Source organism: Polyodon spathula, chromosome 7 (assembly GCF_017654505.1).
Source record: "Polyodon spathula isolate WHYD16114869_AA chromosome 7, ASM1765450v1, whole genome shotgun sequence".
NCBI lineage: Eukaryota > Metazoa > Chordata > Actinopteri > Acipenseriformes > Polyodontidae > Polyodon > Polyodon spathula.
The window spans coordinates 49,357,142-49,429,230 of record NC_054540.1 but is presented as its reverse complement, the minus strand read 5'-3'; positions in this window follow the sequence as shown (position 1 = coordinate 49,429,230).

Genomic DNA, 72,089 nt, shown 5'->3' with positions numbered 1-72,089 from the left:
GGAATGTAGTTTTCTGAATTAAATGACTGGTTACAGTTTGTGCAGCAGTTGGCACTGTTTGGTGAGTAGGGGAGTTTGTTTCTGCTTTTTGTTTACAAGTTGACAACGATACTCCAGAGAGTATTTAACTCCAGGACTTCCTGTCTTTCTCAGCTGGTGCTCAATAGGTTCTTAAACTACTTTATAAAATGGACTGGGAGATATCTGCGTCGATGACTTAAGTTTGTTTGATATACAGCAGGGTGATGTGGTGACTTGTCTTTTTTTTGGTCGCGTGTAAGTTTTCAGGACAGAAATTAAGATGCTGTTTGCTATTCTGAAGTGGGTGTCTGAAATTAGGTTTATAGATTGTTCTACTGTGGGAGAATTAAAAAAAAAAAAAAAAACGATTCAGACTACCTCGCAAGCTTGTGTAGCTGGCAACTAAATACTGTGTGCCAGCTGATGTTATCACTTCAGCAAAGCAACTTCTTAAAACTGTGTTTACTTCAGTCTGTGCAGTTTTGCAGTCCATTTCATTTTTATGTTTGTCCTGACCAATCATTAAAAACTGACAGTCCAAGTATTCCACTCGTCTTTACTGGCATTAATTGTATTCATTTCAGCAGTACTGAGAGAGAAGTGTCTTGTAGTACTCGTTTTTTTTTTTTTTTTTTTTTTTTTTTTTTTTTTAGATTATTACTGTCGGTTCTGTTACTGAACCATTGCGGTCTAAATCTTCCAGGAATGTGTGGACTTTGTAGTCACCAAACAAGTTAAAATGTACATGGAGGAAGTCTGACATTGCATTTTTATTTTATTTTTATTGGGGAAAAAAATGCCAGCCAATTCAAAATTACTTTTTAAACGCTCGGCGCATAATATATGTAAAAAAAGTCATCGACTGCAATAATTCAATGGCTTGGAATGCCTATCAGCCAACTAGGACGCAGTTCCCTTTCAATTCGAAGATGGCCACCAACATCATTTATGGGATATGCGCCTGCCTATTGGTAGGTGTCACTGAGCTCTTACTATAAAAGCTTCCCTTGATGACCTCCCCGGTCCCGCCTACCGAGGGAATAAAACCGTCATGCAGGAAGGATCACCTCTTTTCGCTTCTCAAGTTGGTAAGGTAAGACCATCTGTGTTGCATTGAGCCCTTTTTAGTGCTTAAAAAGTGTTGCGTTGCACTTCGTGCTGAAAGCTGGCTTGCCACTTTCACGGAATCAGTAGCTGCTAAATCGTAGCCCTTTTTTTTCTCTTTCTAATACTGTACCTTCAGCACCTGCTTGCTTGTGTTGCAGGGTGCCTTATGTTTATTGTCTGTCATGTGTGGGTCGACTGCCTGTGCAATATTGATTTTAAAGGAGTGAATGTGTGTCTTTCACCCTTTTTTGCTTGGGACAGCGCTGTTACTCCACCGGGCTAGGCTTGCCTTGTCCCCGTTGTCGAGTTAGCCCACCAGCCGCTGGTCGGGGCCTGGGTGTTTTGATTGTGCTGTGCGTGCTCAGAGGACTAGCTGCAGCATGGCTGCTTACAGCCTGAACCAGCCATGTATTCCTCACCGGGGCGAGTCCCGTTGCTGAGTTGAGAATCTCTTGCAGGCTGTGTTGGCCCGCAGTGTGTGTGTTCAGCCCGTGCTACTTCGGTATCATGGTGCTCATTGACACATCGTACCCGACAGAGGCAGTGCGCTGATGCTGCGGTACTCAGCGCTGCACGGTACTCAGTGCACGTGGTGCGCATTGTACCCGGTGCTGCACGGTACGTACGGTGCTCTGTGCACATGGTGCGCACAGTATCCATTGCCACATGCTTATTGCGCTCCGTGCGCATGGTAATCAGTGCATGTGGTGCACATTGTACCTGATGCTGCACAGCACGCGGTGCACACGGTGCTCAGTTCAACACTAGTGTGGGAATGCTGTGCTGCATGGCCCGGTCGTGTGACTGCACAAGTCTAGGTTAGATACCCCTGTCCAGCTACTATGCTATGTTTACTCTTTTTCTGTGTAACAGCCGACATCGCTTTGCGATAGCAGTCTGCTTAAAACCTTACAGTGCTCTCTGTTTTGTGTTTTCCTCTGCTTTGGAGTTGACTCTGCTGGACTGCCTCAGCCCTCTCTCTCTGTGCACTCAAAAGATTTCAGTTCACTGGGCATTGCCATGGTGTCTGTTGTATTACCCTCACAGATTGCTGTTGTGTGTGTGTGGTTTTATTTCACTGCTTTGCAGTTTAGAAATAAAAATAATACAAGGTTGATTTTTCCACCGGGACCCAGCTCTGCTAGCTCCACTTTTGAGGCTTGTTTCGGACCGCCTACTCAGCGTGCTGTTTTTAAAACAAAACAGATTCAGTTACCCGCATTGCCGTGGTAACTCTTATTTTAACCCACACATCTTTCTGTGGAGTATGTATGTATTCACTTCTTTACTGCCTTGCAGTTTAGAAATAAAAATAATATAAGCGTGATTCTTCCAGCGGGACTCAACTCTGCTGGCCCCGCTGTTGATTGGCTTCCGCCTGCTTGTTTCAGCCAGCCTAATCGGCGCGCTGTTTACAAAAAAAAAAAAACAAAACAAAACAAAAAAAAAAAAAGCAGTTACACGCGCTGCCGTGGTGACTGCTATTTTGCCCTCACAACTTTGCTGTTGTGTGTGTGTGTGTGTGTGTGTGTGGGTATGTGTTTTTCTTTACTGCCTTGCATTGCCTGGGCGGGTAGCTACACATTCCACGAGAGGTGTGGCTCTCTTTACAGGTACCTCCATGGCTCAGATTTGTGATGCGGCTAGCTGGGCTGCGCTGCATACTTTTTCCAGGTTCTATCACCTTAATGTGATAGATCTCTTATTGCCTTCAATGGGCACAAGGGTCCTTGAGGTTGCACGCTCGCTCCGCTGACCTTTGGTCAGGCAGGGCTAAGGCGTCCCTCGTGTGTTGCCGTTCTTCCCTCCCTTGTGACGGTTCTGGTATTCATTTTCCCATAAATAATGTTCAGTGGCCATCTTCGAATTGAAAGGGAACGTTAGTTTACCTACCGTAAACCTGGTTCCCTGACAGAGAAGATGGCCACCAACCGTGAGGTTGTGTCGGTCGTAATCACAGTTTTGTCACAAAAAGAGGTCGATCCTTCCTTGCGTGACAGTTTTATTCCCTCGGTAGGTGGGACCGAGGGAGGTCAGGGAGGGGGGGGGGGGGGGGGGGGGAGGGGGGGGGTGGGGTCTATTGACAGCTTTGATAGTAAGTGCTCAATGACACCTACCAATAGGCAGGCATATATCCCATAAACAGTGTTTGGTGGCCATCTTCTCTTTCAGGGAACCAGGTTTACGGTAAGTAAACTAACGATATCTCCCAACCCATTTTATAAGTGCAGTGTATTTAGCGGTTGCAATCCCGGGAAACTCATATGGTAAATTCAGCTCCTTATATTAATGAAACTCTGATTCTGTTTTAACTGTTAATTTCCCCTTGTTTCATGATGTGTGAAGCTGCACTTAGTAACTAGGCAACCAACCCCTGCCACTAAAATTAAAACCACGAGATCTGAAATTCACTTTAATGGTAACACCCACTGTCTGCAGCTATTCGGCTCAACATGGTAGAGAGAAATGACAAAGGAGACACAGAGGAGATATTCAGTATATACCTTCAGTTTTACAATTCACTGGTTTGTTATTTGTTTTTATGAAAACTGCATAGAAGGAAGCATCATTATCAGTTGTTGTTTTTTGTTCATTTGCTTAAACGTCATAAAAAAATTCTCAAGTTTATCTGTTTTAACTCTGCCTACTTAATCCTCTTGCTGTGTGATGGTGACTATAATAGGTGTTAAAGTTTTACCAAATTGCATTAATTTAATGATTTGCAAAGCTTTCTAATTTTGTATGCTTAATGTGATACAGTAGGTTACATGCTATATATCATCATCAGTAGGTACTTATGTATTTTAATTTTATTCTATATATTATTAAAGGTATATTAATTGTTATTAATACCTGTTCGATTATGCAAACTAGTATCGGTCCCAATTAATTAGGATAATTGACTCTACTATACATCACATTTTAAACATCATTACAGAAACTATCTATAACTTTTAAATTTATTTACACATGGAAGAAGTGAATGTTTTAGAGGATAAGTTATTTATTCTTAGCTGAGTTCCTGATTAAAAATAATTCTTCATAGAGGGTGTCTTCCAAATTGGGGAGAAAACTGGGGTAAAAAAATAATATTATATATATATATATATAATGTAGTCGTTGCCAATGATTTTTACCCCAGTTTTCTCCCCAATTTGGAATTGCCTATTGTGTTATTATAAACCCCAGTTCACCCCCCCCCCCCCCCCCCCCCCCCAGTGACTCGGGAAATGGAAGTTGAAACACGCGTCCTTCGAAACGTGTTCCTGCCAAGCTGTCTTTTTTCTCACTGTGGATCCACAGCGAAGCCACCAGACCGATAGTCTCGGAGGACAACACAGATCTGAATGGCTCCACTGCAGACCTGCAGGCGCCCTATCAGCCACAGAGGTCGCTGGTGCGCGGTGAAGCATGGATTGCCCTGCTGACCTAAGCCCTCCCTACCTGGGCGGAACTCTGCAAATTGTGCAACGCCACCTGGAAACTGCAGATCATGGTCGGCAATGACATAGCCTGGATTCAAACCTGCGATCTCCAGGCTATAGGGCGCATCCTGCACTCCACGTACTGGCATAGAGGGTGTCTTTCATTTTAATATCTGGGATTTGAGTACATTTTACTGATGTTCATCTGTATATATGAGGGGTTTACAACACAGTTGCATATTTTGATTCATTTATAAGTAAACTTGTATGTAGATAAAGGCTTTGATTGACCTTTCCTCTGAATCAGCCCTACAATATCTTGAATTATCACTGCTTACTGAAAGGCCACACAAACAGTTCTGACCATCTAACAACTAGTGTTAGCTTTTGATGTCATTTCTTAGTCAGTCAGACTCACACACACAAGATACGCCTCATCTCAATTTTAAAGGTTGTAAAGGCTTTAGTCCCGTTTGCTCCTTCTGTCCTAGCTGAGAATAGAGGATTAAAGCACCTTAAGTAGAGCCTTCTACCAATACATCAATAACCAACAACCTTCCCTCAGCTTTACTCTAGTTTTGTATGGTTCACTACTAAAGCCTGTCACTGACAGCCAAGGGGGCACCTGCTCCTGTTTTGTTACAGGTCACTTATTAAAGCAGACATAAGGAAGGCAGAAAGTAAAATTGGTAAATCGGCACATTTTCAATAAAACTGTAATGCCTTCTAGACCCAGGGGAGGCCAAGTACTTACAATTTCACGTCTCATGTGGCAGGGCTGTTGTCAAGGAAAATGGCTAAACGGAGTTTTCAGTCTGTACAGCGGTAAATCCCACAGTATTAATCAGGATGCTTACCAGAAAAAAAAGGGACACTTTTTGATGGAATAAAGGAACTGGATGACATAGAGCTGGAACAGTGTTTTACAACCAAGTTCATATGTGTTGCTTGTAACTCTTACGGGTGAAGTGTTGATCTTAACAAAGGGGTTTAAATCAAACTTCTTGAACTTAGCCTCATTGTGAACATGACAGAAGGCTCTTCAATGGTTAATTATGCTGCCTTTTTACACAAGACAGGAAGGCTGTTCTAATCATTAAAAGGTGAAAAGTCTTTAATTTCCTATGGGTCCAGGACATGTGATTTGATTGCAGCCCAAGCTGAAGCAGTGTGCTAATTATGCAAGTCTGGCTTTATTGACACACATGTATTAATAATGAAGTACACTAATTCCCGCTCATGAGTTTCTGCAAACTTGTCTCTGAAGATGTTTTTTTTTTTTTTTTTGTCTTGCTCAATAAACAGTAGAAGATGACTACAAACAAGTTACTTATGAACAAAATTATTATTAAATAGTTGCTTAATTAGATAATGCTTGTTATTCTATAGTTAGCAATGTACAATAGTGGCATAATAAAATACTTTGATAACATCACATCCACACGCATAATATATTGATGACAAACTGTAGTTAAGTAAATCAAAAACTCTGTTTATTTAATGAGGATAAGGGCATATTTCTGGTTTTTAAAACATGTCTCAGCTCAAGTTGGCAGTAACTATTGTACCCAAGGGAGTTTGCTAAGTGTATCATCATTTCAATATAATCCATACCCTTTTACAAATTAAGAGCATTTCAGAGTTAAACAAGAACTGCAAGTTAATCAAAACATGCAAATCAAGACATATTTTAGATTCAAAATATTGCTGCACAAGGTCTACATCTTATGTTCAGTGTGTAGTCACTGTTTTGAGGCATTTCAAGTGATAGTGAAAGTGCGAGTCCATCTATGGTCAAATCAGACTAATTGTTGTGCAGAGAGCTGTCGGACACAATATGAATCAATAAATATGTATTGCTTGTCATGGTGTACATGCTTCAACATATGACATTAACAGAATAAGAGAAAAGCAATAGATAAGTGTATGTTAATAAACTAAAATAATAAAGTAACAGAAATAATAACACTAATAAACTAACTGCCAGACTAAATTAGCACAGCACCCCTACATACATTAACAAATACAGTAGCTCTAAATTAATTTTTAATACATTTACAGGAGCAATATTCAAGACATAAACACAATTATTTACATAATGTTGAAGCAATGCACAAGGTGGGAATCAACAAATTGCTCAGCAACTTGTGTCTGATTCAGCTTTTTTCAAGAGCTCAAACAATTTCCAACTTATTTTGGCAAGAGAAACAGCAGCGAGTTTTGCCATTTGTTTACATGCCATTTTGTAGCGCATACAGTCAGATTTGCAATTGCTGCCCCGCTGTTCTTTTCCTAGGTAAGGTCTCTGTCTCAGATTTAAAAAAAGATTTTGTCAGCATCAAGAGTTAGCAGCTAGAACAAAACAAAATAATGCAACTGCAAGCTGGAAGGGAAAAGTTAAATAGATTTTTCAGCCTATGGGTCTTCAGCACATACCTGTTGTGAATAAGTAGGATCAGCTCCTAGCAACTATTGTTTTTCCTTTTCTTCATCAAAGAGGTGGTTGGTGGCTCACTGAGACACCTCAGTGTAATGTGTGGTGCTGTTACTGGTGTCATTTTTTGATGAGAATCAAAATTGCAAGGGAAAGTGTAACAATCCTATAACAATGAATATATGCTGGAGGTATATTGACCTCTTTACCCAAATAAACCTTCTGAAAATACAGGTGTTGCATAAGAAACAGAAACACCTGCCATGTCCAGCCGATAGGGCCAATTGGGACTCCATGATTAAAATGTTGTCTAATAGTGATAAAAAATGTGTTGTTAAAATGCACACCAACAGTAAGCAGAGTAAATAAATAGTGCGCTTCTCAACTGATGTTTAATTGTGTGTGTGTGTGTGTGTGTGTATTCAACATACAGTAGTAAGTACATGTTCATCAGGAGGGGTGGGATTTTACAGACCCTCTGATAAAATGATCCCGATATTCAAACAGAAAATATTTTTGATAGTATTGAGACCACAGACATCAGAAGTGGTATCATGTTTGAGAAATTGAATTAGAATGTGACAGATTCTACTGTAGTTATTTATTCATTTTGTTTTTTGTTGAAGTGTAGTACATTTACATTTCAGTAACCTTCAGTACCTTATATTTTACATTTTTTCCTCCAATCTGCCCAAGAGTCTATGGACACATTTAATGCATCCATGTTAAAGTAAAAAAAAAAAAAAAGGTACTATTCCCATTTCTGCACGGAAAACAAGGATTTTGCAGCTGCAAACTAAAAGGGGCAGAAAAGCACCACCATCTCAGTTGCATTGAATTAATTATGCTTACGTATGCAAAGCAGCATGTTAAACAATAATGAGCTGCTGTCCATTCATGAGCTATTCAGGTAGGTCTGATGCAGACAAAAATGACCCAAAGATTCCGTTGACTGAATGCTACCATAAGTAGACTAAGATAAAAAGAAAATATGCTGAAATAATTTAGTTTCAATTTAAAATAATATTTTATTATCTACTCGTCCTACAACAATTCGAAGCCTACAACGCATCAGCATGGTTTGTTTTGTATTGTATTGTAATTGTATTGTAAAAAGCCTGCTAGGTATTCATTTTACTACTGTACTGTTTAAGCCTTTCGTACATATCTATATTTTTTACATAATGTAATGTGCACAGAGAACTCATATTTATTAGGCTAGTAATATTATTTTATTTACTAATCAAACATGAATCAATTGAAAACATACAAATACATATGCAGTACTTATATGCAGTGCCTTGCAAAAGTATTCAGACCCCTGACCAATTCTCTCATATTACTGAATTACAAATGGTACATTGAAATTTCGTTCTGTTCGATATTTTATTTTAAAACACTTAAACTCAAAATCAATTATTGTAAGATGACATTGGTTTTATGTTGGGAAATATTTTTAAGAAAAATAAAAAACTGAAATATCTTGCTTGCATAAGTATTCAACTCCCACACATTAATATTTGGTAGAGCCACCTTTCGCTGCAATAACAGCTTTAAGTTTTTTGGGTAAGTATGTACCAGCCTTGCACACAGTGTCGGAGTGATTTTGTCCCATTCTTGGCAGATTTGCTCCAGGTTGTTCAGGTTGGTTGGATGACGCTTGTAGACCACAATTTTAAAATAGTGCCACAGATTCTCAATGGGATTGGGATCAGGACTTTGACTGGGCCACTGTAGGACATTCACCTTTTTGTTCTTGAGCCACTCCAATGTTGCTTTGGCCTTGTGCTTGGGATCATTGTCCTGCTGAAAGGTAAATTTCCTCCCAAGCTTCAGTTTTTTAGTGGACTGAAGCAGATTCTCTTGCAGTATTTTCCTGTATTTTGCTCCATTCATTTTTCCTTCAGTTGTAACAAGATGCCCAGTCCCTGCTGATGAGAAGTATCCCCACAGTATGATGCTGCCACCACCATACTTCACTGTAGGGATGGTGTTTCTTGAGTCATGGGCAGTGTTAGGTTTGCTCCACACATAGCGCTTTGAGTTTTGGCCAAAAAGCTCTATCTTGGTCTCATCTGACCATAAAACCTTTTCCCACATTGCAGCTGGGTCACTCTCATGCTTTCTGGCAAACTCCAGACGTGCTTTCAGATGGTACTTTCTGAGTAACGGCTTCTTTCTTGCCACCCTCCCATACAGGCCAATGTTATGCAGAGCTCTTGATATGGTTGACTGGTGCACCATTACTCCACTCCCAGCCATTGAACTCTGTAGCTCCTTCAAAGTGATTGTTGGCCTCTCTGTGGCTTCTCTCACAAGTCTCCTTCTTGTTTGAGTGCTGTGTTTTGAGGGACGGCCTTTTCTTGGCAGTGCCTGGGTGGTGTGATGCAGCTTCCACTTCCTGATTATTGATCCAGCTGTGCTCACTGGGATATCCAAACACTTGGATATTATTTTGTACCCTTTCCCTAATCTATGCATTTGTATTACTTTATCTCTAACTTCTGTAGAATGCTCTTTGGTCTTCATTTTCCTTCAGATTCACAGCCTCACCAATGATCCTTCAACAGTGGGGCTTTTATCCAGAAAATGTGACAGCAACTTTAATGGTTCACAGGTGGAGGCCAATGATAAGATAATTGTGTCCTCGTTAGGGCAATTTCTTTCATTGGTGCAAACTGGGAGCTTCCACAGCACAGGAGTTGAATATTTATGCAAGCAAGATATTTCAGTTTTTTATTTTTCTTAAAAATATTTCCCAACATAAAACCAATGTCACCTTACAATAATTGATTCTGAGTTTCAGTGTTTAAAAATAAAATATCAAACAGAACGAAATTTCAATGTACCATTTGTAATTCAGTAATATGATATAATTGGTCAGGGGTCTGAATACTTGTGCAAGGCACTGTGTGTGTGTGTGTGTGTATATATATATATATACACACACACACACACACACACACACACACACACACACACACAGTGCCGTGAAAAAGTATTTGTCCACTGTCTGATTTTCTGCATTTTTCACATTCAGTTTGCTCAGATCTTTTTGTGGGTTGTAGTAGTATATAGAGGGACTCTGAGAGAAAAAAAAAATGACACCAAAGTTTGGTACTTATTTCATTTCTTTGGTGTGCAAGGTAATCAGACATACAATCTTCAGGTGTGAAAAAGTTATTGCCCCCCTGTGGCAAAGTGCCCGCTCCTGTGTGTATTTTGTGTTGTGTGTTAATGTTGGTGTATAGTCATTGGTACATGGGATATAAACGGGTCTGTGTAACACGAGTGTTTAAAATGTATATTTGTATTTAGGCATGAGGATTGCACAGCACTTCACGTGCAAGTAAAAAGTAATAATATGTGAGCACGGGGAATTGCACTTTATTAATTCACGTGCAGTTTTACTGCAACTCCAATTGAATGATTGATTAGCAATCGAGTCTCGGTACAGCTGCATAAAAGCAGCATGTTTTCACTCACTCGGGGTTGTGTGTTCGATGAATGGATAATGGGATTGGAGACGGAGGTAATAATAATAATTGTAATAAAAAATAATGTAAAGTAAAATATCTGCTCACCGTGTTTTGTTTAGTGTTAGTCTGTTTTGTTTGTCTGTTTGTTTTGGTGAAAGTGCTGTGTCCTGTGTTTTTGTTTGTTACAGCCTTTTTATTTACTGTTTTGTTCTTTCATTAAATGCTGAGCGCAAGCACATGCTCAGCTCCACCTCTTGTCGTTTATTTCCTGGTTCCTGTTTCTGGTTTGACGTCCCCCACTCCGGCCGTCTTTGTGACACCCTCTAGTTAACTAAACCCAACTAAAGGGATAACTAGGGTCAGCTGTTTGAATACTTTGATTAACAATCAGGCCTGATTTGCGCCAGCCCTGCCCAATATAAATCTCTCTAACTTTGGCCCTTACCTTCAGAGTGAAGTTGTCAGAACACAGATTCTAGAGGCATATCATGCCACGATCAAAAGAAATTCCTGAAGACCTTCGGAATAAAGTTGTTGATGCCTATCAGTCTGGAAAGGGTTACAAAGCCATTTCTAAGGCTCTGGGACTCCACCAAACCACAGTCAGAGCCATATTATCCAAATGGAGAAAGTTTGGACAGTAATCAATCTTCCCAGGAGTGGCCATCCTGCCAAAATCTCTCCAAGAGCAAGGCGTAAAATTGTCCAGTAAGTCACAAAAAACCCTAAAATAACATCCAGGGTTCTGCAGTCCTCTCTCGCCTCAGCTAAGGTCAGTGTTCATGACTCCACCATCAGAAAGACACTGGGCAAAAATGGGATTCATGGCAGAGTAGCAAGGTGGAAACCACTGCTCATTAAGAAGAACATGAATGATCTCTCAAGTTTGCCAAAAAGCACCTGGATGATTTTCAAGAGATCTGGAACAGTGTTCTATGGACAGATGAGTTAAAATTGGAACTTTTTGGCCAACATGGGCCCCCTTATGTCTGGTGAAAACCAAACTGTGCATTCCACAATAAAAACCTCATACGGTCAAGCATGGTGGTGATAATGTCATGATTTGGGGATGCTTTGCTGCATCAGGACCTGGATGACTTGTTGTCATTGAAGGAACCATAAATTCTGCTCTGTATCACAGAATTCTACAGGAGAATGTCAAGTCATCCATCCGTGAGCTGAAGCTGAAGTGCAGCTGGGTCATGCAGCAAGACAATGATCTGAAACACACAAGCAAGTCTACATCAGAATGGTTGAAGAACAAGAAATTTAAAGTTTTGGAATGGCCTAGTCAAAGTCCAGACCTAAACCCCGTTGAGATACTGTGGTAGGACCTGAAACGAGCAGTTTATGCTCGAAAATCCACAAATGTCACGGAGTTGAAGCAGTTCTGCATGAAGGAGTGGGCCAAAATTCCTCCACAGCGCTGTGATAGACTGATCAATAACTACAGGAAGCATTTGTTTGCAGTTTTTGCTGCTAAAGGTGGCGTAACCAGTTATTGAGTCTAAGGGGTGATTACTTTTTCACATGGGGGCATTGGGTGTTGCATAACTTTCTTTAATAAATAAATGAAATAAGTATCAACATTTTGTGTTATTTGTTCACTCGGTGCCTTTTATATAATATTACATTTTGGTAGAAGATCTGGTAACAGTGTCAAAAATATTAAAAAATGCATCACATCAGATGGGGCAAATACTTTTCATGGCACGAATATATATAGTTATATTATAAACTAATATATATATATATATATTATAATATATATAGATATATATATATATATATATATATATATTCTATATTCTTTGTATGAGGGTGTTTTTTTTTATATAAATACATAAACTTCCTAAGAGAAAGAAACACCTCCCCCAAACATGAAGAAAAAAAAAAGAAGTGGCGAAAAATGGAAATATATTCTTAACCTCTAACAAAAAAAAAAAAAAAAACATGTCTGACCTACTATTGAACTCAAAGCTGGAGTTGTAGTCCTGAGGGCTGCACATTGTACATGTACACAGTGTGAAGGGTCTGGCTCTGGCCTGTTGAACGAATGGTCCTGGGTTCAATATCAGGACACTGTTGCTGTAGCCTTGAGCAATGCATTGCTCCAGTAAAAACCCAGCTGTATAAACAAGTACCAGAATTTTGTATGAAAAATTACAAATTTAAAAAGCCTACCCAAATGACCTTTAAATACCTTTATTGATCAAACAGTGTTAGAAACACATTTCAACTAAATATAGTTACAGTGTACATTTTTTCTGTCGGTTCATTCTGGCTTTACAAAGTTGTGAGGTTTCATTGTAACAACGAATCTTGATGAATCTTGTAACATTGTGTGAATCAGTTGAATTGAGTTTAAATTCTGGTACCTATTTATACAGTTGGGTAAACATATTTGCCCCCTATATTCGGTATTGTGCTTTTAATTATCGTTGGACTTCAGTGCATTATTAAGTTCAACACTAAAGTTTTCATTTTTCAACCATTCATGCATATGACAATTGCAAAATTAAAAGTACTGTCTAATAGTCTCACACAGAGTAGTGACACAGAGTAGAATGAGTGTACAAATCCTGTAATGGCAGTATAAATACATATTTGCATTAATAAGGATACAGCCTGCTATATTGATTTTGATACAAGAACAATAACTCCTCCCATTTGAACGAGCGTGAACAACCATTCGACTTCAGCATAACTCCAAACCATGTGCAGTTTAGCTGTGCTCTGACAAAATGCACGGCTGTCTTTAATTCTTAGTCTAGAAGTCCTCATTGCACCCTCTGTTTTGTGTTATACATGTTCTGCTTTATTTTGCCACCTGGTGGCAGGACTAATGGTGCAGCTGATTCAATGGTGATCAGAAATAGCAGGATTGCAAAGCTGCAACATTTTTGCGTTATCGCACTGGGACAGTCTCACTGGTTTTAGCACTGCACATTGTACAATACTTTATCTTCATAGTTTAAGTATTTTTTCTCGCCTTGTAAAACACAGTACAGTATTAGTAGTTCCACAGGTTTACAGCCGAACATTAGGGAGAGTAGCTGGAACAAATACTTACTAGTTACAGGATCCAGCCTTTAATGTTTAGAAGTGTCAACATACTACTTGTACATTGTATGATATATTGTAGTATAATGCAATTTATAAAATAGATATTTTAGAAATGCTGTGTTTAGTTTCAGATAACTGTTTGAATACTGCAGACAGACAAGGAAAGATAACTAAAAAAAGAGTAGACAGCTATGCTGGTATAGAAGAATGAACTCAACTCTTAACAGACCAGTTATCTTATATAAAAATATGTGTCTCAGCATTTTTTTATTTCTTCATTGTTTTTCTATCCCTAAAACTATTAAATAGCTAGTTTTTTGAGAAACGTTGCTTCAGCAACTTATTAAATACTAAATTTGTCAATAGCTATTTTTCCACCTCAAATGCTATGCTCCATTTTCCAGAGAAGGTTGTAAAAACAAATTAGTTATATCCTACCTCAAAAGGATCCTTTTCACTGTCATGGAGAACAATACCCCCTGCAGTGGAGGCACAGGTGAAGTAAACAAGATCTGATGTGAGCCCACATACCTCAGATGCCTTGTTTTAATGAACTTTCATGACAAAATGACCTGTTCTGTCCCTCAACAACATTCACTATATTGGAACTTCCATATCATTTTGTAAAGGTGTGCTTGTCAGTAAACTGCATCAATCTGCAAGTCAATACTGTAGCTTTAAAATATTACACAATGTTTGTTGTGACATCTCATAATCTTCAATACACAGTTCACAGTGACTAATACTAGCCCAAAACCAACAGAGACATATATTATTTTGTGATAATAATATATTCTGACCCATATGTCATTGGTTGGTCCATGGCAACAAAGACTATAAATAAAAAATCTACAACATTTGTACGGTACTGTCTCCTACAGAACACACCCACACTTTCCAGCAGGACAGGTGACATTTTCTATGACTATTCAAAACAAACTCCTGACCAGAGATATCCCAAGAGGCATAATTGAGGACTGAATTCAATCAACAGGGACATTATCCCTATTGCTGTCAATTAATTTCTCACAATGTTTAACATATTTGCTTTTTTGACATCAACCAAACATTTGAAAATTAATCTCCATTGCATTACATGCTCAAACCACCCTTCAATGAGATGCTAATTTATTGTTTCAGAGCTGTTAGTTGTAAATGCAAATATATGAGTGAGCAGCTTTCCTAAGAAAGTGTAAATTCCTTTCCTAATAAATTATGTAAATAAAATAAATAAATAAATAAATAATAATAATAATAATAATAATAATAATAATATAATAATAATAATAATAATAATAATAATAAATGGTCCAGATAAGGTTTGGGGTCTGGTAACTTACAATCTAATAATAACACAGAGAGAGGAAAATGTATTTTCAGGGGGTAAAATGCAACATTACCTTGAAGTCATGAGTAATCTTGATAAATACTGTACAATCTTTAATGGTAATGGGGTAGGCATTAAAAAAGCCTTCCATTTTAACTGCTATATTACTTTGAACTACTCTATAACCACGCGTCTGTGCTACAAGGTTCTTTATCGGGTCAGTGCTTTTGTTTATTTTTTATTGAGGTATCACACTGATTGATAAATTAATTACGTTACTTGCCAGTCACAGAGCAAGCATATGGCAATTTGCATTGTCGTTGTGAAACTTAGCAAAGTGCACATTTTGTCATATGTACGAACAGAAAATATGTTAATGAAGAGTACTTTAGTACACCTACCCTTAAATTGTTAAACTCAGTGAACATGTTACAACTTCAGTATAAAGCCATAAAGATAAATAAAATATTTTAGGCACTTTTTTTAGCGATCACCTCTGACCAGTTGGATTTGTAGCTGGGCTGGAGTGTTCACGCTTCAACCTGTGCAGCTTCAGATTTTTCTTATTCTTACTGCATTTGGCTACAAAGATAACAGGGCTAGCCAGAGATTGAATAATGTTTGTTGGGTTGCTTTTTCTTATGTACAGTTTCCTAGTAACTGAAGACATTATATTTTCTGTGCAATTCACAGCATTAAGGCTAATGAGCACTTTGTCAATCGCTTGGTAAGAAACAGAGCCTGGCTGTCTCATTCTCATCAAGGGTATTTGGGGGTTGAATTTGGTCACTGAGGTGCGTGTGGCTCTGTATTCAAATATACATCCAAATATTTTAACAAAGGAATTGTTATAAATGATTATGTTCTTTAACATTTACTGAATTTAGATTTTAAAATACATGTTATTTTTAAGAAGAGAGACACATTTAAAACATGGGTGACTGAAGTCCTATACTTAAAGTTATGGTACAGAATATAATGATACATGCATGATGTGCAGGTGAATACAGGTTATTGTCATAACCATTTCCCTTGTTCGAATTCCAGTTTTCTTATGTTGCTGTCGAACTTTTCATTTTTAACATCACATAAAATAATGCACTTAATAATACATGTAGCTGAGGAGAAACAGTCTGCCAGAAAGTGGAAACATTGGATTGTATACTTTGGTGAAGGAGCAAGACACTTTGTACAAACTGTAAAGGCAACAGCACATCATCATAAAACAGTGCATTATGGATGTGAAAATGCATTCTGTTTGAACTCATGGTTATAGGAATATTTTAAACATGTCTTGTGTTTTTGGCATCCATGGCAGGCCATGACACCTATCCTCGGTTGTTGGGTTATCTGTTTTATAAAACACTTCCTGTATAACACATCTGACATATAAACAAAAGGTCCAGTCTGTGAGACCCTTTTATGATTTCATCAATTCTCTTCTTAATATTCTAAGGTTTTCTAATAAATTGGAAACACCTGCACTAAATAGAACACAATGTTCTGCAGAGAGAGCATCCCAGGACTTGTTATGCATTTTGACTGACAGCTGGCGCTCAGTTGGTAGGTTCTCCTGGGTCCTCAATTTAATACCATGTTTTAAAATAAAAATAAACAAATATATATTACATTATGTACGTTATATATATATATAGATAATATATAAGATATAGATATCTTATATCTATATATATATATATCATATATATATATATATATAGGTTTGACGGGGGTAAATCCTGCCCATTTAGGACCTTTACGATATTGGAAATTCTCATTAGAGTAACAAAACAATCGATGTTAGGGAAAGTCCTTGTTCTCCGACATTATGATTAGTATTTCATTTGAAGGTGTTATATTAGTATCGCATAGCAATATATATATATATATATATATATATATATATATATATATATATATATATATATATATATATATATATATATAATTATAATAACAAAGTGACAGGACTCCTTTTGGTTGGTACTGTGGAAGGCTGTTTTAAGTTACAGATATATCCTCTTGCAAATATCCTCCTCTTCCTACCAGTGATCCAACCTGGGCCACCACATTGAGCATTTAATATTGTAGCAGGCTTCTTTCAATGCAGAACATTGCTGGCTGTGAAAAGCCTGACTTTTCTCGTTGGCTCAGGCATATGTTTTTTTTTTTTTTTATATATTGGAGGTTTTATGTAATTTCAGGGGTGAGGGTCATTAGCTAACCAAACTTCTACAGACCAAGCCTACCCATCTGATTTTTTATTATGCTATTTGCAATCATTCTGTGCAGTCTGTGATTCTGTCGCTTCTATATTGAGTTATTATTATGATTTCATTATATCTGGCTGTGAGCTTGCTGTAAGCCTGGAGAATTCTACCTAGCAGTGAACATATTGCCTCATTTCATCCATATTATGAGACCTTACAACTCTGCTGGCCTTGAATACAATTTCTATGTAGAGCAGCTGTGTCAGCAGAGGTAAACTGAAAAAAAAAAAAAAAATGTAAATGACATTTAAAAGTAACTTATTCTTCAGTCTTGGAATTTTTTACATAAATGTTTTTCAAAAAAAATTTTAAGGGACTTTCACTTTATATTCTAAGAAATCTACAGCATGTTGCTTCAGTGACATCAAACAATACGCATCATCGAGGAAATCATTTAACCCAGGGAATATAAACATCCTTGTGAATGTGTGATAACAGTTGAATCCCAGGACATCCCATATTACTTAGCTTTTCTTGGCAGTGAGTGCATTAGCCACTTAGAACTACCACCGTTCTATTTATTCCATAGAGACTTTAATTGGAAGAGGGATAACAGAATTAATCATGAGACTGAGTGAGTTATAAACAATGTGGCATTCATGAGGAAAGTCCTGTAACTCAAGGGAAGTTAAGGTTTCTTGACAAACAAACCTACTGCAGCTAATAGATGCAGTGTGACAGGAATGCTGTCTCTAAATTAGATAATAAACTAAAATACTTTTTATTCATGGTGATGCACTGCATGACCAAATACGAGAAAGGGAACTTGAGGGAACATTACAATATACTTACAGTAAATTAATACAGGTGACAGTTGAAGCTGCATTTTAACAAAAGAACTTCAGATAGCGACTTCATATTTTCAGTGTTATTGAAACCGAAATGGCTTTATACTCAGTACACACCTTTAACTTATGATCCTCTGGGTGATGTTCAATCATGGGTGTCGTACACAAAGAACTAACCTTTGCATGGCAGTAAGTGCACAGAGTTGACACAGTTTCTAAGCTTCAACGACAATTTGAGAAAGTTGCAGATTAAAATAAACCCTGCATGCTAATGTATTGGTGACCTAGTGAAATGGACCTCTGACCTAATATGGCTGCCCCACTTAATAGAACTAAGTTTGTGAATTATCATAATCCAGCCATTATGCTAGAATGCTAGAATTAGGGCTTCTGTTTTTCAGGTTTTATTAAATGTATTTTTTTCGGTGCTCATTTTAAGCTATTTTCAAGTTTTATGTAAATAGTTTTTTTCGAGGCTTTCGTTTTTGACATACTATATGAAATTAGTGTTTTTGGTTACTTTCCAAAATGCTTGAGCGTTTTTTCTGTCACAATGTGTATAGTAACTCGACAGTACTTGCATACTTAAGATGTACCTTATTGCCTTTACTGTCTTCCACAACAAAATCCCTATGGTCCTTTTAACAATAATCCCTATGGTACATTTAACTACAATTCTGTTTTAAATCCTCCATATCTTAACTGTAATACAGCTTTAAATCTCACTAACAAGCTTACATCCTGATTGTAATCTTGTTTTAAATCTCGCAAGCAGAGTCTCCAATAGAAATGTAGGAATGTGCTGTCACTCAGTATTCTGTGTGGGTTTAAAGTATTCAGAACTCAGGAAGGTGGGACGTTGCCCAGCAGCACTGGGAAATGTATTTATTATTATTTTTGTAGTAGGTTTTATTTTTTAAAGGAAAAGGGTAAAGTCAATGTGAATTGAATAACCATTTCCACAGTTTTTCTGGTGTTTTCCTGTGTTTATTGGCTATCCACCAATTTCATTTTTATTTATTTTTTTTGTTGGGGGTGTTTTATCAGGTTTTATTGAAGAATATTTACCATCAACATCAAGTAACAAGTATCCAGTGAAGAGGTCTGTGCACTGATCCATGCTTCAACGAGTATCATATGCTGAAGCATTAGACACTCCCACTCCCTTCGCCCTACCACCTGTTTATCCGTGTATGATTTATTCGTCTCTCTCTCTCTCTAGTTTTTTAGTCAAAACATTTTAGTCAAAACATTTCCCTATGACAACATTATATTTATTTGTTGTATTTATTTACGGTAAAAATTATTTGTCTGTTTTCATTACATACATACACAAATATAGCTTTCAGCTGATTTGTATGCTATACTCGTAATAATCAAGCGCATGCAGTAGACAGAAAAACAAAAAAACAAAAAACCTCACTCCCGTAAAACCGGAAGTGCATTTTAGAACTCACTACTCAAAGGGCTAATGATGTACAGTCTTACACGTACATTCTATGATAAGAAGCAATTTAGATCCAGTTCATGTTACCTGTAAGGTGAATGAGGTGGGAATGATCTGATTCAAAGTACAAAGTAAAGAACTTGTGGGAATGATAAGTCTTTTCTAAGCTTTGGTTATTACACTATTACACTTTTAAAAGACTCACAACATACTGTGCTACAGTACTTTTTTGCTGCATTGGATTGAAATAAATTATGTACAATTTCAATCAAATGCATACCCTGCCTGTTGGTCAGCAGGTAGCTTGTCAATTTGAAGATTTATTTTGGGAAATGCAACTCTTAGATAGTGTGAGATAATGAATCTTTTTTTTTCAACCCAAAACTTTAAATCACTGTTAAAAACCTGTCACCCCCTGGGCTTTCCTGCTTGATATATGAATACCCCATCTTGGGATTGTGTTGAGGGTTTTTTGTATCAGTTGCATTCTATCAGAGCTACCTGATCTGGGCAAGTAATATGTGCAAACAAATTGTAAAATGGTAGACTGACTTTTAAAAGCTACAACAAAAAGCAATGACAATGTCAAGGCCAGCATTCTAAAATCAAATTCTATAGCCATAGAGAGAGAGAATTGAAAGAACCAATGATGCATGTCTGGAAGCTCTGAAAGATTAAAAAGGTACTGTAATAGTAGTTCCACGTGCTGACTGCAGTGTTTTAGATTCATTCTGTTGTGTCCCATTTTATCCAGTATTATTACTTTTGTATCATATTCTCATTACAAATGATTAAACTGCTTTAGTGTTCAAAGGGGATATGCCAATACAGATCCAAAGTTAACTACATATTGCACTTTAAACACTTGTTCAGAGATGCCCTTGTAGACAGGCCTTCTGCATATTCCCCCATATGCTTGCTGTCCAGGTTGGTGGAATTATTTCTGTTTATCAGCATGTACTATTTAATTTTTTATTTACCTAGAAAAGCAATCAGACTATCACAGCTATCATTTTAAGAAGATGGAAACAGATGTGGTGGTTAAACATCTTGGACCTTATCCCCACTCGATAGAGAGCAGTCGACAGGTGGCGCTTATCAACACCTTCCATGAACATCTTGTTGAAGAGATTAATGGAAGGTACTTTAAGGTTTGTTTTGAAAGGCAATCCCACAGTCCCAGTTTACCTGCAGACTGAGCGGCTACAAAAGTCACTGCACACCGGTCTTGTACTGATTTGCATATCAACAACATCAACAAGCAATGAGTGCTCTTCATAGGAACCTCTCTATTTTATTTCAATTTTTATTTTATTTTATTTTATTTTATTTTTTACAAAAAAAAAAAAATCAGGGTGTCTTCCAACATTCCCAGCGCACTGGATACCCACATTTTCATGCTTCACTTTTTCCATGATTATAATAGTTCACTATGTTTTGCCATGATTTTGTAATATGCTATACCATATGGGTTTTAAATTGCTTACTTATGCTTTTCCAAGATTTCACAATGCTTTAATACATTTTGCTTTCATTTTATTATGGAAAACTTTTATAAGGGTGAACCAATAAATCTTGTAATTCTGCACAAAAGAATAAGTGTTGGATACTCTTAAGATATTATATTTCTGCTTGCACCAGTCTCACACTGGTAAAAATATCTGTCGTATTAAGGAGACGTTTCTTTATTCTGAATGTGGATAAACACTTTTAACCCATTTCTTGAGTAACGGGTATGTGTTGGTTGCAACAGTGGGGTCTTGGAATTGAACAAAATGTGTATCTGCACATAAGCACACACTTTATACTTCAAAAGTGTGCAAATATTTTTCATTTGCTTAGAAAGATCTTTTTCATCTTGATGAACACTAGTGAAAACCTGCATAGTAAATAAGGATACAAGTCATAAGACGACAAATGTAAACTTGTTGCCAGTTATTATGCGTGTGGGTAACAGCAAGACATTGTGACTTGCAAGTTCCTGAGGGGCTTGTTACAGCAAATAAATTAGTCATGTTTCATGAAACCAACACGAGGCAATATAAAAGTTTCAGAACGAAAAGCATCCTGTTACCAGAGGGCTGGAACAGAGCAGTGTGAGAAAAACCACAACAAAGAAGAGTACTTATGGGTTCCTAATAAAGAGAGACAGTATTATCTCTTGAACTGAACAGGAGCTCTCTGTATAACATGGTAACTGTGGCAATTCAGATTTTGTTTTGATAGATTGAAGAGTTTGGCTCTGGAGTACACCCTTATGTCTAGGGGCAGTCAGATGAGACTCAGATGAGGCCCAGCTGCTTAGATGAAGCACCACAGTGTGATCCAGTGACCAAAAAAACCCACTGGCTTTTAAACTGTATAAGGTTATGAATGTTACACAGCAAAGAAAAAAAGTAAAATCATGTCATAAATGTTCTCTCCATCAGCCAATGCTTTGTTTCAGACAACTAGTTTAAACTCAAAGCTCTCTAGCAAAATGTAAAGCTGTGATTTTATTTTGAAAGGAGTTCGGTTTCAGCATGAATGGACAATGACCATCTGGTTCCCTTCTGAGGTGTTCTGGAAGGTTCAGGACATTGGACAGCAGCCAGTGGAGATAGCTGTGTCCAGTGTGAACTCCCAGGGAAGCCCAATTGGCTGTTAACCCTTTGTAGTCCCATTTATTCGGAACCTGTCAGGCTTGTCAGGTTCGATTAATTTTGTGGAAAAAACAACATTTCAGACCATGTGCTGTTCAAATTGAATTAAAGGTACTTCATTTAAATAAAATGGGTTACAAATCACTATAAATCAAAAGAACAGCCTGTGCAAAGAAAATAATACAAAATGTAAACCAAAAAACTGTTTTTATCATTTCTTCTACCCTATTTATATTTCACAAAATTCACATAAATTCACAAAATTATTATTTATGTTGAATTAAATTGACTTTAGAGCACTCAATCAGGTACAGAACTATTTACATGCTATTTACAAAGCTTTTTTGACAGAAAATATTATCTTTCTGGTTCGTCATCACTTTCTTACCCTGCTGAATCGTCACTTAGTGATACATTTAGTTCCTTGTCACACAGTGATACATTTAGTTCCTCGTCACTGGATTCTTCAAAATGCTCTTTCAAACTGATTTTGTACTCACTTCTGCCTTCTTCAACATCTGCACAAGTTCTGCAGGCTTATGTGCCTTTGGCTTCTTTCTGCTGCCTGCCATTTTTTGGATATATTTGTATTCTGTTCATCTTGCCTCTGCTTATGAAATGGATTTTTGCAATGTCAGATCAGGTCCAACATAGGACCGCAAAGGGTTAAAGGAAGGGGCCTTTAATGTAGCGATTGATTTGTCTCGTTTTCTGGTGGCTGACGTAATTGGCACTCAAGTAGGCTCTTTTTTAAAAAGAAATGCCGTATTTTGCTGTTGAATAACTGCAACTGAACTCCATAGATTAATAAAAACGTTATTGTTTCAGCTGCTTACAGTACAGCACAAAACCACAGGTCACTACAGCTGAGAGAGACCCATGACTGAATGGCAGGCTGTGGTCAGGTCAATTGTTGTGCAAACCCTGCTATAAAATTGTTATAATATTATATAAAGTAATATTGTACTACTACAATGTACTATAGTATACTATAGTACTTTTTGTGTTTTTTTGGCAGGGAACCAGTGATTCTTTGGTGCCTGCTGGTATCATGGATGACTGTGGTCAGGCCAATGCCCTTTAACTTTCATTAACATTACATTCCTAAGTACTAGAATATAAAAAAAGTAATTTTAAATTCAATGAAGTTCTGTTAAACCAGTATCCAGTACATTCTCCCAACATATTATTATTACTTAAAAAAAATCCCTTGGGAAATATAAATAGAAAACGTTCCTCCCTATAAGTGGTCCAGCCACGATTTAGAATGACACCTTGTATCATCATGCCAAATTTCCACTTAATTAAACCTGATCTTGTTACCCACAGACCTATAAACCCTACAGCAGTGGTCAAGCTTTAAGCCATAACACAAGACTAAATATAAAGCCCAATGTTTTTTAACATAGGAGCAAGCCTAATTCAGACCCAATCAAAACCAAGCCTCCAGGAAAGCAACTAAGCCATTTATCATGTGAGTGACATCATTTGAAATGTCTGAAGATATCTATCAAGGAAACAGAGGTATTTGTTATGAAATGAGGCAAAGTGTAGTCTACATTTGAGACACAATTTGATAATATGCCTTTAAACGCTAACACAGAGAACACTGTTCTCTTACGAGGTATTGTGCCCCCCCCCAATATTTTGATTGTAAAGGGTGTTAGCTGTATCCATTCTATTTCTTTTTCAGTAGGAGATACTAAAACTATTTATTTAGTCATTGGTAGAATAGTACCTAGTGATAAAATGTTTTTTACCTTTTGAAATGTAATCACAATGGCAACCAACACACACTCCACTCCATTGCAGTTAGATTGTATCATTTCAGTGCAGATATTCCACCATATCAGCTCCGCTTGTTCATAATCCACTGTGCTGCAATTGACTGTAATGCTGTTGTGTACTTATGATTTTATTAGGGTAATAAATTTGTATTCTAAAAGTATCCAAATGGCTTTTTTTTTCCTATCTAGTAACTATGGTTAAAAGTTGTTTTGGTTAAAAGCGAAAGCACAATGTTTAATTGGTTTCTACAACATAATCTGATGTTAAGTTTATAAAAATGGCAACACGCATTTAGGAGGCGAATAAAAGGCAAATTCAAGGTTAATAAATATTGATTACTAAATTTGGAGCTTTAGATCGCATGCTCATGCTTCTATGTTGCATTCAGCTCCTTCCAAAGCTGTTTCTCAGGGTAAAACCTAATTGAAAAGCCCTTTTATTATTATAACCTTTTTTATTGCTTTATTTTGATAACCTGGAGGAATTATTTTGAAAATAACCAACAGTTGCTTGCCTGTCTAAAAAACGCTGACTTGACATTCAACTTTACAAACATGTCACTTGAACACATTTTGCACACAGTCTCAAAATATATTCCATTATGTAACCTTTACAGTGTTAATATTACAACATGCTTAGTTTAGGATGGATTTTTTTTTTTTTTTTTTAAGACAAGAGTTTAATTAGTCTTTTTGCCGCCTCAATAAAATAAATGCGTTCTTGACCTTTACATAAGGCATGCTTTTGTGAGCAGTTGTGAGCGTACAGTCCAATGTGGTAGAGGTTTTAAATAGTTTTTATACAGTGTTGAAAAGCACTTATTGTTATTTATTGTTGTTGTTACCTTGCTTACTGAATCAGTCGTATGACGAACAGTCATTTATAATTAGAGCTTCTGATTTTCACTTCTAACCGATAAAACCTGATAAAACTGAAAAATTAAATCAGTGGCTAGCCAATAAACTCATTCACATTCACATTGACTTTACCCTTTTACCATTAAAAAAATAAAACCTACTACAAAAGTAATAATACATACATTTCCCAGTGTTGCTGGGCAATGTCCCACCTTCCTGATTTGTATCTATCATTGATTTGTTCTAAATTATTTAAACCCGCCCCAACTATTGAGTGACAGCACATTCCTACATTTCTATTGGAGACTCCCCTTGTGAGATTTAAAACAAGATTTCAATCAGGAATGGAGGCTTGTTAGCGGGATTTAAAGCTGTATTACAGTTAAGATACAGAAGATTTAAAACAGAATTGTGGCGAAATGTACAAAAATGCCTACACACAAAATCCAGAAGAATGTACATGTGGTCATAAAGATTTAATTGTTACTACTATACATATTTTAACAGAAAAAAAAAAAAAAAACTCAAGCGTTTTGGGAAGTAAGGGGAAACAATAAACACTATCAAAAACGAAATCCCTGAAAAAAAAAATTAAAATTTACATAAAACTTAAAAACAGCTCAAAATAAGCATCAAAAAATACAATTATAAAAACCAAAAAATACAACTGTGTGCTGTATATTGCAGGAGTTTCCATTTTTTTGTCCAGCAATACCAGGCTATTTTGTTGAAACCTTGCATCCAACCAGCAGTGCTTAAGCAGACTTGAATGCAAACTTATAATACTACCTTGGCAATTGAACTTGAAAACCTTTTAATAGTGGGTCATTTCAATCCTCCCTTCCCATTTTCTCTATTTTTCACTAGGTACTCTGCTTTTACTTAAGCTTTTAACACACTGGAACAAGACACACACCCCCCCACCCCCTTGGGACTAGAGCCAAACGACTGCAAAGGTAACCAGGCTCCAGCAATAAGCTTCCTCTCATGTGCAATTATAAAAGAGGTTGGCTTCTGAGTGACTTGTTCTGCCAGCTATAATTTACTGCAGAGTGACTTATCAAGTGTCATTTTGTTGCTATAAAAATTCTCTTTAGGACGAGTACAAAAAACGTTCCCCTCATTATAAGGAAGCAAGCCAGAAGCTCCTGGTCGTAATGGCAGCATGTGAGTCAGTAATATAAAGCTAAATGTAGGACCTGTGAAAGGCAATTTTTCTCTGCCTTCAATTGATTTTTTTTTTCTTTTTCACTAATACTCACAAATATTTCTTTGACTATTTGCATTAGTAGTGCTTGCTTATTTAGGCCTTGCATACTTCATTTTTTCATGTGACTAACTGACAGGCCAGAGAGGGTTTGAAAAAAATTATATTAAAGTATTTAAAAAATATACACATTTTCATTCAAAAAATTTGTTCAACATTTTCATTCAAAAATATTTAACCAATTAGTAGTGCCAAAACTACTAATTGGTTAAATGTTTGACATTTTTTAAATGTTTTGCCTTATAATTATGTACTGTTGAACTCCAGAAATCTAGGCCTTATAAGCTGGGAACTTGAGGGTCAGCATTTACAGTTCTTTCATTCACCCACCCTACTTTTGCCATTCAAAAGTAGGTGTACAAATGGATATTCATAACAAGTATAGCCCTTTTTTTCTGAGTACAAGTAATACATAAGTAATTTTGCTATTACTTGGTATCTGGAGAGAAAAAAATACATTTAAAAAACACAATATCCGCTCCTGGCTCCAATAGGGCAGTGACAACTGTCAATCAAATCTTGAGACAACGAGCCAACTCAGAGGGAAAAGAGGACTCTCTAACACAGTGGAGCTAAGTGTCATTCTGTATGTCTTTCAAATATGTGAGTAGTGGGGTTTTCCTTACCTGAGTGCTGAGTGGTTCGTATTTAGGTCTGTGGGGTACGTGGTTTGGCTGGAGAGGCTGGGCTCTTTCCCCCAACGCAGTCATACTCTGGGGGTTGGGCCATGTCTCAGCTGTTCATTTTCCCTAACTTTCAATATTTTGGGGGGTAGTTGGCAGAGCACCACTGCAGGGTGTGCTAATTATTATTGTTTTTCCATCATGGTTTGGTGGCCTAATCTTTTGGGGGTAAGTGGCCCATAGCCATTTCCTATCTGCCCATCACAGTCATTGGGCCCTGAGAGCCCATCACAGTTCATTAAACCATCTGCAATTGCAATCAATAAATCATCAATTCAATCCGGGTTCTCCATGCTGAAACGTATATATCTGTAACGAATTATCAGTCGATCTGAGTAATCGGTACACCCCTAGCTAATACCATGTTAAATACACTGTATACATTATTAAAAAAAAGAGAAATCTATAAAATGGTTGTACATTTTACTGTTGCAAACTTTTATAAGAGTCATAACAGCTTCACTATGCTATATTTCTATATTAAATACACACATTCCTCATATTATCAGACGCATTCATTCTCAGTTTTTTTCAGTAATCTTAATTGTAACACGTCAGCATATGTATAAGATTAAAACAGAGATATTTTCTTGTTTTAGAATCTCACTTATAATCCCACTCACTTAAATTGAAGCAAAGGTGTTATAAAGAGAAATTGCAGATTTATATCACAGTCAAGCCCAGACCATTTCACTACAGGGCACTTGTAATTTTACAGACTTTGAAAAAAACACACACTAGAGATAGATAGAGATGCCAATTTTGCTACCCTTACCCTAGATATAGGCCATTTGATCAGCACTGAAATCCCCTGATTGACATTGAACATAAAATTACGTGGTGCATTAAAAAACAATGCAGTTATGGGAACTTTTGCAACCAAACCACTCTACTTGCATTATACAAGATTTGTGCCCTGGCTTGCAACAATATAATGGCATTGTTCTAATATTTCTTTAAATCAAAATTAAAAAAAACAAAACAAAACAAAAAAAAAACAACTTTTGCTATAGTAAAACCCATATGAATTCGATAATTTTGTTTCTAAATTATGACTTAAGTAGCTGTGCAGATAAATGGGATGATGCACTATAGATATAAAAAAAGTGAAATATATCAGAAACTTCTAAGTGGCATTGACATTTTATGGATCACTGTGCCATTTAATCATATCGTTGGTTCACTGCCAATCGTGAAAGCACAATGTAAAGGCTTGGCCAGGAGATCATGGTCAAAGTCAGATGCAAGTGAGTGACAGCCTTGATTTCCTATTTGTGAAAGGGAGTAATTGGAATAGACCTGGAGAAGTGCTGAGTGGAATTTTCATCTCCTCATCGAACAGCACTTTGCAAAGAATTATTCTTCAAACATGCCCTTTTCAGGAGACTTAGGCTACTCTCTGTTACCAGAAAACTGTAGCAGAGATACATTAATGTTCTACTTTCCCATCAGGGCTATTTTATAAGAATGTTATTGAACTGAAACAGCTCAGTTAATAGCTATTAAAGGGAAACGTCCAAAGTTTACTGACATTTTCTTTCAAGATGGTCTGATCCCAAATGAAATGTCGGCAAGACAGAAAAGCAGAGTATGTTATCATAATGTTTTTTTTTTTTTTTAATTAAAGTACAAATTTACTTGTGTTTGCAAAGAGGCACAATTGAAGTTATTTTGTCATGTTCTTGCCATTTTATTGTCAATCATGTCATGTAATTGCCATGTAATTTAACCAAACAAAACTGCTGTTACTGCAGTTTCTTTCTTTCTTTACCAATTAACAGTGATTTTATTATATGTTGTCAATACAATACAATAATAATATAAAAACTAATAATAAAACTATTTATAATAAATATATTGATAAAAAACAACATTGAGAGATTAAAATGAAACTTTAGCGTATTATAGTGCCCACGAAAGCCAATAGACAGTTTCCTGTCAAAGGTCTGTTGGTAAATTGTGTGGTGCTTTTGTGATGTGCGCTAATGTCCACTATAATAAAACCAAGGCCTCTAGAGAATACTATGAATTGGCATGCCATGCTGCTTAAACTCCTGTAATATGATTGTCATTTATCAATTCAACAGTTCCATCACAGCTAGACACAAAACAACATCCCCATGCTGTCCTGTCAATTAAGTAATAAAACACAACAGGATGTGCTATTATTGTGAATATCAGTGTTTCTTGCCACCTTCCCTTGCCAGCTTGGATTAAATAGCTTTATATCCCTGTGGCAGAGCAAAGCTCTGCCCTTTTTAAATTGGCAGGATGGGGTTAATTTCCCCCTACCTGCCTGGGTTTATTATGTTCAGGTGGCTGGGGTTGATTAGTTGATTAGGTTAATTAACGATCAATCAGCGCCCAGCCACCTGACATAAAAGGAGGCCTCTGCTTCCCATTTGGGAGGAGGGAGCTGAGGAAGCAGGTTGGTGTTTTGTTGGTTGTGATTTTTCAATTTTCTAAATCCAGTGAAGGCACTGCCCAGCCTGGAAACCTTTATTTTGTACATTTTGCTTTTTGTCTTTGTTTTTGTGTTTCAATCCCTTTGTTTTGGCCCTTGTGCCTTTTTATTTGTGTATCTATTTATAATAAAAGTATATTTTTTTGAACTGCAGTCTGTCTCTGGGCCTCTATCCACTTGCCAGCCTGCCACATTTGGTGTAAGAGTGGGATAGTGCCACCTAGAGGCTCAGAGCAGTATTTTTTTTTTATTTTTTTTTAATTTTTGGGAGAATTATTATTATTTATTTTTTTTTTTTGGATTATGAGAAAGAAGAGCAGACAGTGGCAAAGGCAGGAAAAGCAGCAGCTGAAGAAATGCAAGCTGCTGCAGCCACTGCTGGAGGACCCGGCCAGCCTCTTCCCCTGGTGTTCCTGGTGCGGGAAGGAGGACCATCGTTGGCGGTCCTGCTCAGACGTGCCACCGGCAAACTGGTGTGGCCAGTGTGAGGAGGACGGCCACAACTGGGCAGGATGCCCCTACAACCAGGCCCAGGAAGAGGTGCAGTGTTCACCCCGGGCATCAGGGGCCACCCCACTACCTCCAGCACCACCACCTTCACCACCGTCCCAGGAGATCTGGGACTGGTTGATGCACCCTGAGGCAGACCTTGTACACGATCTTCCCATAGTTATCAACACGCTGTGGCGTCAAGATGGGGAGAGGTGGGAACAGTGGGAGGAACAACACCACCCAGCGTCCTTCCCAGTGGTTACCCTCATGGTGGTTAATTACCTGGCGGTATGCCCCAGTTGCTCCAATTAAGAGGGTGGAGATACCTACCCGAGAGCCAGAGAGGGAGGAGGAGCCACCTTCCCGGGAGCCAGAGAGGGTGAGCCGGCTTCCCCAGAGCCAGAGAGGGAGGAGGAGCTGCCGTCCCCAGAGCCAGAGAGGGGGGAGGGGCCGCCGTCGTCCCCAGAGCCAGAGAGGGGGGAGGAGCCGCCGTCGTCCCCAGAGCCATAGAGGGGGGAGGAGCCGTCGTCGTCCCCAGAGCCAGAGAGGGGGAAGGAGCCTCCGTCGTCCCCAGAGCCAGAGAGGGGGGAGGAGCCGCCGTCATCCCCAGAGCCAGAGAGGGGGGAGGAGCCGCCGTCGTCCCCAGAGCCAGAGAGGGGGGGAGCTATGGCCCAAGGATGCCTGCCTTGCACCGGCCAAGGATGCCTCGCCCGCTCCGCTCAGGGATAACTCATTTGCATCGCCTGGGGTTGCCTGCTGCTCTGCATCGCTTAGGACTGCTCGTGTCTCCTTTTTGTTTTCTAAGGTTGCCAAGGGTCCACCGCCGCCTCCGCCACTAGAAGGAGCCGGGTCGCCGCCTCTCCCACCAGAGGGAGCCGGGCTGCCGTCGCCGTACTACCTTGGAGATCCGGGGCCCCCTCAACCAAAGAAGGCTTGGGGGCTCTGACATCAACCCCGCCCACCACCACCCACCATAACAGCCCACCCAAGGGACATAATTGGACTCTTGGGTGGGGAGAAGGGGGGGAGTTGGCCGATTGCGACCAGTGTACGTTGTACATGGGGGGAGATGTTTTTAAATTGGCAGAGATGGGGTTAATTTCCCCTACCTGCCTGGGTTTATTATGTTCAGGTGGCTGGGGTTGATTAGGTTAATTAACGATCAATCAGCGCCCAGCCACCTGACATAAAAGGAGGCCTCTGCTTCTCATTTGGGAGGAGGGAGCTGAGGAAGCAGGTTGGTGTTTTGTTGGTTGTGATTTTTCAATTTTCTAAATCCAGTGAAGGCACTGCCCAGCCTGGAAACCTTTATTTTGTACATTTTGCTTTTTGTCTGTGTTTTTGTGTTTCAATCCCTTTGTTTTGGCCCTTGTGCCTTTTTATTTTTGTATCTATTTATAATAAAAGTATATTTTTTTGAACTGCAGTCTGTCTCTGGGCCTCTATCCACTTGCCAGCCTGCCACAATCCCTAAGTGAAAATGCAAGGGAAAATACTTTTTTTTTTTTTTTAAACACCCCCCAATGGCGACAAAAATATTGTTACAGTGTTAATTTAAAATAATATATGTTTACAGCACACAACAGTTAAGAAAATCCTGTATTCTTAAAGCACCCAAGTAATTATTTCTTTTTGGATTTATAGGGTTTAAAAATGTCACTCAGGTGAAATCTGGCAGTGACAAACACTGATGATAACTGGGAAAGGTTTCATATGCATATAAATAGGCAATAGCAGCCCTCTGAAAGAGAAACTATTTCAGGAACTTGACAACTCTTATACATTTATAGAGCTACTATGCCCACCTTTGAAACCCTGGTATCTATCCAGCATCATGGCTTCTGCTGGATGTGCCACTGTCAGATTGCTCTTTGATAAATTGCATGAATGTGATAAACAACTCTGAATGAGTAGATTACAATAAATAATTCACTTACCTTCACCCTGCGCCACCACAGCTTCTTTTAATCTTGGAAAACTACATAACAAATAAACAAGCCAAGGTTAACCAGGAATAATCCTGTTTGAACTTTGGATCCTACTGAGAAGGAATCTTTATTCAACAATATGAATCAACACTACCAGATCCTTTCTTAGTCCTTGTTTATTCCAGCTGCTGTGAGCAAATTGAGCTCACAATATTTTCTTCAGAGATAAGTGTAATTAGAAAGGTTACATTTCACAAAAACCCTTAGCATAAACTTTTTAACTGAACCTTGAATATAGTAAGGTGGTCAAATTGATCAGTTCTTGGATCTTTGGCTCCCACTGTAAAAAATAGAGTTTGCATCTGAGTTGGAAATATATTATCTTTAAAAAATAAGACACACATGTAGAGGAACTTATAATTTTTTTTGAGCTCTTATGAAACCTGTTCATCATGCTATGTGTTTATAGTTTTGTCACTGAGCGGGATAACTTTAAATGTAATTTTCATTTTTGATCAGCTTCATGCCTGATGGAGTAAACAATTCTGAGAGCATAGAAGTGGGTGTCAATCGTATGATACAGTCTACCTTATTGGCACAAGTCTACAATAGGGAGGCTCATTATTCACTTTTTATAGAGAATTACAGAGACCATGTCTTATAAATATGTCTGATTTGAATTGATATATGATCCTGCCATATATATATATATATATATATATATATATATATATATATATATATTATATATAATCACCCCACGTACCCCCCTCGGGGAGGCAGCAGCAGGACTGGTAGGTGAAGTAATCACCTTGCAAAGAAGCCGGCGGTTTGTACAGCGGTATCGGCGCTATGCTTTAGTGCGAGAGGTCCCGGGTTCGCGCCCGCCCTCCGCCTGTGTGTGGATTGCCTCGCCCTGTGTGATGCGCCTGCCTGCGGGAACTGGGATCGCTACTATATATATATATATATATATATATATAATATATATATAAATTTCCACTTTCTGACAGATTCCATATATGAAATGGTTTTAATGTAGTAAAAAATCTCGTGAAGACTGGAAAGGCTAACATAACCTGATTATCTCCTGGGACACTGAATGCTTAAAAAAAATCATATGGCTGTCATCGCTGGAAAGAGAGATACGCAACTCCCTTCTCAGAAAAGGAAACTGAATAACTGAATGCAGAAAGGCATAACAAGTTTAGATTTATACAAGTTGTTAAAGCTGGTCATTTTTTATTTTGTTCATTTCAGTTTATTTATCAATAAGAGCATGTTATTATTTAGATACCCATCCAAATTTTCAAAGGGGTCCTGACAGCAAGAGGTAAAACAAACAGTTAAAGTAAAAAGCATTAACAGAAACTAATTTCTAACACCAATCAATCAATCCACATTTGTAACCTAGAGCTGCGTATTAGTAACTGGGATCCACACTTGGATTTTGTCAAACCTTTATTTCAGAGAGTTCAATACTAGGTTGGCTAGTAAAATGTAAAAAAACAATAAAAACAATGAAAATGTACTTTCAAGGGAGGCAATTTCTGTGAACACACATAATCCAACCTGCGTTCACTCACAGGACTACTTACTTTATGCTCTAATTGGTGTATTTATATTTTCTGTCTATATACACTTTGCACATTGCAAGCACCAGTACAGTAATATTTCAGACAGTTTCGCACTATGTGGATAAAGTGATGTTATGAGTTACTCTGTGTATACCACATTGCCATGAAATCCCATAAAGTTTTTCTCTCTTAAACAAAAACCTCAGACATGGAGCACTCCTTTTTTTCAGCCTATTAGGATAAAGCTCCAATATAATGCCATCCAATTATTTCAGTTATTTTTAACTAATGTTGTGTATAGGGTGCCTCTTATTCCATCTTTTGCAGTTCTGGCTGCTCAAAGTGTGTGGTGTAACTTCTTCTAAAATAAATACAATTAAACATAAAAAGGCGTTATTGTTTTTACAACGAGAACAAAACCATATGTGACATCAGTGTAAAGGATAAGTGTACTGGAATATTTACATACCTATAATGGTGATTAGTTGATTTATTATACAGGATTTATTAATATTAAATACAAGCACCATAATGTTTTAAGCTGTACAGGTTTACAGTTTAGTAGTGTGTGTGAATTTACATTTTGTGGTCATTGATTGTTTTGTTGATCAAGTCCATATGAGTATACATTGCAGATTGAGATAGGTTGGTTGGGTTGCAATATACAAAATGGTCATTTATAACAGGGGACAGGGTTATAATGCTGTCTGATTAATTTCCCTAAGCTGTACACTGTTTTAATCTTTGAGGAAGGGAATATCGGAGGTGAAATATCTGGCCCCTTTTACACTCGTTTGACATTGAGAGACATCCCTACAAGATGGCCATCATATTGTGAGATGTACATTAAGACAATCTTCAATAACAAACTCAAATTATAGCTATTCAATGCTGCTATCTTGTTTCTATATCCTCTATAAACTATTTTATAACCATTAGGAAAGTATAGTGTTATTATCAACAATGGAAACACAATGGATTTGGAATGGAAGTCCAAGAAGTCCTTATTTGATAGCACACCAATACAGTTTTTTTTAGTGCCACAGTAGAAGATAATTTTGTTATGGATGCAGCTAAGGTGTTTACCTGTGTTATATGCTGTATAAAGAGATGTTGTTTCTTCAGAAATTGTGTTTAGTAAAACAAAGAAAGGAAAAAGTAATCTTTATACACTGGAGAAAAAGCTTTGGAAATTGGGCCATTAAAGATCTTGTTTTTCAGATATTGTTTTCTCTTAAAAACTGGTTTTACCTTGTCTGTGCTCACAGCCTTTGTCAGCCTAAGGAGACCACAGGGGAAGCCAACTGATTCTCTTGTCTTGTAATTGTACAAAGTACTACAACTTTGAAAACATCAGTGACATTTCTGATTCAGCTGTTTCTGCAGCCCTTCCATGTACTTTTTCTGCGTGTCCTCCCTAGTGCCCACACCAATTAAAGTGGATGTTGGGATTTTGATGTATACAACCTACACAGTAGGTTTATTTTGGTGCTATGACCTGTGTGCCGCCTCCACTTAAGTGGATTTTATGTGTACACCCACATAGTATTAGCTTTTAAAATTCATTATTAAATTGCAAAATAACTGCAAATTTACCATGGTAGATTTGTATATGGATAAGAAAGGGTGGGGTATTTTGGAATGCAAGGTCTGCCACAATAAATTGCAGACTGACTAAAGAGAGGGCAAATATGACCATTTATAGACATTTGTGAAGAGGGTTCTGTTCTTGGTTGCATGGGAGGATGGGAGAATCTCTGAGATAACAAGATGCAAAGGAATGTTTGTGAGGTATGGCAAATTGCCACATACCCAGATATAGTGAGGAGGGGGTCATAAATGAGATAATTAAAAGGGTGTGTTTTAGAATCGACAAAACTAAAGTGAAAACAAATAAACAATACACAGTAACAAGTAGTATACTGGTTGCAAAACCAGCACACGTAGCAGTGTTATATATTTTTTTTTCTTATTAAATGATCTCCTTTCCACACCCGTTCTCCACTCCCGAACACACAACCCTGAGTGAGTGCTTTGTGCATCTATATACAATTTTGCCAGGATTCAATTACTAATTAATTATTCATTTGAATCCCAGCATGTGAACTAATCTGTGTACTCCCCCTGCTCACATATTAAAACACATTTTATCTATACGTGACGTAATTGTGCAATCCTTGTGCCTAAATGCAACTATACATTTTAAATCACTCGCACTCCACAGCCCCATTTCGTGCACCAATATATATATATACACCAACAACAACACACTACATACAACATAAAACACAATCTACACACAGGGGTGGGTTGTGTCTTTAAGAAAGAAATATATAGACCAATATAATAAAAATAATCTTAAACTTCAGTTGAAAAAGTTGTTGCTTCTGGTAGTGTTACAGGTAAAATAAATCGAAGAGAGTGATACCATTCCTAACACTTAAGTTGATGATAGTTAACAAGTATTCAACCGCCTCTTCTGGTTTGTAATGCTGGAGCATTTGTTTCCCACTTTACCCCAGTCTAAATTTCTGCTATTGATTTTAATGAGCTGCTGTCTCACAAGTGCAATGGCACTTACTATGAATGTAGAATTACTTATTTGTTCTATTTTACTTTCAAAATACCTATCTTGGCAGTAACCATTGTAGTGTTGGCTTTCTGCATGAGGTATTAATTATGAAATTAATTATAAGTGTTACATTATGTTTATGTGTGTCTTTTATGGTTAAGTTGTTTATAATCATTGTTTAAATTGTGTGTGATTGTATTTTTAATTAGTTGTTTTAATATGCTTACTAATTCAGTTGCATTAATATGCTTTTATATGAAGTTTCTATACAGTATTGTGTAAGTTTCGAGTTCTTTCATTTTCCATCGGCAAAACCAGCTACGTGCAGTTTTGCATAGCCTGACACGACTCAGTCACAGATAGGTGTCTGAGCTAAATGCCAAAAGACAGGACATTAGCAGAGATAGTGTGAGATGGGGGAGGGGAACTGAAAGACAAGATGGATGCACCCTGCTAGGTACAATGTGGTATGCAACCCCCCCCCCCCCCCCCCCCCCCTTTCCCCCACAGAGGGAATGTGCAATGATAGAGTGGAAACCCCTAACATTGGACAGAAGTAAGACAAATTTGAGTGGCGTCAACAACTATTTACAAAGGTATCAATATCCAAAATTGTAAAGTTTTGTAAAGTCTTTTCATCTCTTTCAAATTGACTCGATGAATACAAACATATGCTCTGAGCAGTACTGAGGCCTTGTCCAAAGTCAGTTTAAATCTCATGCTTATATGATTGTATTACAGGTGTACCTTTCTTGTATATAAAGTGTTTTTGAATAAAATAATAATAATAAAAAAAAAGAAAACATTTGTCAGCTTAATTTTTTCACTACACCATTGCAAAAAACATTTGTGTGATCTGGTTCCTTTGTTGGTTTCCAATTAAAATAAAATATGTATTTTCTCCTTAATGGTTTGATGGTACATTTATTTATTTTATGTTTGGTTTACATTTACAGTAAACACTGTCTTTAAGCAGCTTCTTAAAAGTCACAATTTGCTTCTACTGATGGCAATATAATTCCACTTTCATTACAGAGGCCACTGCTCTCAAATGTTTCAAACAATTGTTAAATGACCTCTCTAATAAAACCAGCATGCTGTAAATTAGCAAATCCTCTGAAAACCTGGATGCAATGTGATGCAACTCATTTGCACATTTGATGTATTACCTATTAGAGACTAAAACAGTAAATTAGAACAGTTTACATTGAAGAAAACTGAAATAAATAACATTTAGTAAAATTAATTGACACATGTTTTGACTATGTACCTTCATTCGGAAGGCCACCCGCCTACTAAGGGCAGATGTTGTTGGTTCATTGACTGCCCTTAATACCAAGGTTTCAGTGTGTAATGTATTAACATTTTAATGCTCTTTTTTACTGTACAGTGCAATGATGATTTGATTTTATTATTTTAAAAGCACTTCATGAAACCAAGATTATTCTTAAATTAGTTATGTTGTATGTTTAATAGTAAATGGGCCACTCCAGAATATAAATAGCTGTCTGAAATAAGCATTGATATGTATTTAAGTAGCAGTAAACTTATAAAACATGTTTAAATACATAAGCAGTGTTACCTAGTAGATGTGAAATATACGTCACAGCAGAAGAATTGAAAGAAACCACTGAAAATAATAATAAACAAAATAAAATATATTTAACATTAGAAATCAGTAGGAATAGCTTAAGATACTCCAGTTCTCTATAAGTTTACTTTTATAGCCCTCAGAAGCAGGTACTGTATATAAAGTGTATTCCTCTATGTATTACTTTGTCTTAAGTTACTCATTCTAAGATGCGTTTTTAGATGACTTCATGTGGATTCATATGGAAATTAGCTCCCAAATCCACTGTTACCAAAAGTGTCCTGAATCCCTTTCAGTGGATAAGGAGAATTCTGCTACTTCCTTCCTTTGACACTATTATATGGTTAAAAAACCTTAAAACACCCAATCAAGCAGTCACATTTGAATAGGGCTGTCCTCAACACATATATTTTGTAACAAAATATGAGTTTGTCTTCAAAAAGTGACTCAAAATACGATTAAACACACTTTGCAAATACACAGTTTAAATACTGTGATTTGCAATAGCCCTAAACCAAAATGCCACCTGCTTCTGGGCTCCTGCAGTTTCTTTTCAACCCTGTTGTGCTGCAGTACTTGTCTTTTATACTGATCAGAGTCAATTACCATAAGGTAAGTCAGCTGGGAGCTGACCAACCAGCATTAGTCTTTGCTGACATTCTGCACAGGGCAATTTGCAGTTAATTTAGGTTAAGGCCCACAGTTAACCCTTACTTGGGTAATGGTGACAGACATATTTTATTACCAAAACTACCAATACTAAAAACACTATTCTATATGTATTTTATATATGTAATAACCAAACATAAGCCCATATAGATTTGAGTGTTCTAATTTAACAAGGGCTTGAACACACTACCCGTGGCACAATATATCCAACAATTGTGGGCTGTTGTATCACATTTTGTGTTGAGTGAACAAAATAAACCCATGTGCAGGGTGTTAACCTGTCACAAATGCAAATAAAAGTAAGCTTGTTATTTTTCAAACCAACTGTATTTTTTGTATTTAAAATACCACCAGCTGGTGCTTCTGCATTAATGCTTAGATACGTCTTGTTCCTTTATCCGAATGGGCTGTATATAAAAACCTGTACATCAATGCTTTACAAGGTATTGGTATATATGGAGTATTCAGAACAGGCGGAATCTAAACTACAGAGGTAAAGATGATCTACACATTAGCACATCATCAGTAATGTTATCCATGAACAAATATTAATGGTATTTGGTGCCTTTGATTAAAGACAGGTATACATATAATTAATGGCCACAAACCTAATCTATATCATTCATACCATACTGAGACATGCAAATTGCATGGCACCTAATCTGAACATAACACATTATACAAAAAGAATCATATATTCTGATATCTGCAATCATTGCACAGACAATATCCTCATAGCATCTGAACTCTGTCTTGCGGAAATTAATGACATGACCTACTTTTGTTTAACTGATTAAAAATGAATAGGAAAATACCTAACTGTGTATTTGTATCAATATATGAAAATCAGAGAACTATAGAGATGCAAAAACTGAGAATGGGTCTGTTTCCGCTTACAAATTTTAATCAAACATAATAGAACAAAAGAGTATCTATATTGGATCATTGGATCAAAGATTAGTATTTAGTGACAGTGACCTGGAGATCAAAGGTTCCCTGCAATCCCTGTACAATATGTCATGCCACGTTTTCTGCTGCCACTGGGACTCACTTGAAAGTGATTGGAAATCAGACTTTATCTCCATCAGTAAAGCAGTGTGAGCAAACAGATTTCAACTCGTTACTCTGTCAGCCCTGAATCTCTCCAACTGATGGTAGAAGTTACCTAATGAGTGTCCGATGCACAGGATGTAAGAGGTTGGTTTAAAATATTGGACTGCAGAAAAAAAAAAAAAATGTAATCCGTAAGTAAATGAATAATTCACCAGACCAGACTGATATTGAAACAAGATGAGGTGAGTTTTACAGATCGGTTTCATAATGCAGATGGAAGCATGTCAACATCGCTTTATCTGTGTAAAAATCACTTAGTTTGTGTGATAACATTTTGCATGGCTGCAGAAAATATTATATGGTGGTTTGTAGTTTTGCCATGAGAATATACATATTAATGCATATGTCATTCTTTTAATCTCTTCACATTATTCATTGTGACATTATTTATTCAAACAACTTTACACATCAGTAAGGCCATCACTGCTGAGAACTGAAAATAAAGTCCAAGTTTTATCAAGCAGAATCCAGCTCCAGGTTCAGCACACCAGTTTCTGATCCAATTGGCCTCAGGGAATATACAGTGGCAACCAGACCCCAATGTCATGCCACAATGACATCATTGTAACTGGCATGTCTTGACATGGTCATGTGGGAAAAGCAGCCCCAAGCACTTCTCAAACACTCGATAACAAAGAAAGGATTGGAACACAGAACTTGTGAGTGACAAGGGCAGAAAATGAGCTATAGCGCAACATTGCTTTTGAAGAATGAGCGTAGTGTAGCAGTGGTCAGGACTAATGAGGCATTTCCTACCACTTGTTTCTATGCCTTACACACAACCATATACCAACACAGGCAAGTCAGATTTATTCTGTGAATAATGTATAAGTATAACAATTTGAGTAAGCGTTAGCAAAGAAAAAGTTTGAATTCTGCTTTTAAAAAACATATTCCAGTTATACGATATATTTAACTCAGTAGAATTACCATATGGATTCTTTAGGGATCTTACTCTATTAATCTATAGAACTCGATGAAGGTGCATATATTACATTGAAGCTATGTCTTGGTTGGTTCCCACCATTATTATCCAATTTTATCTTTTTTACAGTTTGAATTGAGTGGAGCTATGTAAAATTCCACGACATTACATATTTACTCCTGTGTAACAGGTTTTAGGATCCCACCTGACACCAAATCGTATGTGCAGCAAAGGGAGTTTATATGGGGTCCTAATAATCTACACAACCGTAAAGAGATTTTGAAATGCAAAAATATTAAAGTTATTTATATTTTAATCATTGACTGTATATGTGAAGTTGTTGTAAATCGCTTTTTGTTACTTAATTCAGAAACCCTACAATGTGTACAAAAAACACACTACCTTTGGTGTGTCCTGTTTTGTCCATATACAGCAACTTTCTTTTCAACATATTCCCTATAATTTTCACACAACAGAAATAAATAAACTATGGAATTACTTTTTTTCAACTAATACTTTTGCTTTTTTTTTCTTAACCCAGTTCAGCTGTTGTAGATTTATTTATTTATTTTTACCATATGTCAAAATAATAATAATAAAAAAAATTACGACATGGCTTTAGATCCCAGAGAGGCATTGCAATTGTTAAGATATGTGCCTAAGGTGTGCTCTAACGGACCGCATTTTCAGATTTGCACTTTATGCCCAGTGGTGATGTGTGTTTTATGTTTGACTTGACATTTGTTTTTCGTGTGACCAAGATAGAAGATAAATATTTGCACTATTAGTTAAACAGTGTTTTATTTACAGTCAGTGCATTACTTAAAAGCATGAGAGTGTGAGGAGCCCCAGAGTCTCCATTGCCACCCCATATCATTGCCTTTAGAATATATCACAGTAAATGTGTGATTTCCTCTGTTTGCAAAACACTATAAAAGTGTCATTTTGTCAACCAGGAAGAGTTGAGAATTTAAACTTTGTACACCCTTGTGGCAAAGTGGTTGGTAAGGGGAACAGGTGTAGCGGTGATGCGGTGCAGGAGTGATGAACTGACAACGGTAATTCAGTGAACAAGTGTTTATTTGTGCTGTTTCCAGATCTGGCGACCATAAAATAATAAATCCCCGGCAGTACACAACAATGTGTAAAGCGCGGGGATGGTGAAGAACACAGTACAGTCTCAAACAGAAACAAAGGCACGGTCACCAGTCCTGGGTGATATTCAAACGTGCAGGTGCTCTGTGCAGTGATGCTCCGGATAGTGCTTTACGTGGCGACAGCTCTGGAAGTGTGCTTTAACTGTCTAGTGGTGCGAAAAAGACAGACAATTATAAACAAACAAACAAAGACAACACACAACATGTATTTTCACTCTGAGAGCTCCTCTCTCAGTCCTTCTCTCCTCACGTTACCCAAATGAAGGAAAAGATCAACGTTGCCCTGGCCCCTATATGTAATCCCGCATGATATCTAGGTAAACAGTTGCAGCTGCCTCTCGTTTACCTTTCAAATCAACACAGTCTTACAACAGAGTCTCGCTTCTTTCCAGGCTGACCCACTTCCCTGACCCTGAAACGAACTGTCAGGCCAGCCCTTCCAGATACTTCTCCTCTCGTTCTTTAGTGCCCTCACAGGTCGGGAGGAAGATTCATATTTCTGTCACAACCCTTTATCAAATTCTGGAGCTCCTTTAACAAAGCAGTATTTGGTGAAATTTCTATTTCCTTTACAAAATCTTGATACAAAAGTAATGTATTTGGGAAGATATTCAGCAGAAGTCTACCAGCTGCTCCATTGTGTTTTACATGGCTCAGTTGGCAGCTTTATGGGTAGAGAGCAATATTCCTGTCTGATTCCATCTTTCAAGTGGTATTTAAAATGTAGTTTTCTCCTTGAACAATGTTTAAAAACCTTTTTTTATGGTTCCGATCAGCTTGTTTGTCTCCAGAAAATTAATTGTCCAGATATTACTCGAAAGGGCTAATATATAGGCTTTACAAGTCAAATACACTCAATTTGGCAATGAACCTCAAAGAATGTCATGTATGCCTTGATCGTGTAACTGGAATTATCAGATACAAATCCAGCGACACTATTAAAATCCAATGCATTTAAACATTTTGCAATGTTCTGTGCAATTGATGAGTAATTAACAGTGTGCAGATAAACTGTGTCTGTTAAAATAACTTAACGTTTTTGTTCAGCAGAGCATTCACTGGCTAGCCCTTGTAAAACAAACACAATGTGAAAAAAATATACTGACCTTTAGCATATGTGGATTCATCAGCAACTATAGGTAAACTATAAGAATCTTTTATCAGTTGTTTGTTAATTGTCTCTCGTGTTTTCTGATAAGCCAGAATGTAATGGGTTGATTACTTAATTATTATTTAGATCATTGCTGGAGTGGCTACACTGACATCTGGAGGTGTTGGAATGAATTACAGGTTAGTCATGTTTTAATATTCCTGTGTATTTCACAAGGCCCTAGTAATGATACACATAATATAAAAACAGAGCCCTTCATGCAAATGTGTCTATTCATACTGGAACTGCCAGTGCAGTGATTTTGACGGTTTTCACTTTTGAAATTCAAATAACTCTGCCCGTTCTTGACTTTTCCTAAATGCATGTATTAAATACCCTGATGGCGTTTGAAATGCAGGATCATAAAAATAAAAATAAAAAACAAGTTAGAATCCCCTCTACCTTTGACTGCCTTTTACAATAAATGTTTTTATTTTGACTATAACATAAAATATTTTATTTTATTTGTATATACAAGCCTGTTGTTATCTCTACTGGACCTGGCAGCCATCAATTCTTTCATTTGGTACAAGGAATGCACTGGGGAAAATATCAGTAGGAGAGACACTTCGGCAGAATCATTTTGATCCGACAAGTTCAACCTGGATTATGTGCTGCTCCAAGTGACACACACTATTAAGAGAACAAATGTGTTAATTTAGTTTTTACAGTTTTACACACTAGTTTCTTTTGAAATGTTTTTTTTTTTTTTTTTTTAGTTTTTCATTTTTTGAAGTAGTTTTATATGGGGTAAGTTAGAAAATTAGCCCTTTCTGTTTAATTGTTCATTTAAATACGATGTTTCGGCTGTGCAGATATATTAATATGACGTGCTTGAATAAAACTTTGAGTTGTATCCGATAGTCTGTCTTTCATTTTAATATTGATTTAGTTTAAAATGTAACTGTCATTAATAAGTAAATTAATGCAGCTTTTGAGAACTCAATCTTTCAATCCAAGTGTCCAGATTTACTTTTAAATATGTTGTCAGGATATTTATTAAAGCTATGTTATATGTGGTTAAAATCAAAAACACATTGTTATAATATTAATAACACTTTTTATTATTTCATGTTGTATTTTATTTAATAATAGCGGTTAACTTTAAGCTACTGCAAAGACGTGGTCGTATTTTTTTGTGCAATTATATTTGTGTTAAATCGTTATAATAACACTTTTTAAATAATATGATAATATCTATTATTTAACATTCCCAGTTTAAACCATCATCAGAGTTGTTATTTTAAGTTTGTAATTGCAAGATATTTACATTATATGTTTTCTTTGTACAAATATTACCGAAAGAGAAATAAATACAATATTCTGTATAATGGTTACGACATATCAGAAACAATTAAGCATTAAGATTAATTTTTATGTGCAATTAGATTATTACAGCTGTCAAGTCACAAACCCCGCCCCTCTATAATGTATACTGCCCAGGCCCACCCCAAAAAAGGTGCCAAATCTAAAACAATACATTTTTATAAAATATACAGAAAACAAAACCAGACCGCATCACAAGCATCGATCTATAAGTACTGCACTCTAATTTATCATTCATAATACAGGTGTGTGTATATACACAAGTCCATATATATATATATATATGAAGTCTGCGTGTGTTTCTTCGTATGATCGTATGAAAGTATGTATGAAGCCAATTGTTTTGTGCCTTTTTCAAATGATCTATCGATATATCTCTTAAAACACCATCTTTCACTAAAAATGTATACGTTACAGTATTGTCTGTATCAATAAAAGTGTTTGTACCCACTTCCCCATAACATTTATAAAAAAAATACAACCGAGCATTTTACCGTGAAAATAATAACTTAGTTAAACTTGAGCCTACATAGAATAAACCCTTATTTTCGCTTATGCCACGGTATGATGACATAACATTTTCGAAAGGAAATAAACATTAGGTAAGCAGTGATTTTAACTCTGCATAAACATAAATTATACTGACAAAATAATGTTTTTAAAATATTTATTTTTGCTAAAAACCACACTGCACATCCAAACATAGCGAGCGCTTTACTTTAAATAAAATGCATTTTAAAAAAACTTAAACGTACATTTATACTTCAATAAATAAGACAACAAATGCTACTTTTTTAAACAGAAAAACAATGTCTGCAACACATTTCGATAAATATTGAAACAAAAAAATACGGTCTGCAATATCTGTTTTCATTTCTTACAAAAATACAAATGGTATCTGTAAAATCTTGGATAAATCTCCACAGAACCTTGCCTATAAATTCTAAAATTTATACATGCGCAGAAAGGCTCAAAAAGGCAAATGCTAACTTATTTCACGGCTAACTTATTTCCTGTGAAAATGTCACTGTAGAATTAAATGTTAAAAAAACCCTTTACCGGCACTGTTGAATTAATTACTGTCTTTCTTTATGCCAGTTTAGACTGGCTTAAACTTCATAAAACCAGGGCCTATATTTATCATTTGTGCATGAATAAATGACTAGATTTGTTCATTTGCATGAAGCTTAGATCTGTATACGCATAATTAAATCCTAATTTATCAATCTTTGTAAGGCACTCTTACGCATGTTTCTAAGTAATAGGTGCTAATAAATCTCAGTGTCACTAAAGTTGTTCGTACGTTGAAATTTCCATTTTAAATGGCCCTATATAGACATATATGGTAAATGTAGCCACCTGTCAGGGCTCTGTTTTCTAGGAGAGTGCCCACACTGCTGTTTTGAAGAATAAATTAATCGTGGGTTCCGCCTGGCCATATGTTGTCATATGTATTTTTGTGACAGCTTATAATAAACAAGCATACGGAACAAGAAATTTCCATATGTTTTTGGGGGGCTGGCAGGGGAGTTAAAAATTGAGAAATGTTGAACACTAAACCTCATTTTATTCAACAATACAATATTAAAAAGGGTTTTCTATTTTTTACATATATTCCAAACCATACCAATTGTTCAATTTTCCACCAACATGCCAATGTCCTGGTGCCTGGTGTTGGGAATTCATCTCACATGTTTCTATTTCTCATTCACTTCCAATTCAGAGAAGCAAAAGTTCACACCTCAGTTACCATTCACTGACTGAACCTGCATACAGAATCAATCCTCAAGTTAGTGATAAACATTGATCTGTTGCATTGAAGAAGTATATTGTTTCACCTCTGATGGTGTAATATGATTGATGTTCAGAATGTCAGTCAATGAGAGTAAGCCAATAAAAAGTGAAGGCCTGCAGTTGATGCTACAATTTTATCACAGGCACAGTGCTGTGTATGCACAGGAAGTGGGATAAGAAAGTTGTCTAAATGAAAATTTATTATTTGGTAGTTGAACAGCTGAGAAAAATTAAGTTTTTTTCTAGAAACCCCACATTTTCAAAGAGTTTACAGGTTTGATTCCTTCTGGTACTTATTCTGATTAAAAATGTCAATGTATACAGTAAACTAATATTTATTAAATGGCAAGTAGTATTGTGTTTTATGCTGGTTTGCTGTTTATAAAGAACTCCATGGTTGTATCTGCTTTGCTTTAAGTATACAAACTTACTGTGAGAAGAATTCTGAAATATCACATCATGTTATAGCAAAGTGCTTTCATTTTAGCCCATATGTTTTCATGGCCTCTACGCTTGCAGGTTGAGGGTGATGGGAGGTCTCGTACTGTACATTGCTTTTGTCTCAGGAAATGGCTCTAGCTTTCACATTTTCTGCTGCCTAGTTTGCTGCTATTTCTCTGCCGAGGGCAGTGCCAGCTAGACTGCCAGCAGCCTTCTGGATCATTCCCCTTTACGGTGAGAGATTTTGGCAGTGGCAGTGCCCGTCATAAGCGCAATCATCTCTTTGTCCGAAAACACTGCTGGCATTGTTTGAGATAGCAGTTGCCCTCAGTTCAGATGACTGGCAAGACTGCATATGGGAAATAATTGGGTCAAGTTATAAATAATTGTAATCATTAGCATGTAAATTACAAATGTATAAAATAATGTAATCTTGATGGATTATTTATTCAGGAATTTCATTATTGACTTATACACTTGGCAAACCCAATTTGTACTACTTTAATATTGAAATCTTTTGCATATAGTAACCAAAGCCAAGAATAATAAACAACAAGCAAACAAAAAACCCCAAAAACCCCAAACATTTGTGTTTATAAATTGTAAATGATAATCACATGACTGTTTGTAGTGTGAACACAGCCTTACTTACTTACGGAGTTACTGGGAAGCCAATGTTTTTGATTTGGAGTGGTACTGCTGATTGTTACACAGTTGCTGTAAGAATCTCATCCATTTCTAAGGCTAGTTTTCTGTAGACTCAAAATAAGCTGGATTCTGTATTTATTCCACACACTTCTATAACCTTCAATCACCACCTGCCAAGTTTGACTGTATTTCTATTGGGTAACATGATATACAGTGCCTATAGAAAGTTTATACCCTCTTTTATTTAACTACACATCCTACCCCGCAAAAATATTCTAGAAATGTGTAGAAAATTAATTAAAAATAAAAACTGAAATAGCTTGGTTGGATAAGTGTCCACCCCCTTGTAAGAGCAATCCTGAATTAGCTCAGGTGTAACCAATCACCTTCAAAATCACATACCAAGTTAAGTGGCCTCCACCTGTGTTAAATTGTAGTGAATCACATGATTTCAGGATAAATTCAGCAGTTCCAGTAGGTTCCCTTTGCTGGGTAGTGCATTTCAAAGCAAAGACTCAACCATGAGCACCAAGGAGCTTTCAAAAGAACTCTGGGACAAGTTGTTAAAGGGCACAGATCAGAGGATGGGTATAAAAAAAAAATATCAAAGGCCTTGGCTATCCCTTGTAGCACGGTCAAAATGATTATTAAGAAGTGGAAGATGTATGGGACCACCAAGACCCTGCCTAGATCAGACCATCCTTCCAAACTGGATGACCGAGCAAGAAGGAGACTACCAAGAGGCCAATGGCAAATTTTCAAGAGCTACAGATTTTTATTGCAAAGACTGGTCAAAGTGTTCATGTGACAACAATATCCGAAGTACTCCACAAATGTAGCCTGTATGGTAGGGTGGCAAGAAGTAAGCCATTACTCAAGAAAGCCCACCTTGAATCCCATTGGAAGTATGCAAATAAACACTCAAGAGATTCTGTAGCCATCTGGCAAAAAGTCTTGTGGTCTGACGAAACTAAAACAGAACTTTTTGGCCTAAATGCAAAATGTTTTGTTTGGCGCAAACCCAACACAGCACATCACCCAAAGAACACCATCCCTACTGTGGAGCATGGTTGTGGCAACATCATGTTATGGGGATGTTTCAATGGAGCAAAGTACAGAGAAATCATTGAGGAAAATCTGCTGTCCTCTGCAAGAAAGCTGAAACTGGGACATAAGTTCATCTTTCAGCATGACAGTAACCCAAAGCACACAACCAAAGCTACATTGGAGTGGCTAAGGAACAAAAAGGTAAATGTCCTTGAGTGCCAGTCAGAGCCCCGACCTAAATCCAATTGAAAATTTGTGGCATGACTTGAAGATTGCTGTCCATCAGCGCTCCCCAAGGAACTTGACAGAGCTTGAGCAGTTTTATAAAGAAGAATGATCAAATATTGTCAAATCTAGGTGCGCAAAGTTGGTAGAGACCTATCCCAACAGACTCACAGCTGTAATTGCTGCCAAAGGTGCTTCCACAAAGTATTAACTCAGGGGGGTGGAGATCAAAACGGAAAGACCTATGATCTTTCAGTTTTGTATTTTTAATATATAATTTTTTTCTCAATAAAAACTTTTTTTCCCCTTAACAGTGTGGAGTATATTGTGTAGATAAGTGGAAAAAAAATCCTCATTTAAATGCATGAAACTCTGAAGCCTGACACAGTAAAATGTGAAAAAAGTTCAAGGGGGTATAGACTTTCTATAGGCACTGTAATTATGACCCATTTTTCAGCTAGCCTCCACCACTCAGAATTACACATGTTTGTTACCATGCTGGGTATGGGTCTTTTGAAATGAATATGAGGTATGGTAGTTGTTGCACCTACAGATCATGTCGTATACTTGGATAGATTTTTACTTTGGAGAAGAATGGCACAGCATGCTTCCATTTGGGGCTTCATTTTATTCTTCTATGGTGAATAAGAGCGATAATAAGCACTTTGTTCTGAGAAGTCATTTTCACATGCTTTCACTGGGGCACTCCAGTAATGAGACTGGTTGGCTAGAGCATAACCGATCATAGAGGATTTACTTTGAAGAACTTGTCTCAGTGAGCTATTTCAGTCAGAGCTCTTTTAGCTCTCTGTAGGCACAGACAGCAATATTTTTTTTGTATTGACCATCTAATACTGCTGTGACTAGAAAACAAACAAATGATTTAACAAATGATGCAATAATAATATACAGTACATTACCAGACTAACCTTTCATAGTTGGTTGGATAAAACAAAAACTTATCTGATGTTATGGTTTATCGCCTCAAAAATAAGGAACATTGTTGTTCAACCTTAACTAACAGTTCCATTTAGCTGCTTTCCATATGAAATAAACACAGAATTCATGAAAGAAAATGCATTCAATGTGTAACCTAATCCATTCAGGTATATCAGTTATTTCCATGTTTTATTTATTTATTACATTGTCTTTGAGAAATTATTTAAATAGTATTGTTCACCCTGTTTCTAATAATATGTAATTATGTCTATTTATTTTGTAAAGGATTTTACACAACTAAGCAATAAGTGATATATTTCATACTGCTTAATAAAATCTTTTGCAGTTATTTAGGAGACGGGAGCAGACATTTACCATCCCCAGTTTGACGGCATGTATTAATTTTGCTAATCAGGTTCAAATTGTAGAATGATAGTGGATATGGTAGGGCAGAAAACAGTAATTTAAAAACTAGGATGCCTCATAAAACATTTGTTCAATGCGAGGATATAACCACAGGAGTTTTCAATACAAATAGCCATAATCATCCAAGAACTTCCTGGACAAAATAACATAACACATTGATCAATAAAGTGTACATGCCAGACCAGAGTTAGCTGTTCGCTCTTATTGCTGCTGCCAGTAAGGGGCTGCGTTCTAGAGCCATACAATCTTCAACTACAAACATGGCTAAGCTCTAAAGCTGCTGATTGGCATGGGAACAGATAACAAGAAAAATCACTTCTAAAAAAAAAAAACATTTTGATTACTCAATTAGATTTTCTCCTTTGACTTACTGCAAAAGAAAATGATAACATTGGCTATAAGAAATCCTCAGGGCTAGCTCAGGACAGTCCTTGATTAGATGGATAATGGTCAAACATGGATTGGGAATAATTGCTTACTCTCTGTATGCAAATACTTTATCATTGACTTATTGTATTCCTGATTGGTGCAGCAGGATAACTTCAGTGTCATTTGCGTTGTATTACTGGAGTGAAATGACGACAAACAAAAATGTACTTTTTAAGCAGGCTAAGGTGTTTGTTCACAGTTACACTGGAAAACACCAAGCAGCTGTGTGTACCAAGGTAGGCCAGTCCCATATCAGATTCAGCCAAACCTTCATCTAAAGTTAATTTAATAACTAAAATGCAAACAAAAGGAATTCCTGGAATGTTAAGATCTGGAAGGCTGAAAGAGATTATAATATTCTTTGCAATGGCTTGGTTTACATGCAGTGAGAATGTGACGTAGCACGCACATATCATTCACATTCCTCATGCTAGAAGAGTGTTAATTGTATCACTTGGTTTCCGTGGTAACTAAATCACTATATCAGAAATATAATATCTAGTCATAAACTATGAGTGTGGAAAATGTTATGATTCTAGGATAAAATGCTCCATTTTTGGACTTACCTGCTCCACTTTACAGAATATTACTATGGACTATGGAATCTATATGAGAACACTGTGTTTGCCCCTTGGTGTAGAAAATGGTAGATGTTAGAACACAGTCATGACATAGACCACCTTCAGGGGGACCTAGATTTGTTTTATTTGAATTGCTTATTATAAAGTGGATGGACTGTTAGAAAGAAACCAGTGATTTTTTTACAAAAATAAAAAGAAAGACATCTCAATTTTCAGACTCTTTGAGATAATCCAGGATGGGAAAAAGAATGTGTATAATACAGTCTACTATAATGTACTGTAGTCAGAAGTTGATTTTCTACAAGACAAACTTAATGGGAATGAAAATAACACTCCCACCCCCACAAAGCACCCAGCCCAGATTGCAGACCTGTAATGCCACGTTTAAATCATGCTCTCCCCAAACTTCTCAGGTTACAATGTATTTTCATTGTTGAACATTCAAAACAGTGGATTATTTTCACTGATTCAACATTTCTTTTGTTTATCCCTTACTGTGGCAAAGTGCCCGCCCCTGTGTGTATTTTGTGTTATGTGTTGTGTTTTAATGTTGGTGTTTAGTCATTGGTACATGGGATATAAACAGGTCTGTGTAACACAAGTGTTTAAAATGTTTATTTGTATTTAGGCACGAGGATTGCACAGCACTTCACGTGCAAGTAAAAAGTAATAATATGTGAGCACGGGGAATTGCACTTTATTAATTCACATGCAGTTGTACCGCAACTCCAATTGAATGATTGATTAACAGTTGAGTCTCGGTACAGCTGCATAAAAGCAGCATGTTTTCACCCACTCGGGGTTGGGTGTTCGGTGAGTGGAGAATGGGATTGGAGACGGAGGTAATAGTAATAATAGTAATAATAATCATAATCGTTAAAATATCTGCTCACCGTGTTTTGTCTGAGTAGTCCGTTTTGTTTGTCTTTTTATTTTGGCGACGAGTGCCGTGTCCTGTATTTTTGTATGTTACAACCGTTTATTTTCTGTCTCTTCTGTTCACTCATTAAATGCTGAAGACGAGGCGAAGCCATTCGCTCAGCTCCACCAAACTCCATCTCTCTTGTTGTTCATTTTCTGGCTCTGGTCTGACGCCACCCACTCCGGCTGTCTTTGTGACACTTACTTAGAAATACCAATGTTAATGTTACCCTATGCTCTCATGTGTTTTCCAGTGAGGTAGAGTGTCAATGTATTCTACATTTGGCAGTATTAAGATGAAAAGGTTTGAGAATTGTTGAATCTAGCAATGTGAGCATGGGGGCTCTTACAGGTGCAAATTAACACTGTGTTGTACCTTTAGACCGTTAATTACTCTGCAAATGTATTAGATATAATATTTAATAAATACATAAATAAAATAACTAATATATAAATATACTGAACAATGATTAGTACAGCTTTGGAATAGTACTGAAACTAATAAAGATTAGAGAAACTAATTTTATAACCTTAAGTAAAACCTTATTTCTCAACATGATGGCTAAATTGACTTTTGTTCTTGGTCTGTTCAAATGTCAGGGCAGTTTCTACACCAGCTTCTGAATATTTGTATTTATTAACCAATTCAAGTTCACACGTTAATACTTGGGATTTATTGGCAAGATGAACTGCTGTATCCACACTTTTGATAATGTCGCCAGTTTATAATAATGTGGTTCCAATACCAGCAATGATTAATGCATGCCTCTGTATTTTCAAATTGATGTCAGGAGAACTTAAATTCAAACAAGTTGGGGAAAAAAAGATTGGCAGATGGAGATGCAAACTCAACTCTATGAACCTAAGTTGCATCATCTTAGAAACATTAAAACTAGCCTTACTTTGCTGTTAAAGTTGCAAACAACTATATATAACCCATTAGGACCAATCTTAACATAATATCAAATCTGCTGTTTGTTTACACAAAAAAAAATAACCACAATATAATGCTGTATGTTACACCTATCTCGAAACTGTGACAATACACATAATTGGTGGGCAGCAGTGCACAGGTTGTTACACACTGCATACAATAAATGCAGTTGGATATTTACAGACATTAATTTACAAACAAAATATATAACCAATCGAGGCGTCTGAATGACAAACAAAAAATAACAACTGACAAACCATTTTTTGTGGAATTTAATATTTATTTCCTGATTGTAACTAACCCTAGAGTATTTTAATTATCATAACAGCAACATACACAGTGCCTGCTAAAAAATCACACTAGTATTGCTAGTGCTTTAGTTTGTTTTCCAAAAAGTTATTCATTAAAACTGAAAAAAAAACATGAATATACAAATAAATTAATAATATTCTGGATGGAAATGACTGCTAATATGTTTTGTCATTTCACCGTGAATGGAAAATATTGTGAAAGTTGTTTATAAAAACTGTCCTCTTATCTCAGTTACAAGATTTGGATTTTTAAATGAAAGTGAAAGGCAGATATATCATATAATAGGCTATTAATATTACTTACAAAAAAAAACTTTTTAATGTTAACAGATTTGGATATTGTATTACAATTACTAGAATAAAGTGTCTTATTAGTGGTTCTTATTATACCAATATTTGTATTGATTAAAGTAGAATTGATAGTAATTTAAATGCATGACCCTTTAAGTGTCAGCAAATTGAAAGGTCACTTATATTCTATTCTAAACTACCAATAAAGTCAGTCATTATAGAACAGCTAAACTTCAGGACGCTATGCTTTGTCTCAAGTCTTGCTGTTATTGCATTTTTTTTTCTCTCAATAAGGAAACTAATACAGTTCCAGGTCAGAACATTCGCTCAGTATGCACTATAAATAACAGCCCACTCTTTTGTCCTTTTTTATACAGCATTTGTAAAAATGCTACTTTGTTTCAACATGCTGAACACGTACATGGCTGCATCTATTACCTGCGTCACAGCCCTCGACTGGATAAATTATACCCTACTATTGGGCTGTCCAAAGGTAATTCAGTCACCATATGTTGTGCCAAAGCGATCGTGCTGTGACAGCGAGCAGCACTTCAGATGACACATGTCTATTATACCAGATCATCAAATGTTTACTTACTGTACATTTGTGTTTGTTTCTCCACTCTCCCCATCTCTCTTTCACACAGACTGTTTATTATATTGACTGTAGAGTGATATAAAAACGTACCTGCAGTCTATATATTGGAAAACTAAAATCTGTTCTCTTTATACCAGACGTGGGATATTAAGAACAGCCACCTATTTTTTGTTGAATGTAATTTAATCTAGAAGCCCTTCTTTTAGTCTTTGTTAAAGAAAAATAAAATAACTTCGCAGAGCAATTTTTCAAAGGTTAAATAATTGTTTCTCTCTAAGGTAGACTCATCCAGGTTTTCGTGCTTATAAGGCTATATTGAGTGTGATAACGCACTGTGAAAATCTGTGAATTTATATGCATACATTAGCTTTACAAAAGCAGGAGATTTTAGGTCTCACGTAATTAAAATTCTGGGTTTGATTGAAAATATACAGATATGTGTTGGCACTTTGAATTATTTGAACTGAATTCAATTTATTTTATGCAAAAAGAAACTTCTCAAATAACATACATCCAAGCCAGTCAAGGCAACAAGGCAACCTACATCATCATTATGTTTTAAACGTTATAACCATATTGTTTAAATTGGCAAAATAAATCTTATGTTTATTCATTTGTCTTTTTAAGTCATCTAATAGACACATAGTGATACATGTGACTGCAAAATATTTATTTTTTAAAATCTTTTACAGACACGTTAGTTAAATTCACCTTTAGTTTCTTGAGGAAAATGAAAGCGGCCCTGGGTTCAAGCCTAGACTGTTTTTAGGGGTGAGCAGTCACACTATCCCCTGTAGCTCGGTGACTAGTCTCCAGCTTGGTCCACAGAGAGCTAGCTTTGGGAGTTTGTTGGACTTGCTAAATAAATCCCTGTGGTGTGCTTTGTTTTTACTGTGTTGTTTTGGGTTTCACTCTTCTGCCAGCACACATGTGGGGAGGGTTTAGGACCAAACACCTTTGGTGGCTATTCTGTGACATAGGTCAATGAATTATCATTTATCAAGATCCAGCAAAAATATACCTAGCAAAAATTGCAAAAAAAAAAAAAAATTGAAAACCCAACATCCCAAGTGGTAGCCCCAGCCTTTGTTTAGCCCCAGGACTTTTGTTTGACACCCCTGCTAAAGCCCATAAAGCAAAAGGGAGATTTAAAAAAGGAATTGCTTAACATTTTTTTTACAGATAGAACATTAGACATTACATGGCCTTAATCGTGAAAACATGAACTCTGCTTAAACTAGCACAAGTTAATAAAATGGATTCCATAGTTAAAACCTTATTCAAACCATGTGGGAAACTAGATCTTTAATCATCAATGTGCGCAGCTGAAAAAAAAAAAAAAAAGCAGCAGTAAGGTGTTCGAACAGAGCAGTTTCATTATTTAAGCTTGCTTTTGCTTCCCTGTGGTGTTGCCATTCCTTGTGGTGTTCCTTTTCCTCTATCACCACCTCAGCTTCTCCCCCTCTTTCATAAGGAACGAGATCTGAGCGGGCCAACATTTTAATCCAAAATTCATTCCCAAGGGCTGAGAGGGCCAACATTTTAATCTAAAGCTCATTTCAGGGGTTGTGATTTTACCTAGTGGCAAGTCAAAGAGGTAGTACAGGTGATTGTAGGCTTGAGATCTAACTGCTTTTCTTGTTATACGGCGTGCTTTTATTGTAATATGATTTAGGTCTCACCCATTGGTATGAGCCATTTCTTTCAAAAAATTGTCAGTGAGAAAAAGCTTTGACAGAGAAGGAACAAGATCTGTGCAGACAGAAAGAAATGAGATGGAAGATAAAATATATGTCAAGCCAAATTATCATTTAGAGATATCTCAAATTGCACTTTAAGATATCTTGAAATATTTAGATATATCTGTAAATCATTTCAAGATACAGTGCTGCACCCCCTTTTAAAATGTTCACCTTTTCTTGCCTTATAGCCTGGAATTGAAATGCATTAAAATCGTTTTTTTTGTTTTGTTTTGTTTTGTTCATTTACAGTAGCTCTCAAAAGTATTCACCCTCCTTGGATTTTTCCATATTTTATTGTGTTACAACATGGAAACAAAATGGATTTAATACAGCGCATCACCCAAAGAACACCAACCCTACTGTGAAGCATGATGGTATCAGCATCATGTTATGGGGATGTTTCTCATTGGCAGGGACTGGGGCACTTGTCAGGATAGAAGGGAAAATGAATGGCGAAGTCCTTGAGGAAAACCTGCTGTCCTCTGCAAGAAAGCTGAAACTGGGACGGAAGTTCACCTTTCAGCATGACAACGACCCAAAGCACACAACCAAAGCTACATTGGAGTGGCTAAGGAACAAAAAGGTAAATGTCCTTGAGTGGCCGTCAGAGCCCTGACCTACATCCAGTTGAAAATTTGTGGCATGACTTGAAGATTGATGTCCACCAACACTCCCCAAGGAACATGACAGAGCTTGAAAAGTTTTGTAAAGAGGAATGGTCAAATATTGCCAAATCTAGGTATGCAAAGTGGTAGAGACCCATCCAAAAAGACCACAGCTGTAATTGCTGCCAAATGTGCTTCCACCAAGTATTAACTCAGGGGGGTGGAGACTTATCCAATTATGATCTTTCAGTTTTGTATTTTTAACATATAATTTTTTTTTTCAATAAAACTCTTTTTCCCTTTAACAGTGTGGAGTATGGTGTGTAGATAAGTGGAAAATGCATGATACTCTGAGGCACTGACACAACAAAATGTGAAAAAAGTTCAAGGGGGTGTAGACTTTTTATAGGCACTGTATCTCAAATTGATTTCCAGATATCTTTAATTGTGCTGTATTTAAAATATCTAAAATTAATTTAAAGATATATGTAAATCAATTTGAGACATCTAAAAATGAAATAAAGACATTTCAAATTGATTTATAGATGTCTTTAAATACTATGGAAACCCTATGGATTGTGCTAGCATGCACGCCAAACTGTCTCTTAGAGATGTTTGTAAATGAGTGTTTTAAAGATATCTCTAAATAACTTCCTGTTAATTTGAAGATATCTATAAATTATTTGAAGAGATTCGTTTAGAGATATCTCGAAATAACTTCCTGTTCATTTGAAGATATCTTTAAATGGACAGGAAGTCAATTGAAAACAGAGCATTTTCACAGGAAGTCATTTCAAGATATCTTGAAATGGCTTCCTTTTCATTTAAAGATATCTTTACATGGACAGGAAGTTCATTGAAAACATAGAGCATTTTCACAGGAAGTCATTTCAAGATATCTCGAAATGGCTTCCTGTTCATTTGAAGATATCTTCAAATGATTTAGAGATATTTCTAAATGAACAGAAAGTTATTTGAGGTTATCTTAAAATGATTTACAGATATCTTTAAAACCCTCATTTTAAGATATCTCTAAATGACAGTTTGGTGCACCATGCTAGCCAAATCCACATATTATTTAAATATATCTATAAATCATTTCACGAGATCTACAAATAACTTCCCGTTCATTTGGAGCTATCTCTAAATCATTTGAAGATATCTTCAAATGAACAGGAAGATATTTGAAGATATCTTCAAATGATTTAGAGATGTTTTTAAAAGAACAGAATGTTAATTAGAGATATCTGAAAAGTGATATGTTGACCATTAATTCATACCTGTTATGCATTTCCATTTGCTATGTTTGTCTCAAATGTGCAGTAAACATGTATGTTCATGTTTGCAAACCTTGTTTTCAGGTGCTGTTGCACTTCCTTGGTCATTTCTCCTGGAGAGTGAAATTGCCCTCATGCCTTCAATGTTTCTGGTGATTAAGCAACCAACTGCTTCCCTGATTGACATGCCAATGTTTTCGGTCAGTAATATGCTTTGACCTAGAAGACACAGCTGAGGTGAAATGACACAGGAAATGAAGCAATAACAGACTCCTTGAGAGTAAGGCATGGAGACTGAAAGCTTTCTTCAACCTGGTGCAGTACCACAGATCAATGAAATGACATTTTTGATACATGTTTCTTTTAAAACTACAGTTTTTGACCTATGCAACAAACTAAAGTGAATGGAACTATTTTATACATATTATATCTTAAAATGTGTGAAGGTTGTTTGATTTTATTTGCATACTACTGTCAAAAAATGAAAATTAGGCAAGAACCAATTGTAAATGTACTTACCCAAGAAACAGAGGTGCAATGATAGTCGTTGAGTTCTAAAATTGATATTGCTAATGCATATAATAAATTGCAAAAAGCACAACTTGTATGGTTAGGGCATCAGCTTCATTTAGTGCATTTCAGACATGCCTGGGGATAAAAAAAAGTATCATACTGCATGAGGTACTTTCCATGTAAAACAGCTGAAACACAGCTGATGTATTTTCTTGTCTTATCCACATGACAACATTGTCTGCTGAATGTATACTGTGCCTTTCCTCTTATATGCACACTAAGCCTACCTGGGTATCGCTTTTCAACAGGAAACTGTACTATTATTGGTTACAACTAATAAACTTTGATCAATTTGCATTTGCCTCTAGGGCTTCTTCGACTTTGAATATTAGGGTTACCTGGGTTTTTTATGTTATATTTAAATACCAGAATGCAAAGACAGTGAACACCCCAAGGCTATAGTTAAGAGAAGCTGCAGGGATCACACAAACCAGTAAAAGTAGCATAATGGTATTTCACTTTGTGAATTAGTGTCAGGTGTGTTAACACTATCTCTAAAAAAAAATGGAGACAAGACCATTTTATTACTAGGTACTTGTTTTTGCCTTTGCTTGAGTTTGCATGTTGCTTTGTTAAAAAAAAAAAAGGGAATCGGTCTAATGATTTTGTAATTTCTATCTGATAACCCCCTATTCCCTGGTGAGATAATGCATACCTATATAAAAATACTATAATATAGTACAGTCAAGAATACTAGTGCATTATATAAAACAAGTATTATTTTGAGGAGTCGCTCAATCATTCTTGAAACCTAGTTGTGGAAGTAAATTGATGTTAAAATGAACGTGGACAAAATTTCATCAAGTCATAATATAATATGGGCTAGCACACCCCTAATGGAATGACACAAATATAAAACCAGTTGACCCCTATGTGAGAGCCTCATGCTAAAAAGCCAAATGGCCTATGATGGATGTTTGACTATGAAGGAGTGAGTGCTGTTTGTTGGCCATTTGATCTAACATACACCCAATCACGAAGTGCAAAGATAATTGTTGTTTAAAATGTTTTTCATACTGCACTGAAAAGGAGGTCAGAAATGCTTTAAAAATGGCATCATGGATAATGCAACATAATTGGAGCATGTGTGAGTGACAATCATCTTAGTAATGGATGGCTGTAACGCACATCCATAAAGTGCACATGTCAAGGCCATTCATGATTTTAATTCATTAATCACATAAAATAATTGGGTCAAAAAGTACATGAAAGAATAGAAGACTATAAAGAGGGTATGTTTGACAGAGGTAAAAAGTAAGACCATATGCAGTATTGCATTTTATTGTAGTATGGTGGTGCATTAAAAGGTTTTATCATATTGACTTATATAGCATATTCGAGTAAACCAAAGTAACTGCAGTGTTTTGCCACTATTATAGAATACCACAGTTTCTATATGGGAACCAAGAGCTGGAAACAATCCCAATGCCACTGTCTTTAGTGAAAAGCAAACCCAAAAATAAAACAGCTTTGCAAATCTACATCTGCACAATCCTTGTATGAATTAAAAGGGGACATTGACAATGAAGGGCTTAGTCTCAGGAATTGTTATTCTTGGGGAAACACATAAAGGAAAGTGTCACACGTCGCATAGTAACAGACAAAAATATGATGGTATTCTAAGTATTTAAATAATTATTCTAGTATTTAAATAATTGCTAGCACATCTATGGCTGGGTCAGAAATGTTTTACTTTAAAGCAAATAAAACAAATACATCCATAAAGATATGGAAGTATTTATTTTATTAGTGTACCGTGTTCCAGTTTTTGACCTACACCCTTGGAACTTCAGATGTTGCGTCTTCTGTCTGCACATGGAGCCAGGGTCTTTTGTTCCAGTGAAGAAAGCACTTCGGTTTCTGAACCTGATAAACCTTTAAAGGTTTATCAAGGGATAACAATGGAAACGTGGTTCATGCAATCCAGGGTAATTCCCCAGTACATTGAAATGTTCTTAAACATCTAGCTGTGGTTTAACCCAGTGGGGTATTGGTTTATCAAATCAGCCAGTTTTCAAGTAAAATATGGTTGGTGATTTTAACTTAAAGAGATTTTATTTCTCGGTCTGTCAAGGCTATTCAATGAGATTTACAGATATATAAGAAGACACTATAAACAAACTGCTTTAAAGGCAACAGTGTTAAACTCATGTTATGGAATATGATTATAATCCTGTTTCCAGCCAGAATTAATTTAACCAAAGCACACACGTACAGCCTAGCGAGACATCTTGTATAAATATGAAATGAACAACAAAAATATGGTAAGTATTATGTGGGCAGAAATACAAAATTAACAGATGTTCTCTGAATAGAATGTTTTGAAAATCTTTGCTGTGGATTGACCATGTATTTGTTCTTGAAGTCACGTACATTAACCTAACAGTACTGAATCTGACTACATTAGGACCAGCATAATAATAGGTTGAGCTAATGGCTGGTATAATTACCTCTGATCACACTATAAAGTGCACACAAATGGAGGAATTATGCTGCAAATTATAAATCACCATTAAAACTGCAGTGCCCCAAATACAGTATTGTAATAAATTAAAATTGTGTTGTGTCTGTTAGTCAGTGCTGGTGCTCGGATTTACTGGGCCCTTGTGCAAGACAATGCCCCCCCCCCCCCCCCCACAAAAAAAAAACAACAAAAAAACAAAAAAAACATGCAGCTAGCTGAAGCTGAAGCAGAACCTGTAAACAAGATAGTAATCTACCAAGTAAAGGTATATCCAAACATTTTAATAAATCAATTATGTAACATGATTAATCAAGTTGATTAATACCTCAATTTAGTTAATATTGAAGCATGTTAATGTTGCAGGGCTGAGATTACCTATTTTTTTTTTTTGATCGTTTGCACTAATTATTGATTTGTTCACGTTGTTTGTGTTAATTATTTTGTACACTTGAGTTGTCACCAAATGTGTTCGTAAGCACTTTTATTTATTTTTGTAATCAAAGCGGATTTGTGTTTTTTTTTTTTTTTTTTCTTTTTTTTGGACAGCCATGGAAACGGAGACCAGAGACGAGAGGGCAGCGAACACAGTGAACACAGACCAGAGAGCTACGGACCAGCGAAGAGTTGCAGAGAACAATTGCAATTGTTTGTATTTGTATTTATTTATTTTTTTCGTAGTAAGAGTACTCGTACCTCAATCCTTACTCTTTTTTTTTTAAATTCCTAGCTGGGTTATTTTATACCTTTGATGGTTGAATTATAATAAACTTTGTGGCTTGTATTTTTTGGGTTGTCCTTCCTGCCTCATTTGTGGTATTTGCTCTGCTCCCCTATAAGGAACTCCCAATCCTAATATAATTTTCCTTAAGTTTAAACTTAATGTGGGGTAGTCCCGACTACAGTGCAGTGATAACTATAAACCTCGGCCACGGAAGAAATTAACACTACATTAATAGCCTTAAATTAGTCGCAAAAATGTATTAATCATAAGTAAGGCTACGATTCTGTCAAAGAGTTTATGGAGGTCACAGGAATTGTGAAAATCATAAATTTTGATTAGGCACTTCCTTTATTTCCTTTAAAACATGTAGTAACATGCATTGAAAATATACATCCATGAGTATCTGTAAATTATTTGGGTGTACTACAGGTCAGCGAACGACATAGCTGAGTGAGCAAGCATGTAAATCGATTACAGCTAAAATGCAAAACAATGGTGAGTGAGCTGTTTTCTGTAAAGACAGAACAAATGTGTCGAAGAACAGAGGTTTACCAACTTACAGAAATAAAAGGAATACTTTAAATACAAACTGCATTTGTGTAAATGTACATTTAAGTAAATAGGCTGAGTTTGTATCTCTATCCAGAGGATTAAAAAAATATAATTAAAAGTGACATTGGTGCTCCGTCATCTCAACCAACAAAGAAGCCGAAAGGGAGAATTTCAAAAATGATTTTTAGAGATGGGGGTATGTGATAGTGAGAGAGACTTTAGGTATTTTAGAATGACAGATAAAAGGTTTGACTATCTGTTAAGGTTGTACGCCTTTCCAAAAAAGATGCACTTTGCAAGATTGTAGATTGTAGGAGCCCGAACGTCCATAGCCCGAGAGGGAGGAGCCCGAACGTCCACAGCCCAAGAGGGAGGAGCCGGACGTCCACAGCCCAAGAAGGAGGAACCCGAATGTCCACAGCCCGAGGGGGAGGAGCCCAAGCGGGAGGAGTCGGTGTGTCCACGGCCCGAGCGGGAGGAGCCGGTGTGCCCACGGCCCAAGAGGGGAAGCCCACAGGCCCAGGGCTGAAGGGACCCGCAGGGAAAGAATACAGGCTGTTCCCACCACCACCACCGCCACCAGCAGAGGAGGAGTTCCTGCTGGTCCTGCTGCCATCGTCATGGTAGGACTGCCTGTCGCTCCCACCACCACCAGCAGGGGAAGAGCGCCTGCTGGTGCCACCTCCGCCATCAGGGGAAGAGCGCCTGCTGGTGCTTCCACCACCAGGAGAGGGAGAACAGCGGGCGCTGCCTCTCTCTCCATTGCCAGCAGAGGGAGAACAGCCGGAGCTGTCTCTCCCTCCACCACCAGCAGAGGGGGAACAGCGGGCGCTGTCTCTCCCTCCACCGCCAGCAGAGGGGGAACAGCCGGAGCTGTCTCTCCCTCCAACGCCAGCAGAGGGGGAACAGCAGGCGCTGTCTCTCCCTCCACTGCCAGCTGAAGATGCTGGAGGTCCCTCCCAGCCTCTGTATCAGTTGCTGAGGGGAATGCGGAGACAAGCTGCCAGGCGGCTAAGAGGCACAGCACCGCCCAAGGATGCCTGCACAGCACCGCCCAAGGATGCTCCGACCACTTCACTCAGGGATTCTGGTTCGCCATCGCCTGGGGATTCTGGTTCGCCATCGCCTGGGGAGGCCAACTGCTCCGCATTGCCTGGGGTTGCCTGCCTGCCCGCATTGCCTGGGGTTGCCTGCCTGCCCGCATTGCCTGGGGTTGCTTGCCTGCTCGCATTGCCTGGGGTTGCCTGCCTCCCCACATCGCCTGGGGTTGCCTGCCTGCCCGCATCGCCTAGAGAAATTCTCAGTGTGCTTTCTCCTAGGGATGCTGGTCCGCCGTCGCCTGGGGTCGCTGCTGGTCCACCGTCGCCTGGGGTCGCTGTTGGCCCGCTGTCACCCAGGGGGAAGGTGCTGCCGTCCCGAGAGTTAGAGAGGATGGAGCTACTGTCCTGAGAGCCAGAGGGTCCAGCATCGCCAGCGTCACCAGGGGGTCCAGCGTCGCCAGGGGGTCCAGAGGGAGCCAGGCCGCCGTTCCCACCTCCGCCACCAGAGTGTTCCCGGTCATGAGGGTTCAGTCCCGCTGGGAGGACGCCAGATGGGGAACAAGATATTCCACCTTGGCCGCCCCCATGGACCACGGCAGTCTCCCCATCCCAGGACCGGACAAAGAACTCTGGGACTTGAGGGGGGAGGTGGCCGTTGGGGCCATGTGTGCTTGGCACAAGGGGAGGGAGATATGTGACGGGGAACTGCCCCGTCTATATGAATGCGTTTGGAACTGGCAGGGAGGGGGTTAAATTCCCTCCTGCCAGGAAAACATGTGAGAATGTGGCTGGAGCTCTAATTGAATGATTAGTAATTATTGATTAATTGGGCTCCAGCCACAGGGGATAAAAGCCAGGGGAGAGGCACTGGCTGGAGAGGTGTTTTTTTGTTTGGGAGTTTGCTTTGTGTTGGATAGTTTTGTGTTTAGAAGAAAGGAGTGTCTTGTTTTAAAAGACTTGGTACCTGACAGTTTATTTTGTAAGTTCATTTTGATTATTCATGTTTGAACCTTTTTCTGTTGGCCCTTGTGCCTGTTTATTTGATTATTTTATTTAATAAAGAACTTTATTTTTGACTATACACTGTCTCTGAGCCTCAACCCTCTGTCATCCTGTCACACGCCTACAGATAGAAAATCTGTTAGCTCTGATTTGCAGATTTGTGTTTTGATTGACAGTCCGCCAATACTCCCTTGCTACAGTTTATTTATCCCAGTAGATTAGATGGCACCCCCGCTGATGCCAGCCTAATTTTAAAGTTACATTAAAACCCACTAAGATAAGAAAACCATTTTATAAAATTGCGTTTGTAGTCTTGACTTGAAAACCGTAACAGTCCCAGCTTCACTGACAAACGAAGGCAGAGCATTCCATAATTTTGGAGCTCTACAAGAAAAAGCCCTACCTCTGGTGTTACTTTTGTTGACTCTAGGAATAAACAGCAGCCCCACATCTTGTGATCTCAAAATATGGTCTAGAAGCTACAGAGTCAGTAACTCCTGCAAATAACTAGGTGCTGATCCATTCAGAGCCTTGTAAGCTAACAACAAAATCTTAAAAATCAATTCTATACTGCACTATCAATAACCCATCCGGTAAATTTAAAATCAGAATCCTAAGGTAAGAATAAAATAAATGTGACTTATGTTCCTATAACCTGTATTAATACTGCAGATATATCAGACATCATATTTCACTAAAACAAATTCATTATTTACATAACTATACAGTATATTCTGAATATATGAAGCAATGGCTTTTCTGTGTATACATTGGTATTCTTAAATGGGCCACATTGTGGCTAATAATATGGTTATAAATTACATAACCATGTTATTGATGAATTAGAAATGAGGATTTATTTGTTTATTATGATATCATTTTACAGCTAACTCCTACAGCCATTTTTAATCCAGGCTTATAAGGCAATATCTTTCTTAAATATGGAGAAAAGATTTTTCAAACCATGTTGGGCCCTACATTACCTATTATATATATATATACATACTTGTTCTTGGAAAAACAGTTTGCTTTGAGCCACCATGTACAAATAATTTCATAACCTGATTGGTATACTTCAAAGTGAGGCTCTCTAGTAACATGTCCATAATACCTATGAAAAAAAAGCTCTTTTGATTATCTCTTGTAGTCTTTTTATTGTCTTTTATGTAGTGCCTGCAGCATGCTTAACTTTACATAACACAAGTAATTTCCTGTAAAATGAAACCCAACAAATACGAAGATAAGCATGGCATACAGTACTGAGATTTTCCATGGCATCACATTTCGGTAATTTTTTATAACCACCTGAGTTCGTTATGAAATGTTTATAAAGGAGTGCATTTTCTTTTTACATTTGCAAAGAAAGCAGTGATCCATTATTAAATATAATGGCTTCTTGGTTTATCTGCACTGCAGAATGGAAATCACAAATTTGGCAGATAAAATGGAAATCATATACTGAAATCCTTCTTTCACTTTATTATACAATTGTACAGCAATGTGTGTAATATTTTAACAATCATAGCACAGTTTTTTAAATAGATAAAAAATGATGACAGATGCTTGTTGTTGCTCTGTGACTGAATGAGCATTTTAACTAGTCGTTTGGCTTTCCGTGATTACAGTTACATTGTTTTTGCCAATCCAGAGATACACAACCAAATTTTAAATGCAGCTTGGCCAAACTTTTTCTGCAAAGAAAAACAAAAAATGTCTCTTTACATTAGGGAGTAGTATAATTAGGGAGAAACTTGGAGGAGGTAGAACTGATAATTGTGTCTTGCTTCTCTAAGGAGGTCAGTATAAAAATGAGCACTAGGGTTGTACACTTGTTTCTTTCTTCTTGAAAAGGTACAGCATTTGAAATGCATAATAATAAATAACATATATCGTGGGGTAATAAACTATGGTGACTCATTGAGAACATTGGAAACACAAGATAAATTATCTCATGATCTTGGCATAGCGCTTTGAAATGTTGCGATCCTGACAGAACATATTTCCATTATTATTATTATTATTATTATTATTATTATTATTATTATTATTTATTATTATCCACTGTCCTTAGTGAGCCACTGTAATACACCGATAAATATAATATTACACACATTCAGTGAGTCCTTTGAGAAAAAACACTTTTTTAGGTAACCTGTCTGAAATGGATCTTTTCAACGCTAAATGAAAGATTTTTTTTCAATGATATAAAGTTTTGTTGTCGACCGTGGTATGCCAAAATGCACAGTTTATTTACCACTATAGCGAAAAGGTTAAGGTTCTAATGCAAGGATACCCTCACACTGCAGCCAAAATCTGTGTTTTGCATGTGCAAACTGTGTTTAGTGGCCATAAAGTGGGACTTTAGCAGCCATTAAAAATGCAGCATATGTAAAGAATGGCTTTCACCTGCTGTTCTGCCCCCCGCTATCACTTTGCCATCATTAATCCATTTAAATAATATTAAAATGTTTTCAAATTAAGAAAAGAGTATGTAATTGGGCAGGGATCTGGAATACTAAGCTGACACAAACATTATAATGAGATGTAAGGATTTTGCCCTGCACTTGGGCAATTGCTAGCCCTCCAAAAACTTTGCACCTTCTCTTACAAGGTGAGAAACATTGTATACACGAGTGATTAAGAGCTGTGTAAAACCACATACCTTTATAGACCTGTTATTGGCCTCAGGATAGTTCCTGTGGTACACTTTCTGATGCAGTGATGCTTGGCTCTTGTTGAGGGCAGGCAGCAAAATATTCGGAAAAGAATGGCAAGACGGAGAAGACCCTGCATATTCAAACCCAGGGTCACTTTGTTTATGATGCTGGAGGATGCAGTGGTAAGGCATTATCGTCTCACTCCGCAGGTCATCCTAGACTTCATCTTTTCATCACCTGATTGACAGTCCTCCTGGTAACACCGACAGCGTTGACTTTCTCCACTATAGAGGGCCATATGGCCTCTTTGGTAACATAACTGATGTTGGCTGAGGCTTTTCCAGAAAATTTCATGCTGAGTGACCTCAGCCATAAGGACTCTCAACTCCTCCTCTGACATATTTTTTTCTTTGGTTTGATTTTTCGTGCTCCACAAATCTCATACAGCGCCTGCTGTTCTCCGTACTCCTAACTCACCTCACCTCTGGGCTGTAAGTGAGGCTACTAAATAGCTCATTGCCACCTCATTATCATGATTGTAGCTCATTATTTGTGCATTTTGAGTAATTTGCATTGATATTAAGCTTACATATGCCGCTGTGCAAAATAATTGTTTGGCCGCTAGGCAATTTGAATTTTGCAGCCGCAACTGTTTGCACTACACCTATGCCTACATCAGCCCCTAGGCCTCATGTGCATGGATGTCTTTTGTGGGGAATAGAAATACACCTTCTTCATAGTCCTTTCCTATTCTTAAACAAGAATCCTTAGACTTTCTCCTGCTGCCAAACATTCTCTTTGGATTCCCAAGCATCACAAACGTTGTTCATGTTCTAAATACCAAAGAAAGTCTTTTACCAAGAAAAAATATCTGTGTTTAACATTAATACCATCTCTTCTTCTGGAAAAATTTTACACATGCAGTTAACTGTTTCTTGTTGTAATCTCACCTTGCACTGTATTCTGGAAAGATTACATCAAGTCAAAGTGTGACCTGCACATGTAATAGACAGCTTATCCAAGATCATCTCGCAAGGTAGGATCTGGTGTACTCAATACAGGCTCCTTTCAAAAAGTATTAATATAGCAGCAAGTGCAATGCAGTTTTATTTTTTAAATAGTGAAGAAAGCTAATGCTTCATGAATATGACCCTATGTGTACAATCTGGTCATATGCAAAATTAATTTTATTTAGATAATATGCATTTTCATCTATTCAGTGTATTTCATTTGAGAAAACTATTGAGAAAATGGTTGTCTGTTAAGGGGTTGTGTCAAAGTGCTGAGTGCAGAGCCGTGCAGGTACAAGACACACAGACAATTACTTTCAGGTGCAGGGGTATTTATTGATAATAATAACAATTTCCAGAGCCCTAAGGCAAACATCTGTAAATAATAAACGCTGGAGTGATACAGCGGCATGTATCTCTTGTAACTGCAATCCCCGGGTTTGACACACAGACAAAAGTCCAGGTTTTACAAACACCCACACTAAACATGAAACACAAACACAAGACAGTGAATTAAATTAAGTGCTAGTGGTGATTACAGTACTCCATGAAAAGCAGGGGTGAAAAGTGATGTCTGGGTTAATGCTGGCTTGTACTCCAGCTCCGGATCGTGTTACTGATAGTCTAAAAAGATAGTTACAGCCGACTCTTTACAAATACTCACGGTTATCATCAGTACGTTTACTCCTTTTAGATTAACTCCAACCATTTACAAAGGAGCAAATTTCTTTGCTGCGCTCCTATTTTATAACCTCCCTCATGACCCTTTGGTTAACAAGCGCATCCGCTTCTCCAATCTGCGGATGCCACGCCGTTTCCCGTTCGGGTCATTGAGTTCGGGTACCGTAGCTCAGTCCCTTTTCTAGTTGGCCGACTTCCACCTACCCACAGTAATAAAGTGCCATGCCTTTTAATCCAGGGTGCTCTGCTTCCTTTATCTAGTACCCTCTCAGGTCGGGAGTGAGATCTAACACCAAGCATCATTCAATCTCTGTCACAAGGGGCATAAAGAATTAAAGAGATGTACCGTAATCTACATTTTGTTACTGCTGTATTTACTACTGGTATTGTATTCTATTATGTGTGTACTTTTCTATTGTAGGTTCTACCTAGATCATTCTTTATCATGCTTACTATTGTAGCAAACATTCTGATTAAAGGCATACTTCCAAAATGTAGTTTCTTACTTCCAAATTGTACTATAAATATCCTATTATGTGTTCTATATAATTATCTGTTGTAGTTTCTGCGAGAATTACACGCTTAACTATTCAATGAAAAATGGTTTCTGAAAGGACTTGTGATGGGGTTCACCCCGCCCCTGTGTATGTGTGCATTATTTAAAATGTATGTTTTGTGTATAAAAACACAATGTTTTGTTATTACTGTTTACAGTCTGGATGGGGTTAAAATGCCCAATCCAGATAAATTTGTGAGAATGCGTTCTCAACAATGAGTCCTTATTGATAAACTGGCTGTTGACCACACATATGATAAAACCTGTGCCGAATGTGGTTCAGGGGTAAATTAGGTAATTGATCACCAGTTGACCCCCCGGCCACAATATAAAAGACCTGCAGCTTTAGCTAAATGGGGTGGGCTGTCCAGAGGAGGAAAGAGACAAGTAATTGAATTAATAAAACTAGGCACCTGTGCAATGTTTCAAGTACACCTTTCTATCTCCTGTGTGTCAGTGAACTACCCACCACCCTTCCACAGGGGCATACCAGACTGAGCATTTGTGGCAATGTTGCCCACCCCTGTGTGTATTTCAGTGTTATATGTTGCGTGTTGTGTGTTAATATTGGTGTATAGTCATTGGTACATGGGATAGAAATGGGTCTGTGGAACACGAGTTGTTTAAAATGTATATTTGTATTAAGGCACGAGGATTGCACAGCACTTCATGTGCAGATAAAATGTAATAATATACGAGCACAGAGAATTGCACTTTATTAATTCTCGTGCAGTTGTACCGGGACTCCAATTGAATGATTGATTAGCAATCGAGTCTCGGTACAGCTGCATAAAAGCAGCATGTTTTCACTCACTCTGGGTTGTGTGTTCGGTGAGTGCAGAACGGGATTGGAGACGGAGGTAATAAGAATAGTTAATAGTTAAAATACAAGCTCACCGTGTTTTGTCTGTATAGTCCGTTTTGTTTGCCTTTTTGTTTTGGCTACGAGTGCTGTGTCCTGTGTTTTGTTTGTCTTTCAAGCTTTTATTTTTTGTCTGTTTTGTTATTAAATACTGAGCAAGAACAATCACTCAGCTGCACCAAACCCCACCTCTCTGTTGTTAATTTACTGGTTCCTGGTTCTGGTATGATGTCATCCACTGCAGCCGTCTTTGTGACAGCATCTTAATGTTCCTGTACACATCTGACGGACCCTATACCCTGCCTCTGCTCTGAGAAGCCAATGCTGCTGGTCAGCAGATGAGGTAGAAGTGCCAGGCGCAGAATCCGCTTAATACACACACACATTATAATGAAATGTGGATGTCTTGTAATATTATAAACATTCAAACAAAAGAATAAAAAAGTGTTGTTTTGTTCTAGCTTTTTATTTAAGTTTAAAATGTGTTTGAGGGTAGAAGTGGAGTAAAGGAATAATGTTAAATATGTCCTTTTGATAAATTGATGTAATTTAGTGTGTTTATCAAAATATATAAGTTTTTGCTTTAAAAGACTGATTCCTCTTTAAGAATACAGGATGTTAAGAATTAGGAATGGTATATAAAAACCCAAGCTGGGAAGGGGGAATTCAACCCTTAAAACACCCCAGCATCAAAAAGTTGACAGCTGAAGACACTGAGGTTTATATTGCAACCTTGAGGTTGCTGAAGCTGGCCAATAAGGTTCAATGGGCTGTGTGTCTTGTGCCTTATTTGACTGGAAAGGCTCAAAAAGCCTATAGTAACAAGAATATTCTGGAAGCTGATTATTATGGATGGGTAAAAGAAGCCATTTTCCGACAGTATGACATTAGCATAGAAACATATGCACGTACCATTATCGAGATGCAAATGAGCCATGGGGAGATTGTGCTCTTCGAAATGAGCTGTTTTACAAGTGGATTAAGTTTGACACCAAAAATGTGGCACAAGTCCCAGAAATGCTGATCTCGGAGCTGTTTCCAGAGACAATAACTGATGAGATACAGCTGTGGGCCAGAGAATATCATCCAGAGTCTGGAGCTAAAAAAATATCACTTGGAAAATCCCCAATTACAAAAAATAATCCTGAATGGGTAATAGGGGTCACTAAAGAACAAACTAACAGGCGAATGCCATTCTTGTGAGAAAGAGGGACATATTGCTAGCTACTGTAAAGATGTGGGGAGTCATAAAGCAAGGGAACCCTCGACAGATTTGGTCTATGAGACTGGTAATACCTTGAGGTACTGTATATCTGAGTAGAAAATCAAACTGTGGAGGACCTTGTTGACAACTTTAAGAAAGGCAGGATTTGTGATGCAATCTTGTGTCCATGTGGAAGTGGGCATTTAATAAACCAACAAGTTTAATTGTGTGTTGGAAATGCATTTATTCACATAACAGTAGGGATTGTACCAGAGTTGCTGTACTAATTGATTTTGAAAAGGGATGTACCTGGATTTGCAACACTCTTGTACGAAACATGAGACATAAACTCTGTTCTCACTGTTTCAAACAGGTCACAGACTAAGAAATTAAAAGAGGTGAAAAGAGTAGACCATCTGGGAGATCTATCTCCTTTCTCCCTGATTTGTATGATGGAAAAGGTAGGATGTGACTGTCTAAAAAAAGAAAAAAAAGGGACATTTGAAAACCTAAAATGGGCGACTGATATTGTTGCCATTGAAAAAAATTATGCCATGCTAAAACATTTGTATGTTGAAGCTGAGCAAGTTGAAACGGAACCAGGTGATAGGAAGTCATTTTGACGGTTTGAGGTTTTCAAATTTAAATTACTCTGTGTGTCTGAAAGTTATACGGTTATCCGTCTATGACTTTTCCTAAATACATGTATTAAATACCCTGACGGCATTTGAAAGGCAGGATCACGAAAATAAGGAAGTTATAATCCCGCCCACCTAGAACTGCCAAAGCAGTAATTTTGACTTATACATGTTTTTATTTTTAATATAACCTACAATATATATATATATATATATATATATATATATATATATATATATATATATATATATATATATATATATATATATATATATATATATATATATATCAGTAGGAGAGATTTTATCTTGAAGCTAGCCACAGCACTTCGGCAGAAACATTTCAATCAGAAAACTGCAAAGCAGCAGGCTGCAGCAGCTCAACCTAGATTCAGTGCTGCACCGTGTGACACATGCCAGAGAAAAATATGTTGCTTTTGTTTTAAATTAAAAATGACTTTCATTTCTACATTTTTTTTTTTGTTGCAGATATAGTTGTTTACACACTAGTTTCTTTTGAATTGTTTATTTTATTATAGTTTTGGTTACAAGAATAGGTGGTTCTAGTGTTAAAAGAACAAGTGTTATGTAGAATGTATGAACATTCACAAACTATGATAAAAGTGGAGCAGATGTTAGCTCCCAAGTGTTTCTGTAGCGTGGTTATGCAGTAGCTCACCAGGTGCCATTAGCAAGCATTTAAGTAGAGAGAAAACACTGGCAAGAATTTGATGTAGATTTCTTTGGCCAGGAATACATAATGATGTATTGTGAATCTGTATTGTGAGTTTTGTGAGTGCCAGAAATGTTTACCTTTCCAACCACCTTAAGACATGGAAGGAACGAAAAAAATAGTCAATAGCTCTTACAATATTGTCAGAAGGTAGGTCAGATATGGCTGATGAGGCCAATCCCTGAATTTGAAACAGCATGTGGAACTTGATAACTGATTAAGTGAAAATCAGGCAGTTTTTCGAAACACTCCTTGTCAAACTATGCACTAGACCTTTAGGGACGGTGGCAACGTTTAAATATTTGTTGGTAAAAGAAATCTGAAAAAAATGCTCAGACTCTGTCATTGTGCACTCTAATAATGCATGGTGTCCCCTGTGGTGCTGGTGCCCAAAAAGGATGGACAAGTGCATCAGTGCATCAGCTTTAGGAAAATCAGTGCATCTTCCAATTTGACACATACCCCATGCTTTGCATAGGTGACTTGATAGGCAGGCTAGGAGGGGCTCAGTATATCTCCACGCTTGACCTTTCCAAAGGATATTGGTAGATATCTGGGTAAGAAATCTCAACAGCTGAAGATCTCTTTGAAATTGTTAGAATGCTCCTTGGCCTCCACCAAC